At 34.1% G+C, this 70,166-nt stretch overlaps 6 protein-coding genes across 11 annotated transcripts; 2 read left to right on the top strand and 4 right to left on the bottom strand.

Annotated features, from left to right (window-relative positions):
- The first annotated feature begins 3,363 nt into the window (after nucleotides 1–3,363).
- On the top strand, nucleotides 3,364–10,647 carry LOC133312207 (cullin-1-like). Of its 2 annotated transcripts, none has more exons than XM_061513374.1 (20): nucleotides 3,364–3,480; nucleotides 4,034–4,169; nucleotides 4,290–4,389; nucleotides 4,518–4,703; nucleotides 4,823–4,870; nucleotides 4,950–5,153; nucleotides 5,263–5,340; nucleotides 6,228–6,317; nucleotides 6,740–6,820; nucleotides 6,922–6,981; nucleotides 8,094–8,123; nucleotides 8,235–8,321; nucleotides 8,416–8,565; nucleotides 8,640–8,695; nucleotides 8,799–8,919; nucleotides 9,017–9,178; nucleotides 9,287–9,430; nucleotides 9,543–9,761; nucleotides 9,884–10,051; nucleotides 10,205–10,647. In XM_061513374.1, exons 2-20 carry the CDS (start codon nucleotides 4,039–4,041, stop codon nucleotides 10,304–10,306), a joined length of 2,217 nt encoding a protein of 738 aa, XP_061369358.1. In that variant the 5' UTR covers nucleotides 3,364–3,480; nucleotides 4,034–4,038; the 3' UTR covers nucleotides 10,307–10,647. The 2 variants fall into 2 exon arrangements, with proteins under 2 accessions (XP_061369358.1, XP_061369357.1); XM_061513373.1 differs by lacking the exon at nucleotides 3,364–3,480 and adding an exon at nucleotides 3,643–3,665.
- A 4,758-nt stretch (nucleotides 10,648–15,405) lies between these two features.
- On the bottom strand, nucleotides 15,406–26,101 carry LOC133312224 (cysteine-tryptophan domain-containing zinc finger protein 3-like). 2 transcript variants are annotated; one of them, XM_061513401.1, is made up of 14 exons: nucleotides 25,542–26,101; nucleotides 24,664–24,736; nucleotides 24,433–24,563; nucleotides 23,890–24,288; nucleotides 22,454–23,787; nucleotides 21,783–22,186; nucleotides 19,828–21,677; nucleotides 19,585–19,745; nucleotides 19,177–19,337; nucleotides 18,485–18,645; nucleotides 16,541–17,353; nucleotides 16,304–16,461; nucleotides 16,140–16,189; nucleotides 15,406–15,626 (listed from the first exon to the last, which is right to left on the bottom strand). In XM_061513401.1, the coding sequence occupies exons 1-11, from the start codon at nucleotides 25,725–25,727 to the stop codon at nucleotides 17,159–17,161; spliced, it is 5,055 nt and encodes a 1,684-aa protein (XP_061369385.1). In that variant the 5' UTR covers nucleotides 25,728–26,101; the 3' UTR covers nucleotides 15,406–15,626; nucleotides 16,140–16,189; nucleotides 16,304–16,461; nucleotides 16,541–17,158. The 2 variants fall into 2 exon arrangements, with proteins under 2 accessions (XP_061369385.1, XP_061369384.1); XM_061513400.1 differs by having other exon boundaries at nucleotides 16,593–17,353.
- A 14,103-nt stretch (nucleotides 26,102–40,204) lies between these two features.
- On the bottom strand, nucleotides 40,205–47,153 carry LOC133312217 (peroxisomal ATPase PEX6). Of its 3 annotated transcripts, none has more exons than XM_061513391.1 (16): nucleotides 46,798–47,153; nucleotides 46,036–46,692; nucleotides 45,711–45,954; nucleotides 45,360–45,495; nucleotides 44,901–45,084; nucleotides 44,102–44,293; nucleotides 43,080–43,364; nucleotides 42,828–42,899; nucleotides 42,074–42,160; nucleotides 41,864–41,986; nucleotides 41,615–41,725; nucleotides 41,491–41,529; nucleotides 41,268–41,389; nucleotides 40,994–41,179; nucleotides 40,754–40,805; nucleotides 40,205–40,606 (listed from the first exon to the last, which is right to left on the bottom strand). In XM_061513391.1, the coding sequence occupies exons 1-16, from the start codon at nucleotides 47,092–47,094 to the stop codon at nucleotides 40,517–40,519; spliced, it is 2,877 nt and encodes a 958-aa protein (XP_061369375.1). In that variant the 5' UTR covers nucleotides 47,095–47,153; the 3' UTR covers nucleotides 40,205–40,516. The 3 variants fall into 3 exon arrangements, with proteins under 3 accessions (XP_061369375.1, XP_061369374.1, XP_061369373.1); XM_061513390.1 differs by having other exon boundaries at nucleotides 40,754–40,834; nucleotides 41,035–41,179; XM_061513389.1 differs by having other exon boundaries at nucleotides 40,754–40,834; nucleotides 41,035–41,179; nucleotides 45,711–46,692.
- An 867-nt stretch (nucleotides 47,154–48,020) lies between these two features.
- LOC133312219 (large ribosomal subunit protein eL19y-like) lies at nucleotides 48,021–50,043 on the top strand. Its single transcript, XM_061513394.1, has 5 exons — nucleotides 48,021–48,169; nucleotides 48,765–48,887; nucleotides 49,274–49,587; nucleotides 49,743–49,807; nucleotides 49,893–50,043. Exons 1-5 carry the CDS (start codon nucleotides 48,058–48,060, stop codon nucleotides 49,915–49,917), a joined length of 639 nt encoding a protein of 212 aa, XP_061369378.1. The 5' UTR covers nucleotides 48,021–48,057; the 3' UTR covers nucleotides 49,918–50,043.
- A 1,344-nt stretch (nucleotides 50,044–51,387) lies between these two features.
- On the bottom strand, nucleotides 51,388–57,960 carry LOC133312223 (uncharacterized). The gene is made up of 15 exons (XM_061513399.1): nucleotides 57,573–57,960; nucleotides 57,413–57,485; nucleotides 57,264–57,285; nucleotides 57,081–57,159; nucleotides 56,925–56,957; nucleotides 56,531–56,679; nucleotides 56,192–56,348; nucleotides 54,825–55,065; nucleotides 54,369–54,610; nucleotides 53,264–53,527; nucleotides 53,074–53,184; nucleotides 52,528–52,752; nucleotides 52,239–52,442; nucleotides 51,921–52,097; nucleotides 51,388–51,836 (listed from the first exon to the last, which is right to left on the bottom strand). Exons 1-15 carry the CDS (start codon nucleotides 57,777–57,779, stop codon nucleotides 51,630–51,632), a joined length of 2,391 nt encoding a protein of 796 aa, XP_061369383.1. The 5' UTR covers nucleotides 57,780–57,960; the 3' UTR covers nucleotides 51,388–51,629.
- Nucleotides 57,961–60,613: 2,653 nt separating this feature from the next.
- On the bottom strand, nucleotides 60,614–66,705 carry LOC133312218 (peptide chain release factor APG3, chloroplastic). 2 transcript variants are annotated; one of them, XM_061513392.1, is made up of 15 exons: nucleotides 66,504–66,705; nucleotides 66,342–66,398; nucleotides 66,192–66,272; nucleotides 66,047–66,104; nucleotides 65,832–65,935; nucleotides 65,275–65,326; nucleotides 64,731–64,780; nucleotides 64,327–64,392; nucleotides 64,082–64,246; nucleotides 63,206–63,278; nucleotides 62,968–63,100; nucleotides 62,603–62,660; nucleotides 61,917–61,964; nucleotides 61,480–61,563; nucleotides 60,614–60,995 (listed from the first exon to the last, which is right to left on the bottom strand). In XM_061513392.1, the coding sequence occupies exons 1-15, from the start codon at nucleotides 66,660–66,662 to the stop codon at nucleotides 60,924–60,926; spliced, it is 1,260 nt and encodes a 419-aa protein (XP_061369376.1). In that variant the 5' UTR covers nucleotides 66,663–66,705; the 3' UTR covers nucleotides 60,614–60,923. The 2 variants fall into 2 exon arrangements, 1 of the variants encoding a protein (XP_061369376.1); XR_009751651.1 differs by having other exon boundaries at nucleotides 60,940–60,995; nucleotides 61,480–61,555.
- Between the last annotated feature and the right edge of the window lie 3,461 nt (nucleotides 66,706–70,166).

Here is a 70,166-nt window from a genome sequence, read left to right as displayed (position 1 = left end):
GCTGTATTTGGCGCGGTTCCACAGCCAAATGAGTTCCATCATTCAGGCGACCTGCGTATCTCATACTTAGATCAGTTATATACCCGGTGGACCGATCATGCCGGGGATCATGATGCCGAGATCTACTTTACAAAGGCGCACATTGCCAGGATGCTGGGTTCTTGGTTGTTGGCAGACAAGTTTGGAGGCAGCAATTTCGGTTGTCAGCTAGTCCCGTTGCTTGGGGGAGGATTTGATGACATTGGCCGATTCAGCTAGGGATTTGCGGTTCTATCACACTTGTTCAGGAATTTGTGTGAATTGACAGATGCCGGACGACCTGACATGGGTGGTTGCCATATTCTCCTTCAGATTTGGGCATGGATACGATTCCCACCCATTGCTCCGCCGCTTCCTCCTCATCCAGAGTCGGGCACACATTATGGATGCCGGTATGCTTTGTTAAGCATATAAAATTTCGCTAATGATTTATCATATATACTATCTGTATACTTCTTGATTATGATTGCTGATGTATGTTTCTGATGACAGGTTTAATACAGTAGCAAAGTTTAAACCTCATGAGGTCACTCATTACCGGGCAACCTTGGACACACTTTGTAGAGATGAGGTAAGGTGGTCCATACTTAGTATATTGTTATTTCATCATGCATGTATATTAATTTGTAAGTCCTTATATTCAAATTTCATTTTGTGTGTAGGTGGTGTGGCAACCATATATCGATTATCAGTGGCTGGACGTGACTGCACATGAGCAGTACCTTTGGCTTGTTGTCAGTCCCCTTATTTACTTCCACATAGTAGAGGCATGTCAACCGCATCGAGCTGTCTATGTCCTTGGGAAATGTGCTCATTCAAACAATTGTGATCTCCACCCCATCTCGTAATCTTCCAATTTTCACTAAACACTGGTTTCATGGCCCTAACGCGCCACGGGCAACCCTTATCATACGCACAACATTTCATGGATAACTTTGCAGGTGTGTTCTCAATTACAATTTCTTCTTGATGCTCCCTGATGAGGTGGTGCTTAAGTGCCATTTGGACATCTTTTTTTGTAGCAAATTCTTGATTGACAAATAACTTGTCACCCAGTTGCCACGGACGTTGTATTGAACCCGATCCTGAGACCGTACCATCAGTGCATGATTCTTGTCCGCTCCGATAACTCCAACCAATGTAGGAATAATGCAGAATTCCTTCCCAAAAAAGAATTACAGCTTCGTCACCTGCAACTGGAGATTGTAACTTTTTAATACAAACTTCCTAATTCAGGTATTATATCAGGTGCAAAATTCAACTATATACAAGTTATTTCAATAACCTTCATGATGAATACCTCCTAATGGGGCAGACGCAACGTCGTGCAACTGCGGCATTTGCGCGACCATTGGTTCATGGAATTTGGGAATTGAGACGCATCCATCTCAGCAGCTTCATCTCCTTCGGAAGCACTAGCATCCTCCGCAAGAAGACGTTCTTCCATTGCGATATTTTCATCATCATCGCCGTCGTCTTCGTCGTTCATTTCCCAAGTCGGATCATTTTCATCTCCCTCATAATAGTTACCAGCTGGAGACGCATGAGCGGCAAACAAAGATGGAAGACGGAGAGAATTTAAATCAACTGACCTCACAGGTAACGGAACATTCTCGATTGCGGCGATGTCGACATACAACTCCAGAAAATCTGTCCTTGACTGGTGGGAAAATTCTTCCATTGTCATCTCCAGGTCTTCATCGTTAACCACTTGCAAACTAATGTATTTATCACATTGCCATAACCTTGTCGTGGTCTGAGTGATACATTGGTTGCCTTGAAGACTTAACTTTTGTCGAATTCTCTGATGCAATTCGCCAATGGTTGCGTTGTGTTGGATACATGTCGGCCTTTTTTCACCTTCAAACATGACACCTCGTCGACCTTCTACCTTCCTACCATTGTAATATAACACAACACGAACATAATCAGGACGGAAACTCATTCTAAAATAGAATAAGAAATAAAATTCAAATACTAAATTGAAGAGAAGAGATATGAAGAGTGAGAGAAGAGGTGTGAAGAGTGAATAGAGGGGTGATGGATTATATAGGGTGTACAATGTGACGCCCAAAAGTGGCGTCACATTGTGCAGTACATTTGTATTTATTTCTCAAACTGTCATAAATACGTAATTATTTAATTAAAATGCAATAAATAATTTTTTTTGCCTTTTTATATGTCTATATATATCTGGGTCAATCGGTCCGACCAGTAACCCATCGGTCCGACCAATGACCCAGTAACCCAGTACCCCGGCTGGGTCGATGCCCGGGTCAAGTTTAATAATATTGCTATATATATTTTTCACTAAAAAGTACCACGAAATCCACACCAATAAAAAATCTATTAAAATCGTCATATTTTTTAATAACACAAGATTAATACCATAAGATTGTTTTTTCTTTATTTAAAATCATTATTGAATACCAACGAATATGGACGGACTTTAAAGTAATCTTTTAAAATCCTAATAAAATATCATGTTACTTTTTTTCAATCCTTTAAAATCCTAATTGAATACTAATAAATAATTTTTTCAAAAACAATCCATTAAATGGATTTGAACGAACTCTAAAATAATCTTTTAAAATCTTAATCGAATATCACGTGACTTTTTTTTTAATTCTTTAAAATTTTATTGAATACCAATGAATTTTTTTCTCTAAAAATAATACATTAAAATCATTTGAAATCTCAATCCAATATGACCTAAAAAATAAAAAATCAGATCTGGTTACAACTAAAATATTTAACACTTCTGTTTAAATATCTATCCTTTTAAATGATATAATCTTATAGAGTAAATACTCTTTTTGGTCCCTAACAAAAAACTCGGTCTCCATTTTAGTCCCTTACAAAAATAAATTAGTGAGTTAGTCCCTAACAAATTCAAAGTGGACCCATTTAGTTGAAATCGTGGTCCCTCACAAATTCAAAAAAGATCCATATTAGTCCCTTTAAAAAGACTAAGATGGGTCCACTTTGAATTTGTTAGGGACTAACTGACTAATTTATTTTTGTAAGGGACTAAAGTAGGGACCGTGTTTTTTTGTTAGTGACCTAAAAAGGTATTTACTCAATCTTATATTATTTTAGATCATAACCGTTGATTTCCCCCCATCAACGATTATAATCTATTGGGTCAAACTTAATGGGTCAAATTTATTATTAATTAATTAATAATTTTGATTCAATTAATTATAATTGTTAATGGACAAAAATCAACTATTAAGATGTAAAATAATATGAGGTTATATCCTCTAAAATGATAGTTATACGTCTATTTAAACCAATAGGGGGATTCCTATTTACAGCATACGTACAAAAGGTGAAGAAAGATTGTCCCGCTGCATTAGTCTTCTCCTTTTCTTTCTCTGGTTTGCCAGCGATACAATTTCCTTCTGCTCCATAGTTTATAGAATCAACAGCACTGTGATCGTGAGTAACTCTACCCTCGTTAAACCTTCGTTTTTTTCGTTACAGTAATAATATATATAACAATAGACCAAGCAAAAAATAAAATAAAATTCAAGACATTCTTTCTCTGCCATTCTTGAACTCTTTTGCTTTCGAAGCCAAAGAGGTCAGCAACCAGATCGTGTCGCTTCAACGTAACAGTTAGGGTTTGTATGGCTATTTCCCCCCGAAAACTTGATCGTTGTGATTTTCTTTTTCTTGTTCCTGACTCAATCAGCGCCATGTTTTGGGACTTTAGGGTTTTTTCTTTGCTATCTGCATATTATTATTTGAAACTCGTGCAATGTGTTGAGCATTGTCCGAAATCCTATTGATTATTTTCTGCGGCTAGGGTTTAGTAATGGTTCACGCACTAGTTCATGAAATCCACGTAGCCGTGATGCGTTTAGGGCTATACTTAAAATCTTGAATGACATGGATGTGTTTATGCCTTTGTACGTGCTATATGATTGATTTTGATTGTTTCAGTTCGTGGACCATTGTGTAGTCTGAATGTTGTTGACATTTTTTGCAGCTACAATGGAGAGGAGGACCATTGAATTGGAGCAAGGTTGGGACTATATGCAGAATGGGATTAGGAAGCTGAAGAGAATTCTTGAAGGATTACCAGAATCTCCTTTCAGTTCAGAGGAATACATGATGCTATACACGTATCCTTTTTCTTGGATTCAGTTATTGTTGCCGAAACTGTTTTTGTGTTCTGTTGTATCCTCTCTTAATGCTTAGTTTTGGATATTGCTGACTGTTTTTCCTTGATTCAACCATCATAGAACCATTTATGATATGTGTACGCAGAAGCCACCAAATGACTTTTCACAACAGCTTTATGACAAATACAAGGAGGCTTTTGATGAATACATTAAATCTACGGTAGGGAATCATATCCAGTTTGTGTTTTTTTTCACCTTACTTCTGCAACTTTTGTTTGAACTGCTTTTGTCATATATAACTTATTGATCTGATACTTTTGTTTCTTTTTCAACTTCTTTCCCTTTTAGATTTTGCCATCTCTAATAGAGAAGCACGATGAATTCATGCTGAGGGAGCTTGTGCAAAGATGGTTAAACCATAATGTCATGGTCAGGTGGCTTTCTCGCTTCTTCCATTATCTTGATCGCTACTTCGTTGCTCGACGCTCCCTGCCTTGTCTCAAAGCAGTTGGGCTTACTTGCTTCCGTGATTTGGTCAGTTATCAATCTCTTTTAGCTTTCTTACTATCTTATCTGCGACCATGAACTGAAGGGCTATACTAAATCCAATCATTTATTCTAGATGCACTCATTTTTTTTTTTTTTAATTACAGGTTTACATGGAGGTACGAGCTAATGCTAGGGAAGCTGTGATTACTCTTGTAAGTGCATTACTTCACTATGTGGTGAATTAATTTTCGCTGATGATGACCTTTGGAATAACCATGGCTCATGTTATAGATTGACAAAGAACGTGAGGGTGAACAGATTGATAAATCGTTGTTGAAAAACATTCTTGATATATTTGTTGAGATTGGTATGGGTGAAATGGAATTATACGAAAAGGATTTTGAGTTACAGATGCTTGAAGATACTGCCAATTACTACAAAAGTAAGGCTATAAACTGGATTGAGGTTGACTCCTGTCCAGACTATATGCTAAAGGCAAGTCTGTCCATGTTGTGCCTTGGGAGTAAAGATACTGCAAGACTGCTGTATTGTGTTACTGTTAGTTGATATCCTGTAATAACTTTCCCCCCCTGTAATTGCACAGGCTGAGGATTGCTTGAGAAGGGAGAGAGAGAGAGTGTCTCACTACTTGCATTCTAGCACTGAGCAGAAATTGGTAGAGGTCAGTATAAATCTTTGACTTTTTAAATCCCCCCCGTGTTATACACATTGACTTGTGCGAAAGGATGCTTTTTGTGGCAAACTTACACAGTTACACCTCTTTACATTGATAAATGGACCATGTACATGATTTTTTACAAAGATTATGAAGTACGCAAAGCATATGTTACTATTATATATGCTCAACTAAGTTTGGGGGAAGAAGCTTAAATTACAACATTGTAATTGAAAAATAGTGATTGAATTTATTCAAAGGCAAATGTATTCTATATTGAAAGTTATTCCCTTTTATTCCTAGCCAAGGTTGTTGAATTGCAATACAATTGTGTATTGTTTGGCTGCTTTTTTGTATCTTGTATCATGTATCGTATTGTAAGATTCAAAAACATAATAAAAAATAATTTACAAATTTGAATATTTGTTTGATTGTTTCCCTAATTTGTAGTGATTTTCCATATTCATTTTTGATTTGGATCACAAATCATATTTCTAGATCCTTTCCCTAATTAATAGTGACTTTTCAGATTCTTTTTTGAATTTGAATCACAAATCATATCTCTTTTTTCTTTTCCTAATTACTATTGACTTTTCAGATTTTTTTTGAATTGAAAATCACAAATCTTGGTTTGATTTTCGAATCATAAATTGTGATACGATACACAATTTGATGTTGAATCATACGATACAGTGATTCAAGATTCGATACAAGACCAATTCCGATACATGCAACCAATTTGTATCGCTCAGCTTTTGTACCGTATCATATCGAACGATATATATTTCCCCCCTAAACCCTATGCTCCTTGTTTTCTGTTAAAATTATTTCCCCCCTTATTAAGATCCAATTTAATGCATTTATTATTTCTTATAATTTTTTCATTTTAATAGAAAGTGCAACATGAGTTACTGGTGACCCATGCAAATCAATTACTTGAGAAGGAGCACTCTGGTTGCCGTGCCTTGCTTATAGATGATAAGGTACTTGACTGCTTTGCAGTACTTTTCTTATTTTCTGTGTGATGATCTTTACTCAATTTATGCCTGGTTTAGATTTTCCACGGCTCAAAACCTATTTGTTCCCATAACCTTGCATTAAATACTATGTCATTATGTTTGGATTGCAAAGCGACATTGGTTCACTTTAATTCTGGATGGTAGGCCTTGATAGGTTTTTTAACCGTATTTCGGCAATGAACCCTACCAAAAATTGATTTAACAAGTGAAACCTTGTAAAATTAAAAAAATATCCCTTCAATTGAATTGTATTTCTACTACTTTAACTACCCAGAGAAACTCAAAAATATAAATTCAATTATTTGATAATCTTACACAAACTGCACTTGATCATTTTACCTATGCATATTTTGGCCAACTATCTTCTTGATTTGTTTTTTGCCTAGGTGGAAGATCTAACTAGGATGTATAGACTTTACCATAGAATACCTAAAGGCTTGGATCCTGTCGCCAATGTATTCAAGCAGGTTGGTTTCTTTAGTTTTTGCATGTTGCTTTATCGTTGATTTGAGCCTATTTGTTTTTAGTCTTTTTGCAATACTCTATCGTGATGATCGTCTGATTGCAGCATATTACAGCTGAGGGTACTGCATTGGTGCAACAGGCCGAAGAAGCTGCTAGCAATCAGGTTTAATACATGCTTGAACAATTTGATTGCATTGATATTTTACCTTCTGCTTCTTGCTACCTTCAAGTCAGTCTTTAGTGGATGGATTGCTATTATATTATCTGATAGATTGTTTTTGCATCTAGTCTCGGGCAGTGTTAGCTTTAGTAATTGAAGGGTACATTATTCCAGGATAGAATCTTTGCAAATGTGTTGAAGTTTACTGGACAAGAAGTTATGTGTTAAGTTCAATATGCATGCCACAAGCTTGCTATATTGGTTAGTTGTGTTTGTGATCAAATGTGGATGATGTCTGGAATTATGTTTCTCATTATAATCTGGACTGTGTATTTGTGCTGTTGTTATTCATATGTGCTTCAATTTAGTTATTTTGTCTTATGTTATTTTAGAAGACAATCAATGTGATGACTCAGCTGCTCCATGTAGTGTTTTAGCTAATGAGGCTTCCCAAATTATGGATGATGAATTTGGTTGTCTAAATGGTTTCATTGAGGTTTTTAGACTGAGTAATATGGATACTGTGTGTGAGAGCATAAGGTGGTAGACTCTTCAATCTACAGATTTGAATTTGAATTTGAATATCTTTTCAGTTATCTGGCCATTCTTGTTTTGTTATTTAAAAATTTAATGATTATACTTAATCATTTTTTATTTTTTTGTATTTACTTAATATTTTTTTTTAAAAGAAGATAATATTGGATAAGCATTTTAGATTAGTTTACTAAGTGGTTATCATCAAATGAAAAGATGTATCAGTGAGAGGAAGTGTGTTTTCATATTAATTTAATCATACAAGTATATCTTTCATTGGCTTTTAGTCTATTTCATCTACAGAATGCGTTAAGGTGCAATTTTTATTCAAATTTCAAACCTTTGATGAGCCTTTAAACTTTTTAGTTGTTACCACTTGATGCTTTTAGGGATATTTTGTCATGTTTTTCAATTCTTCTGTTTGATGTAAGCATGCTGAACTGATGTCAGTGAGATTATATTTCTCATGTAATTTTCTAGGCTGTATCATTTATTTTGTACACACATTACTGCCTCTCAATCTGTCTTAAGTAGTTGATTGTTGCTAATTGGTGACAATTTTTCATTTTCATTTTCTCCAGATGACAAATGGTTCTGGCTTTCAGGAACAAGTAAGTCCCAATTCCCAACAACTTTTCTTTCTTTCTTTCTTTCTTTTTTCTTCTAATTTTTAATTGTACTATAGCTTGAAAGGTCTGAAGGTTAGTCATGTCACATTGCAGGTCCTTGTCAGAAAATTCATAGAGCTCCATGACAAGTATATGACATATGTTAATGATTGCTTTATGAATCACACACTGTTCCACAAGGTTTGTTGAGGCAATTGTTAGTTATTATTTCCTTCAAATAACTTACTACATAATAGAATGATTTATAGTAATTAAATATTATTTCATTTTGCAGGCATTAAAGGAAGCATATGAGGTATTTTGCAATAAAACTATTGCTGGTGGTTCCAGTGCAGAACTGTTAGCTACATTCTGTGACAATGTCCTTAAAAAGGGTGGAAGTGAGAAGCTGAGTGATGAAGCGATTGAAGAAACCCTTGAGAAGGTAGTTTTTAGGTTTTCTCCATCAGATTTTGCATCACTATGACTTCTGTTACCAAAGTTGTGTAATTTCTGCAGGTAGTCAAGCTGCTTGCATATATCAGTGATAAGGATCTCTTTGCAGAATTTTACAGGTCAGAGTTATTTATTTATTTATTTATTTGTTATATATTGTTCTTATGTTTTAGGCTCCAAATTATTGTGTGAAGTCCTTCTTAACACATTTCATATATGCAGGAAGAAGCTTGCCCGCAGGTTACTTTTTGATAGGAGTGCCAACGACGACCATGAAAAGTGCATTTTGACAAAGTTAAAGCAGCAATGTGGTGGTCAGTTCACATCAAAGATGGAGGGGATGGTCAGTTGTCTTTGTTGCGAGGCTAACTATTAGTTTTTTTTTTTTTTTTTTTTTAATCTGATAATTTGAGGATTTACTTGATATGTATAAATTGCAGGTCACCGACTTGACATTAGCTCGAGATAATCAGATGAAATTTGAGGAATATCTTCGTGACAACTCACAAATAAATCCCGGAATTGACCTGACAGTTACTGTTCTTACCACAGGATTTTGGCCAAGTTACAAGTCCTTTGATCTCAATCTCCCTTCAGAGATGGTAAGATCCTATTGCTGATGGTAGTTATTCAGGTTTTCATTATTGTGTTTTTTGTGGTGAAGAAGACGAGTTTTAATTAATACTCTACGGTAATTTTTTTTGTTTTAGGTCAAGTGCGTACAAGTTTTTAAGGACTTTTATGAAACAAAGACAAAACACAGAAAACTTACATGGATTTACTCATTGGGAACTTGCAACATGAGTGGCAAGTTTGAATCAAAAACCATTGAACTAGTTGTGTCAACCTATCAGGTAACTCCCTTTTCTCATGTCCCTTCCTCTTTTATTATGTTGAAAATTATGACATTATGGGATTTAAGATTTATGAACTCATGCTTCTGGTTTGAAATTTGTCTTTTGACAGGCTGCTGCCTTGCTGCTATTCAACACCGCTGATAGGTTGAGCTATTCAGAGCTTATGACTCAGCTGAACTTGACCCACGAAGACCTTGTTCGATTACTCCATTCCCTGTCATGTGCAAAATATAAGATTCTCACTAAGGAGCCGAACACAAAAGTTGTATCTCCAAATGACAGCTTTGAGTTCAACTCCAAATTTACTGACAAAATGAGAAGGATCAAGGTCTGTGATTGCTTTTAACCATAATTTTCATCTTTTGATTTATACCTGTTAGACTTGGAAGCTTTGTAAGCCAACATTTTCTCCCCCTTGAAGATGATAAATCTGGCACTTTTTGATCACAGATCCCTCTACCACCAGTTGATGAAAGGAAGAAGATAATTGAAGATGTCGACAAGGATAGGCGATATGCTATTGATGCAGCAATTGTGCGCATTATGAAGAGTCGGAAAGTTTTGGTCCACCAACAATTAGTTTTGGAGTGTGTTGAGCTGTTGGGCCGCATGTTCAAGGTATAAAATTGCTTGAATTTCGTTTATTATTGTCAATGTGAATGAGGTTTTGATTCTGAAGCCCGAAAGTATTATAATATCTGTATAGATTTTGGTTAGCTGAATGATTTTCTGTACTTTCTCAATTTGCAATTTTTGCAATTGGATTTGTAGCCTGATATCAAAGCAATCAAGAAGCGCATTGAAGATCTGATCAGTCGGGACTACATGGAAAGGGACAAAGACAACCAAAACACCTTCAGGTATCTGGCTTAATGGAGGCTACTGGGATTGTCTGAATTAGATTCTTAGGAAAGTACAGTTGAGAATTCTCAAGGTTTACAAAATGCTGTAAATGTTTGTAGTATGTTAATTCAGTGATCGGAGAAACTTATTACTGGGGGCGAGAATTTTTGCATAGTTGACCTTATAAGAGCTAGTTTTAGTTATAATTTGATTTTGTTAATATATATATATATACATACAGGAGCGAAGCAAGATATCGTACTGAATTCGCTATGGTTTATATATTTTGAGTTATTTGGAGGGAGATAGATAGGTAACATAATGGAATAGATTGAATTAACATCATTATAATTTATACCTAAGTATTAGTTGGGTAATTGTTTGTTGAGCCCACGAGCTAGGGGTTCGTCGGCCCCCGTTTGATATTCTTTGTTACGAATAACATTTTAAATATTTGATACCACTTAGTTGCAATATTTGTATAAAGATAAATCTAAAACGAAATTGGCTGATAATTGTTGAGATTGTAATTGACAAGGAATGCAATTTTTCTGTCGTTTTAGAATTCATTGGCAACATATTTTAGGGATTAGTGTTTTTTTATATGGTAAGAAATAATTTTATTTTTTACACATATATAAATATATGGGTTTCATGTTTTTTTTCTTTATCTTTTATTTTCTCTTCACATGTGGGTTCCATATATTTTTGTGTGTAGGAGATAAAATTATCTCTTAAGAAACATTAATTTCTATATTTTAATCATTGTTTTGTAATTAATAACATTTCACTTGGTACAGTATTTCTTAAAAAAAATGCTATATAATATAAATTAGTTAAATATAAAAAGCGACCCTTCACAAACATTGTGAATTTTATTATTTTTGTTCTTTCGGTTTGTTTTGTATTGTTTTAAATATTTTGATTCTTACGTTAAATTACAAGTAATTTTAATATCATAACCTTTTTTAAAAAAGAAAAAGGAAAAAGAAACACGCTGATTTGATAACATTTTACTTCTTGAGTGTTAACTTTTTTAATATTTGTGTTTATTTTTCTTTTAATAAACCAAATGTTGCTCTCATAAGAAAATTGTAAACTGGATAATAAAAAGTTCGTTTTTTTTTACAAGGATAGTAAGAAAAAGGGCATGATTATTTTGGTTAAACTTGCCGTGCATGATTTAATTTGAAATTTCCGTTGTATGTTTGCCCCCAAGTATCTAATAAGAACCAAGTCTGTGAAAGATCTCTAGGAGGTTTTAAGTGGAATACCATATGAGAAGAAGATTTTCATAAGATATTTAAATGGACATGTTGGTCAAAATAATGGAAGTTATTTTCATAAGATTTTCATAAGATTTTCGTAAGACTTTAAAATGAAGATATTTTGAATGTTGCACTAACTTCATATTTGATCCTGATGATAGGGTTGGTAAAACGGGTCAACTCGGCCCGATCCGACTCGATCCAACCGCAGTCAACCCGGAAAAAAGAGCCGGGTCAGGGTTGGCTCAAAAAAAAAATGAGCCAGAAAATCCAATCCAACCCGACCCGAGTCAGGTTAGAGTTGGCTCGCGGGTTGGCTAAAAAATATGGCTCGTGGGTTGGCTTGAAAAAATAGCTCGCGAGTTGGCTCGAAAATTGGCTCGCGGGTTGGCTCGAAAATTACTCACGGGTTGACTTGTTTTCAGCCTATTTAAATGACCTTGTAGTATTAATACACCAACTATGTGGCTTCCATTAGCTTAAACAAAGGGTTACAAAATGAGAAATAAAAACAAAATATTTTAGTTTCGAATTTTCTTCACAACAAATTTGCATTAACATCCAGAAACAATCAGAACCACTTGCTACCAAGTGGGTAAGATATTTGAACCAAACAGAGCCAGCACAGGCTAACAATATAAAAATGGCAGAGATGTGAGAAGATTAGGGACTTAGGTTTAGAGAAGGAAGAAAAATGATGACAACATGTGTGGGTTTGTCCATTTTTGGATATTATATTTTGTATTTTTTTATATAAAAAAAAAACTCAACCCTCAAGCTGGCTCGTTTGACCCGCGGGTTGGCTCGTTTTTCCCCGAGTTGGAACGAGTCGGGTTAGCAGCTCATTTTTGCCAACCCAACCCGGCTCATTTTTGGCGGGTTACGAGCCAACTCGACGGGTTGACTCGTTTTTGCCAAACCTACTTGACAAACACCGTCTTCAGAAAAGATAGTCACATTTCTCTTACTGTAGTGGTTAAAATCATAGCTAAATTGATCTCTTTCTTGTTAGAAGAGGATAGATCCTTGGTGTGTAGATTGTAAAGTCTACCTTGGAGAATATGTAGTTATGCCACATAAGTTGGTGGTTTTAGAGGTTTGGTTAAACAAAATACCAAAAATATACAAAGTGCCTAGAACTCAAAAGTAAGATAATGGAAGTTAGGGGGGGGGGGGGGAACAGATTTCCAGAAAACAATGCTTCAAGAAGGACCATCAAAATTAGATGGAGAAGCAAATGAAATATGAAACAAAATGTCTATTTGTATTCAAAATGTGACAAGAGGGGTGTTAGGAAAAAGTAAAGGGAACAAAGGAAATTGGGTGGAAAAATGAAGATGTACAAGAGGCAATCAAACAGAAGATGGAGTGCTTCCAATGTTTGCATAAATGCCCTAGTGAGGAGAACTTGCAAAAGTTTAGAGTGACTAGAAAGAATGCTAAGAAAATATTGCGAGAGACCAAAGGTAAGGTATTATCATATTTGAACAAAAAAAATTTGGGAGCAAAGAAGGCAAAAAACGTATCTAAAGATGTCCAAATATAAGGGACAAAAAAACTAAAGACTTGACTTAGGTTATATGCATCGAAGATGAAAATAAAAAACTTTTACCAAGAGATGTAGAAGTTAAAGAAAGATGGATGAACTATTTTAACAAGTTTTTTAATGGGAATAATGACAAAAGTAATGTAGATTTGGAGGATGCTTTTGATTATTTGAATAAAAGGTTTGTGCATAGAATTTGAGTGCATAAAGTTAACAAATAGCATAATCTTCCACCATTCATTAGACATCTTATTATTTTGAGAATCTCAATAAAAATATTTGTCAACGAACTTATTGTCACATCCCCTAGACATCTTCACGCTTCAATAGGGGCTTCATCGGGTTCCAAAGCTTTATCAATCTAAATCTTCTTACCAAAACAAAAGAGATTCACAATTGTTTTAACTATAAAAGAATTAAGCTTATGAGCCATACTATGAAGTTGTGAGAGAGGGTTATTAAGCATCACTAGAGAATAAAGACTAAGGTATTTGTAAATCAATTTTGATTAATGCTAGAAAGATCTACAATGGAGGATATTTTCTTGATACGACTGTTGATGGAAAGATATCAAGAAAAAATGAAAGACTTATATATGGTGTTTGTTGATCTTGAGAAGGCATACGATAAATGTTCTAAGTTCTATGGTGGGTTCTTGTGAAGAAAAAGATTTCATCAAAATATGTGGAGGCAGTCAAGGATATGTATAATGATGTTACTACATATGTGAAGACTTGTAATGAAAATTCAAGCTATTTTCCTATCGCAATCGGTTTACACCTAGATTTAGCATTGAGTTCTTATCTTTTTGCCCTAATTATGGATGAATTAACAAAAGATACCCAAGACAAGGTGCCATAGTGTATTTTATTGGCTGATGATTTTGTGCTTATTGATGAAAATAAGGCCGGTGTTAACAAAAAATTAGAATTGTGGAGAAGCATAATGGAGTCTAAAGAATGAGTATATGAAGTGAGTTTACTACGACAAAAGATACCCGAGAAAAATGCTTTTAGATACTTAGGATCAATATTACAATGAGGGGGAGATATTGATGAGGATGTGAACAACATAATATGAGTAGGTTGTCTGAAATGACATAGGACATCATGATTTTTATGTGATCATAAAATCCCTTCGAGGCTAAAAGAAAATTTTTATAGAACAACAATAAGACCTGCAATATTACAAAAAGCTGAATGTTGTCAATACATAGGCAATATGAGCATAAAATGAGAGTAATAGAAATGAGGATGTATGATCATACAAGAATAAATAAGATAGTAAATGAAGATATTCGATGAAAAATGGTGTTGTACGAGTGGTTGAAAAGATGAGAGAATATAAATTGAGATGATTTTGATACATTATTCAAAAAATCCTAAATGCCCTTGTAAAAACAAAATTTGTTACAAAAAGCAAGACACAAATAGAAAAGAGATCGATCGAAATTTACTTAAAAAAAATAGTAAAACAAAACTTAATGAAGTGAGAACTAAATTAAAGGGTGGTGTGTCTTGGAACAGAGTACAAAAAAATTGTTATGTATGGATGGGAAACCCTTTTTTCATATGTTGGAGATGACCCTTTCAAGTTGTTGTTCCCTATATTTATTTATCTTTCTAATTTAATTATTTTTCCTCTTGTTTATTTTTTTTCTCATTTTTCATTTGTATTATTTTATTTCATTTTTTTCTCAAATTTTTTTTGGATTCATTGACCGCAACCCCAACTGATTTGACTGATTTGAAATAAATGCGTTGTTGATTCTTAGTTAATGGTCAGTATAATATCATTAAAAAAATAACTTGAAACAAATGACGCAAAAAATTCTTGAAGAGCCTCAATGTAGCTTCCATATAATTTAAAAACTAAACAAGAATAGATATTTCTCTTAAAAATAATTTATTAAGAGTCTCTTAAATTTAATCTCTCTGACTCTTACCACCCCCTCTCTAAATAATCATAATATTATCCTGTTCAATCTACTGCGGTGCATTATACAATAAAAACAAAAGTTGGAATAGTTTTTAATCTTTAATCAGGATGTTCCCAGGTACATTGTTCCTGCAAGACTAACTCATTAAACATTATCACAATTTTTATAGTTTAAAATTTGATTATTTTTCTAAGAGTACGACTCACTACTAAAACCAACCTTTTGTGGATAAACTTTTTTTTAGGTACAAATTTAAGGTGGATAGCATAACTTACACTCACCCATCTTTAATTCTTATCTTATTTGCCTTCACAAGATACACCAACCGCCATTAGCTATCAAACCCAAAGGACAAAAGGTGCTTCTCAGTCCAGTAAAGCATACAAGGTAAATTTAATATAGCTAGCTCTGTACATTGAAAATAAGATCACGTAAGCCTGGTAGAGTCAAAATTTAAAGTTAAATGCCCACAACTAGCAACTGATACTTTATAAAAATCCGTGTAATAATACTGTTTTGACTAAGGAAAAAAAAAAAAACACTCCACGAAATGTCTAAACTGCAGCTCCATCTGGAATTTGCCTCTGGTTGCTCAACCTGCAATCACAGACATTGTTCGGTTGAAATCAAACTACAACAAAAGCGCTATGCAGAATGCTAACTAGAATATGATGCTACTGTACAAAGTGCAAACACAAAAGCATTAACCTAGTAGGAAACAACATAACTTCCCCTTTTAAGGCACTTCAGAACAGGAAACTAAATCAAACTTACAATATCAGCCTCTACAGTTGTGGCACGTGACATGGGTGTGGTAAAAACATATATGTTAGAATTTGTGTCCTTACCCCTCTAATGTTTTCTAATCAGATTTTACCTCTATTATTTAATATTCTTACCATCCTCAAATCTAAATTATCAATACAGTATACATTTAAAATTTCTATATTAAAGTAATTAAAATTATACGAAAATGATAGCATTTTTATGTTTATTTAATATTTTACCAAGCATTGCACCAGTAACAGCGCTAGTTTAATAGTAATGTGATCATGATGGAATGGCAGTGATCAATATATCAAATTCTGCATAATGCAGCAACCAACTTACGCTGTCTATAACTTGATTCTATAATGTTTATTTACACGTCCACTGTGCTCCTGCAGAGGAAAAAAATAAAAGAGATGAGATGCAATCAAGAATTAGAGATGCTCTGACATTCACTTCCCTAAAAACCGAAACATACTTTCACAAGACCAGGCGGAATTGTATACCTCTAAGTTGACAAACCATTGGCAATAAATAGCCTGCCACGTAAAAAATAAAATTTCTTGCTGTACATCCTCCCTCCTTTTCTATTTTCAGCTTGTTCTCTATCAACAGAAAAATGAGTAAATATAGTTGTACCACTAATCCCGAAATTGTACATAACCTGCATATAAGTCAAGATTAAAATCAGAAAAGAATGGCCATTGAGAAATAAAAGTTCAGGGAACAGAACATGCATCTACCTTTACAAGGAAAACATGCATGTCCATGTATTAAAAAGAAAGAAATGCTCACTTTAGTCCGACTCTCTTTGATTCTCCTACCCGTAAAGAGAGATTGGACGGGAGGAGAAAGTGCAGTTCCCACTGGTAGAAGCAAGATTACAGTTAATGCAAAAATCACAACTTCCTCTCCCCAGAATTTACAACTTCACACATTTACAGATTGACAAAATAATAATCCCTCCAGAATGAGAAGAGAACAAAAGATGACAATTAATTTCAAACTTCTAAGTCCATATCCACCTATTATATCTTCAATTTACAGAAGCCGACTTCTGAATCCTGATGCCTCCACACTATCTCAATGTTTGCCAAAGATTTCATTCTTGTACACAACAGAAAGCAACTAAAATTCCTCCGACTGTAAACTGAAACTTCCATTTCAATGCGTATGGCAAACATGTATAGAGGCAGTATTAGCTTCACCAATTGGGAAGACTGATTTGAGATCCAACATAATAAAACTTGCCCTTTGTTATTGAATTCAGACCGCTTTTTTGTCACGATGAAGGTTTTATACAAGACCAGGTAACACATGTTCTTAATGGGCTAGAATCATCTCATGATTAATTGGACACTTTAACGATTAATGGCTTCCACAGCCAGCCGTACCAAACGTAGTAACCCCTCCACATCGTTAAAGCTAAAATCAAGAGCCTTCTTGATAGAGGAGATACCATCTGCATACTTGCCCACACCTGGGCTTGAATTAGCAGCTGCAAAAGCATTCCGTGATCTCTTTGAGGCTTCCATGGCAAAATTTACATCCTGAGCCTGCAAATGATGCAACATGTCATTCATTTCCATGCTGATATGCAACCAAAATAACATCGTCAACAAAGCATGTAAGCTAGCGTAACAGTTGTTACTATGTAGGCTTCCCTTTTGGTAGGACTTAGTCATTGTTGCCAACAAGGCTACTAAAATTGCAATCCAGATCATAAGACCATATGGTTTTGATTTTACAAAGCTAACATGCCCTAGCAATCTGAATTAGGAATAGAATTGGAATCAAATGGGATCACAAAAGGATTGTACCTACTATCATACCAGATTTTTATTTGAAGAAATTTTTTACTCATGGACAATTTGAACAAATATTTTAGTACACCAAAATAAGATAGCCTATCAAAAAGAAATTTCAGAAAGTTAGATCATAAAATCTATAATTTCTATGTCTGCAGTTCCTAAAATCTGGAAAAGATTCAGCCTTAAAACAATCTCAGTCATCTTTCCTTGATGATCTTCTTCTTTTTTGAGAGTTTCATTCTTTCAATTGATTTAATGGGAAACACTAGGATTCTTTGAATTCAAACAGTTGGCTTATAAGTAGATTTCTTTTGTCCATCTTTACAGTTATAGGTAAAGCTACAGTTATTTATTTACTTTTACTGTGCGTATATATTTAATTTATCTGTGTTAGCCTTGGTGTTCATGTCTACATTTGTCACCTTGATACAGCTTGAAAAAAGGATTTATTAGGTATGTTGTGTCAAGCTAATGACATACTGTAATTTATTTTGTTGCATTTTTCAATATTGTAATTTTATTTAAACTTTTAGCACTTCAATATTTTTTACAGAATCCTACCATCCTTGACCTGATAAATTCAATCCTGTAAATTCCCTCAAATCCTAATTAGGAACCCAATTTCACAACATTGATTGTCAATGAGTGAAAGCATTGCCTAAAATGACAATCAGTACATTATCAAAATTGAGCAACCGCAGATTTAATGTAAAGCTGTTCTCCTCAATTTACTGTAAATTCCCTCAAATCCTAATTAGGAACCCAATTTCACTATGATTTCTATCAAGTTTCTAAAGCTGTTCTCCTCCGCCACGACAGGAAGGAGGGTGGCTTTTGTTAAGATCATTCTTCTGTGAAAAAAAACTATATACTTACAAAATTGAGCAACCGCACAAAATTGGGACGATTTCGTGCAGCAATAACATGGTTTCCAGCAACTTGGGGCGAATTGACATTCTTGGATAAGGCAACCTTGTCAGCTGCTGTAGGGTTATTAACATTGTCAACATCAGAGGCAGACGATGAAGGAGACTCACCTGACAAATGAAACAAGGTCCAAAACAAAAAGGAAAGATCAGAGCTTGATATACTCCCATTTCATCAACATAATCTCATGGTCAATGGCACTACTGAGAAAGAGAAACAGTGGTCCATTCACATGATGAAAGGAAAAACATTTTTAGACTTATTAGCATCAAACAAATTAGACATATCTAACTTTTCTTCTTCCTGTTCTTATTCTTCTTCTCTTTCCCTTTTTATTATTCATACATCAAATCTCAAACAACAACGAAAGAGATATATATCCATCATTCTGCCATATAGAATTTTTGCCAGATAGGCAATGTTCAGATAATCTATTATAATGCATCCGACATGATAATTTTTCTATAAAAGGACCAGAATATTTTACACTTATTTGTTGAAGCTAGGTTTATATGTTTATTTATCAGATGGAGATGGAATTGATAGGACATCAAAGACAAATTCAAATGGAAGGTGAGGACTTAAGAAAGAATTATTGCATCATGCATACACAGTGGAAATTGAGTATAAAAAATCGTTACCAAGAGGAGTCATTTGCAGGGCTGTCTGCAACTCATGCCGATCTCTGCTTGCACTAGCATGTGAAGAATATATTACCCTCATATATGCAACCTCCATGCATTTGTAGGCCAGAGCAGCTGAAGCCATGTCTTTTGCTTTCTCATACTCACGGGCACAAAACCTATCAAATGGAAAATATCAAGATGATGCTACCAAAAAAATAAAAAATAAATCAAATCATAAAGGCTAATATAAACAACATAAAAATCTTATGCAAAGTACAGTAATGAGGTTTGAAGGCATACTTGCAACATAATATAACCATAAATAAAGGAAAGAATGCTTATATCAGTATTTGAAAGAAGGGAAGATAATATGATCTTTAAAACAAGTAAAACCACAATGACGAAGAAAAACTGTTGTCTTACTCGCACAATTTTGCTGTGCTACTATATATTTTCTTTGATTGAATCATATCGCTGTGCTTAGCATTATCATTGTTGCCAGATTCTAACAGAGAGGCTCCATGAAGAAACTTTAGGGCTGCTTGGAAGTAAAGGCTAGTGCTCTCAATAGTAGATCCGGAATTCTGTATGATAAACTTAAAATTTGTAAAATAAGATTCAAGAAGAGTTAAAAACACAAAAATCTAAAAGTGACCGAGTAAAAACCTTGAGACGATCAGCTAGATGCTTGAGATCTTTAGCTTCTTTCACAGCATTGTTAGCAGCATGGCTGTAAGAATCCCTTCTAACCGGACTACGGGCATCGGGCTCCTTTGACAGGTGTCCATTAAGTGTAGGATTTCTTGAACCAATTTGTTGGGTTCCATTTTGATGATCAGCCTTTTTCAATTGCTTTTTTTGCAGCTTTGACACATCATCAACTTTGGAAGGATCAACTTCCATATCTCCATTTCCTTTATGGAAACCAACAACTGGTCGTGGGCAACGAACCAATGTCTCAACGTTAGATCCTCCAGAGGGCAATGATGACAAAAACTTCCCTTTTCCAAGTACTTCTTGATCAATTCTTTCCGAAAGAGACCTCTTTGAAGATCTTTCAGTATCACAATCTGGCAACTGATTCTGACTGGAAGGATGTAATACCTCCTGTTTGCATATGGCATCTATACTAACTTCTTGAATATCATGCCCTCTATTTGAGTGTTTCTCTTTTTTCCTACTCTCATTTTTTCCTGTATAATCTTTCTTGACAGCATGTGCATTCTCACTTTGGTCAGGCTTGAACCCAAACTTCTCCTGCAACTTAACTTTGCCATCCCTATGCTTTGCCTCATGTAGAGGAGACAGATCTCGAAGTTGAATAGGAGAACTTGCATTCTTCTCTTCTTCTGCATGTGACTCTGACTTACAGCCCTCATTGTTTTCCTCCAAACCTGATTCATTGCCATTCTTCCTTGTATGAGACACATTAGCACAATAAACATCAGTCCTGTCTTCACCTTGATGCTTGATCAGCTCTGTAACTGGATATGTCCCACCTTGGGCTACGGTGTCCAAACCACCATTGGTACAATGGCTGGTTGTTTGAGCTTTAGGTTTAGTATCAGACATATGATTAACACCCTTGTTCTGAAAATCAGATCTGTGGGCGATGGTGAAAGATTTGTCCTTCCTAGCTGTTCCAGATCGATCACTCCTACTATCATCTTCACCATCCGAGCATCTTCTTGGACTATCCACAGCAGCAATGTCATGAGAGTCATCTTTGCCCATAATTTCCCTGCTTGTAAACTTATCTGTAATTAAATTTCTCATAGGCGACGAAGAAACTGATTCCACTGGTGAGCCTTTCACTTCCTGGAAGTTGGCTTTGGTTTTATGCGAGCCAGAAACCTTAGAAGAGCTTGAAGTGGCAGCAACAGAAGCCTGTACAGACCCCAAGTCCCTTTTTGAACAGTCCATACCATCCAAGCTTCGATGTGACAGAGTGCTCTCGGGATTTTGCCTGAATTTCTTGTTCTTTGTATTAGCTTTTTTGTCTGTCCTACCACTTCCTTTACTGGCACTTGATTCTCTACCTTCAGATTTTGAATTTCTTGCCTTCTTTTCCTTCCTGAAATTACTGAACTCTTGCTCAGAAATTCTTCTCTCCTGTAGTTGAGGATTTCCTGTGCTGCAAGTTTGAGCATCCTGATACTCCTTCAATTTCCGCTTTTTCACACTACCAATTGAATCATAATTCCCCAAATCCAGGGATCCCTCATCCAAGGAACCCTGACCCTTATCTTTTGTGTTTTCAGCAGAAACTGGCAGCCTGACTTTTCCCGATTTGGAGTCCGTTGAAGTGGAGTGATCTTTCGGTCTAGTTCGATCTTTGGAAACTGATGAAAAAGTGCTGTTTGAGCTATGACCCACCTTCCTAGTGGTCCCACCCTGTTCTGGAGTCCACTGTTCGTCAACAGAATTAAACTTGTCAGTCTTACCTTTCTTGGATGGTCTAGAACAATCTTGATCATGATCCCTCCTGCTTTTCCCTTTCATATTCTTTACATCACCTGACAAAAAAATTTCTGTAATTAAGATAATGTTGTAGAAATTTAACAGGACTTTGTTAGTTACTACTGAGTTGATAAGCACAATTAATATGTTGTTTAAGCTACCTCTATCAGAGTTGTGCTCCAGCATCCTCTGCTTATTTTTGTGTTTCTCCCCTGGAAAATCAGCTTCACTCACAACAGATTTGTTCACATCATTTAAACTCCTACTTTTCACTGATGACTGCAAGTTTTTCTTTATAGCATATGACACGTGAGAAAAGCCATCTTTATTTGTAGAATGTGATACCTCTTTTACAACTTTTTTCTTCCCCCTATGCACTGCATGCGGATCATTATTTAGCTGGTGTTGGTCAGGATGCTGGAAAGCTGCCCTGGTTCCTCCCATCATAACAGTTCCAGAGACATTTTGCAGGTTGCTTTGACCCTCAAGAGGAGGCCCTTGGTATAATGCAATAAGAGCTTTAGTAGTTTCATCCTCAGTAAAACTACATCGATTCATGTCAGGCCTGCATATTTATGCACATATTGTTAATTTAAAGTACAAACATCTATGTACTGAAAGTGTTATCCAATGTAATCAAAATAAGTAATTCTTTTATATGTTAACAAGCAAATAGGTGGCCTAGTGAAGGATCAAACCTCAGACATCATCATCACACCCCAATCTTAAAAGACAGGGGCCAGTTCCAATTGAGCTACAAGCTCATTAATGCTTAGTACTTTAATTAAGGACAAATATATTTAAAATATTTAACCAATGAATTAGAACTTACAGCCAATCAAGCATACTACACAGCCATTTTTCGGGTAGGTTATCAGGATTTGTGCCAACAGGAAGAAGACGCCAATTATGACACCTATCACACTGTACCCAATTATCGTCCATCTCAACAGGAGGCATCATTACAGCATCCCCTTTTCCATTCTCTGCATCAATACCATGTGCGTTTCCGGTGCACCAGACATTTGTGGCAGTTTTAGGGTATACTTCAGCTGTTAATGGCTTATCAACTTTCTTACCACCTGATCTCTCCTTTGCTCCACAATTAATTGTAGGAGTGCTCCTCTCAGCCACCTCAGATTCCTTCGGTTTATCCTCATAAGGGGTTTCCAGTGAATCCATTCTGTCCTCCTCTTCTCCCAATTCCCCAAAGAAATCTCTATATGCATCTCTAGCCTTTCCAAGACCTTTTTGAACTCTGACATCTTCAGTTTCAGTTTTTGATGTAGAACTATCATCAGAACTCTTTTTTGTTTTAGGAACCAAAGAGGCACCAACCTTCAAGTTTTCTTTTTCCCTCTCTATAACCATGGTGCCATGAATTCCTTTTGACTTCTTTCCCCCAGGAAATGGATGTTCTGTCACAACTGGTAATGCTGTACTGTCTTGTTCACACATGCTACCTCTCTGATTAGCCTTCCCAGGAGGTTCTATGCATTCAGTGTTTGATGCTGTCCTAACTTTGGAAACATTAGATTCAGATATTATTGAATCACATATTTTATCTCCATGAGGATTGTCTTTCGCTGTATGACATGATAAATCATCCAGAGAAGCCTTATCTCCCACAACTTTTCTTCCTGAACTTCCCTTTGCCCTCTCAGCAAAACCATTCACTTCAGTAGATGTTGGCTCCACCTGTTCCTTTTGTGCCTGATCAGAGAAGGTTTTCTCCCTCAGCATACTCTTGTTGGCTTCCTTCAATGAATCACATGGCCCATCCACAGCCTTTACTGAATCATCAATGAAAGAACATGAACTGGATAAAAGTGGAAGCTTCATGGTTTTTGACACTAGCTCATCCAATGCATCTGTACCTTGTTCCTTCCTTAACAGCACTCCAACATCATTACGAGTATTCTTCTTAGCGCAACCATTGATTTCCAATGAGGACTCATAACCCTCCCGAGACTTCGCTTTCTTCCCTCCTGACAATTTTCTGTCACCTTTTACAATATTCGATTCATGCAGTAATATGCCAGAACTTTCTGGCTCATTCATATGAACAGGACCAGAGATGCTATCTCTGGCATTCATTTCCCTTTCAGTTAATTCAATGAGATCATTGGGAAGAGGCGACAACAGCATAGGGAGGGTTGTCATGATCTGTTCCAAGACACCATTAGGGAAAATAAATAAAACCTTATAATCTCATCAAGCACAGTATAAGGAAATAAAGGAGAATCAAATTGCAGGAAGATAATTCACCTGAAGGATACTGGTTGGAGATTCAATGGGAGCATCTTGAGGACCACGAGAAATTCCTTCACTTTCTGACGGGCTGTCATCCGGTGATGATGGCGACACATCAAGACCAAGTCCACTGTATATTGCAGCATTTTTTCGAGTTGACAAATTGTCAGGGCCCATTTTGATTCGAACCTTCAGTGTCTTCTGGTCTGATATACTTGTAGCTTTCATGTTTAGAGACTCATTCTTAGAAGTCAATGCCTCAGCACCAGTGATCGTCATGCATTTTTCTTGATTGGTTCCATCATCAAAAGAGGATGCCTTAACTGTAGCCAGCCTTGAAGTGCTAGCAGAACCTGGGCCAAGTCTCAATGACTGAGTCCCAGCTGAACATTGTACAGCATCCCCTTGCCCACTCTGTAAAGTACAAATTGATTTGAAGTAAATCAAAAATGAAAAATAACACAAGGCCAAATCATAAAACCTCATATCCAACCATCCAATTTAATTAAAAAAATGTATCACAGACAGACATGCCCCATGTTAGTGTAACTAATGTACCTCCAGTTGCAAATTATTAGGAGATCTGGATGTATTTTGACTATGAATTTTTTGTGGAGTTCGTGGATGAGACCAAACAGGAGAGCGCTGATAGGTGGGCAAAAATGATCCATAACCACCAAATTTTGCCCCTGTAATCATCAATTGTTTCACAATATCATTAGAACAAAACACTATTTATTATATAGGCCTACACTAGATGAATCATGGTTCTGACAATTTAAAAGTTACCCAGATTCTCTGCAGACACTCCGCCTTCAAAATCTTTCTGAAAGTGTCCCAGAACATCTTGAATTTTTTCATCCTTAGAAAAAAAATTCCAAAGGTATATCATTGAGAGAAAAGAAAGAAGAACAAGTGATCAAAAAACGGAAAAGGCTCAAATCTGAAGAGATGTAGACATGTTTATGACAAGGAAATGAAAAGCATCTACAACTCCAGATGTGTCAATTAGCCATCTCACAGTTGAGACACCTTTCAAATTAAGGAAGTTTCTTCAATACACACAACTTCCAGAATACAAGTTTTACGAACCAGAGAGAGTAACAAATGTATTTCATGCTTTCTCATAGTTATAAAGGAGAATCAGACAGAATAACTCCACTATATTTTGGTGCATAGAGGCATTAATAAAAGTCTATCTCAGGGAAAATATCATTCCAAAACTGAAAACAGGAATTCACAAGCAAAATCACATCAACAAATGGAACATTTACTTCTTCGTGAAAGGAAAAAGGAGAAAAATCAAACAAGGAAAAAAATGCTTTACGCCACCAGGATGATTCAAACAGAATTTCTATCAGCAGATCAAGCAGGTTGATCAGAAATTTCCTCAATAACCCAATGCATCAAGCTGACATCCCAAAGACCACAAAAATTTGAAATCATTTAGAACATCCTCTATGTAAAACACATACCAAATCCATTCAACTCGCAAAAAAATATAATTTACATATTTATATAAATTATACCATACCAACCACGGAAAAGAATTCAGGCCTTGGATCTAACAAAGTAAAACAAGTTAACACCAATAATTCAAAACTTTTAAAACGAAAAAACTAAACTTTGAATAGCAGAGCAGGCAAAATCAAGGTAAAGGCCCTTACAATGTAAGAAAGGGCAACATCGGGATCAACGGCGGCGTCGTAATCTTCGTGGTTCTGGTATGAGCACGCTTCACCTTCTTCAAGCTCAGACTCCACCATCTCTCTCCTCCCAGCACCCAAGCCTAACCCTAACCCTAACCCTAACCCTAACCCCTTTATTGCATCCCTACCTCCTGCAGAAATCATCCAAGTAAATACCAAAAAATATAAAAATCAAACCCTCTAACTTAAACCTCCACATTGAGAACCCTTCATCCAAATCCAAATCCCAGTTCCTCTTCGATCCATTCTTCAGAATCAAATACCTATCATAAGTATTCACCCCCGCGAATAATTGTAAATTTCAACACGATCTCAGGCTCGCGTAGAAATCACAAGCTCCAATTTCCCAACAATTAGAATAAAATTAAAACCACAACCTTAGATAATCGAAAAACAAATTCAAGAAAGAAAAAAGAACTCGTGTTTGATTTTCGGAAACTCTGAATGTTATTCTGCAGCTAGGATCGATCAACACACAGGTTGTCTCTCTCTCTCTCTCTCTCTCACCGTGTCTCTGTTTTTGGTGAATTCAGCAGCCGCGTTTTTTTTTTGTTTTTTTATTTTTATTTTTATTTTCGTTAAAAACAATATTTTAATACCGCGGTAAGAGAGGGATTTGAAGACTAGTTGATAAGAAAAAAAGTGTGAAATAAAACATCTTATGTTTTGTTTCCTCCTTTTTATATTCCCACTTCCAACCCTCCTTCCCTTGTCCTAAAAGTTTCGCAATTGACAAATCCAGACGCTTAAGCGTGGCGCGTGATTATACTTGCATGCCCGTTTTTACCCTTATAATTCGTTTATTTTTTTTGTTTTACTCAAATAATAATGTATTTCTTCATGAGTCAACATTCTTATATTTACAGGTCGTTAAATTCTTTTGTATAAATGTTCAAGCACACTATTAATTAATAAATTCATTCGTGTTCTTATACAATTAAATCCATTGCATTCACTTTTAAATGGTGAACATACCAAAGTATATATCTAGTCATGCTTTCGTCGGTTACGGTTCGTTAGTTTTGTGAAGTGAACTATGGCGTGCAATGATGGAATAAAGTTTGAGAATAACAATAAATAAGGCTAACAAGGAAAAAAAAAAAAAAAGGATAAAAACATGTCATGTGGGAAAAAAAAATTAAAATATGACTATTTTAATAAATAATTACGAATAGGTTACATTTTGGATATTATTTTTAAATTTATTGTGGTCATTCACGTTTAAATTAGGCTTGACTCGTAAATTAATAGTTTAACCGTAAAACTTTATAAGGTTATAACTTTTGACTCGGGTATCCGAATGAGGTAATTCTTTTTTTGATTCCGCATAACTTTTCGAGATCTACGCAATGATATCTCATTTGATATATTTTATCTCTCACAAACACAATTCAAATTTACAACAATGATACTATAAAAATGGCACCACAGTGGATTAACTCATCTATAAATAAGATGGCACCAAATTTCCTATTAAATACAAAACGCAATCAGTTCCTATTAAATACAAAACGCAATCAACTCCTATAACATTAAATTTAAAATTCAAATAACCTCCAGAAAATTTATTTGAATTGGCGACAATCTGTAACCAACTCATAAAATTATAACGCAATCAGCTCTTATTAAATACAAAACACAATCAACTCCTATTAAATACAAAATGCAATCAACTTATTAAAGGTTATTTGAATTTTGAATTTTGAATTTAATGTTATAGTACCATTATTGGGCTTAAATGAGTGCAATATATTCGTAATTAGGTTCAAAACGGCAACTTATTCGTTTTTCTTATTAATAATAATTTTTAAATTTTTTTTGGGTAATACACTATATAATACAATTATTGCAAATTTGAATTGTGTTTGTGAGAGATAAAATATATCAAACGAGAAGTCATTGCGTAGATATCGAAAAGTTATGTGGAATCAAAAAAAGAATTACCTCATTCGGATACCCGAGTCAAAAGTTATGGTTTTCCAAAGTTTTACGGTTCGTAAGTTGACTTTTTTTTTTCCACTTGTCAACACCAGATGATTCACGCCTAAATTAGGCGTGAATGCCTTGCGAGTCACGCCTAATTTGGGCATGAATAGTCACGCCTAATTTGGACGTGAATGAATGCAATAGATCCGTAGATAATTTCAAAACATCTATGTATTTATAATTATTTATTAAAATAATATTTTAATTTTTTTTCGCATGTCATGCCAACTAAGGTTAAATGGAGGAGAATTAATAATGAAGTGTAAAGAATGCTAAAAATTGTTGTATCTGTTCTCAATCCTTTGATAAAACTGTTCACAAGCTATAGAAATTTGTTTTATGAGTTAAGATACCCTTGAAAGATACTGAAGACCCACCCGTTCCCTTTATTGTAAAGCTATTTAGTATTTACACGAGTTTTTACTGATGGATAGTAATAACATGGAATGTTGTTTTGTTTATATAAAATATAAATATATATATATATATATCACATGTGGAGTAAATATTTTTTAATAGTTTATTTACTAAAATTAAATAATTATATGTTTAAGTTTATTTAGGGAGTGTATTGGATTGAGATTTCAAAGGATTTTAAAGGATTATTTTTTGACAAAAAAATCCGTTGGTATTCAATTAGGATTTTAAAGGATTGAAAAAAAGTCATGTGGTATTCGATTAGGATTTTAAAATATTATTTTAGAGTTCATCCAAATTTGATAGTATTCAATCAGGATTTTAAGAAAAAGAAAAATAATCTTGTGTTATTCAAAAATCTTACGATTTTAATGGATTTTCTATTGTGTGGATTTCGTGAGACTTATTAGTGAAAAATATAAATAGAATGTCTCTCTCACAATCTCACTCTAACCCCTAGGATTTCTTGAGATTTCGTCTTCTTCTTCCTTTGGTGGGTCGACCCACTTGAAACCGAGTTCGGCCATGGGAGCTTCGTCAAAGCTAAAAAATAACAGATTTTTGAGCGATTTTCATCATAAAACAATCAGAAATAACAACCCAACAAGATTTTAAAATCATCTCAAAAACAGCAAATTTTGGAGCAATTTTTAGAATTTTTGAAATTTTAAAAATGATTTTTTAAGCCATTGGTCATCATTTTTCTTAGTACTAAAATGTACGATTTTTGTATTAAAAATAACATAAAACAGTGAAAAAATAATAAGGAAACAAAAACTCCAAACCAATTTTCATTTTACATCAATGAAATAAGATTGATTTAAAGAAAGATTGAAACTTTCATAATGTGAACTCTATGTTTCATAATAATACATTCACGAATGAAATTCCTTCGCTACAGGAAATGATTTCAAACAATTTTTGTGTCAACAAATCACTAAAAACTTATTTTTCAAAACCTCCAAAGAAATTTAAGATTTTAATGTATCGATTGAAAATAATTTGAGAAATTTTCTAAATTTTCATGTAATAAAACTCAGAAATTCAGATTCGAAATTTTCTTAGAATACTCAATAAAAACATGCATATGATATATGGTTAGAAAACTCTCATCATGTAGAACAAAAATCTCAAGGTTTACAAGATCAATTGCAAAAAGTTTCAAATGAAAAGTTATCATTAAATATTACTAATTGAGAAAATTATATTACATTTTACTTTTTTTTTATTAATATCTTTGCATTTCTTTGTTAACTTCTTTTATTGACTCTTGTAATTTTGAATATTTGTTAAAAATTATATGGTTTTTTAAAATCTTATAAATTCGTATTGTCCTTTCAAATCTTATAAATTCTATTAAAATCCTTTAAAATTTAATCTTATAAAATCTTGATTGTAAAATAAGTCTTTTAAAAATGTCTTTAAATACTATACAATTCTAAATAATCTTTTAAAATGCATAAGATTTTTTTTCTCAAAAAAGTCTTTTAAAATTCTAATCCAATACACCCCCCTTAAGAACGGATAAGAGCTATTGACAGGGCTCCACCTTAAAAAATATTGTTTAAATTTTTTTTAATATAGCTAAAAAGTAAATTTTTAGCTCCTAAACAAATTAGTCATTGATTCTATAGAGTTGAAACCAGTGTTTCAAAACTCAATTCGGTTATCGAACGGTTGAAGTAGTGTGTGGTCAGTGGTTCAACCGGATTAAAAATAATATATACTAAATATTTTTTTTTGAAAAATATATAATAAATATTAAATTATGAACTTATGTCCAATAAATAAAAGTGGTCTAATGGTAAACCTTCTGATCCTCAAACAAAGAGATTCAAGTTCGAATTTCGTTACTTGCAAAATATATATTTTTTTACACAATTTAACTTAAAATTGGTTGAACCCGATTTTTGATGCGATTCAAACCGGATCAACCAGAAGGCACCGAATTACCGAAACCTGGATCGACCCAACCAATGGTCAAAAGTCATAACTTGGCTTACGTGTAACTTGGCTTGACCCATTACACATAGTCTAACTATTGATTGAAGAAGTTTGAAGTCAAAAGAATTATGGCGTACTAAGCATGATTCACAAGTTAGTTCTAAGTGTCGGGAAAACCATAACTACTGCAAACCCCTTGATACATCATATTGGATCATCGAGGAAATTAAGGGGACATTTGGTACAAGATGTTTTTTTTAGATTCTCGAGATAGTGACATTGAGAATCCTATATACCCATGTTTGGTACAATGATTGTGAAATTTTTCCCGGGAATCTGATTTTTCCAAAATTCTGATTTGTAAACACTTTTTAAGGCAAAATGTCATCCAAGAATACCACATGGGGATGGTATTCTTGGATTTCCAAGAGGTGGGAAATTATTTTGACTTTTGAACCACTAGTGCGGTAATGGTGCTACTAGCGCCAAATAATATTTTCTTCGCGCTAGCACCAACAGTGCAGTTTTTTAAATCACCTACATTCCTTGTAATCTATATTATATTTAAATCATAGCCGTTCTATGAAAAGTTTTGCCACGTGTAATTCTGATTTTGATTCTTTTGAAAACTGTAAACTTTCCATCTTACACAAGTTTTTTTATAAAAATTAAATTATATGCGTCATGGGCCAAGTGAGACCTGATCTATGGTGCAACCTGATTAATTTAAATGTTAAATTAATAAAATTAATTGGAATTCAAATTTTGAATTTAAATATAGTCATGAAATTATATTTGATGACAATGGAGAAAATTGAATTAATTAGATTGATTGGCTCAAATTAAGGAAACCGATTAATTAGATAGATTGGCTAAAATTAGGGAAACCAATCAATTGGATTAATTGAATAAAAAAGAAAGAAAGAAATTACCCAATATGATTGGGAAGTGATGGGTTGTTAATTAAGTGGTTGATTAGCCATCATATTTAGTTTTTTCCCTTTATTTAAATGGGGATAGGTTATTTTGCTACTCTTATTTTGCCTAACTTTGTCTACCTCTTTCAATACCGTTAGATTACAATTTAATCCAATGGTGGATATTTACTATATAAAATAAACTCTTTTACTCCTTTCTCTCTCTCATTGCCTCTTATTCTTTCTCTCTCCTCTCCTTTCTCTCTCTTTAATGGCGCTTCAGTATAAAAAAAAGGTGTGAGCTTTTTTATCAATTCATCTAATCCAACCATTGTTATGAGCATTTACATAAAAAATTGAAAAGGGGTGTCAAGAAGAAACAAACCCAGATGCCCTATGTTATGGGATCAAGTATGCATGTTGTTGGGCATAACATATAGAGAACATAGATCATTTTTCCACTTCAAGGTGAAAAACAATATAAGAAAAAGAAAGGAGATAAGTTGATTCGATTTCAAATTTCAACAGCAAAATAGAAATGTTACAGTAATCATGGAATAATTCAAAGGGAGGGATTCTTCATGGTTTTCATTTTTTTGTATTTTTGTGGTTTCTACCATGTTCAATTGTATTAGATTCAAGGAATTCTGAAAATTATATTCATCCGGCATAATTATCATACCATTAATCATTGATTGGATTTAGATTCAAATATAAATTCAGATTTTAAATTACGCAATCAATAGAGAGAAAGGGAAGAAAACAGAAAGAGTGTGAGAGGTAGTAAGAAGAAAGAAAGGGAAAAAAAGATTTACTTTATTCCGCAAATCTCCACCATTAGATGAGATTGTAATTTAACGGTGTTAAGAGAGATAGGCAAAGGTAAGTAAATTAAGAGTAGGCAGAATAACCTATCCCATTTAAATGATATATTTTTCTTATTTTGCTCCATCCAAAACCCTAGCAGAAAATTACTCCATTCTTTGGAAAGTTGGCTTCTGTGCACATATTTCTTATGTTCTCTATTTGTTTTTCTTCTTCTTTTTAAGCTGTTCTTCTACATTATGTATTCCAAATATGATTTTATAAAGGATCTTAACCCTACCAAAGAGGAGTGGAGGATTAAGGTTAGGGTGGATGGGACTTGGAAGGTTCCTAATTTGTATCGAAAAGATTTTGATGACAATGCAGAGTTGGTTCTATTGGATGAACAAATAATACTTTTGGTTTCTATCTGCCATAATTGTTGTGAAATAATATAATTTGGTTTTCATTATTTTACTAATGTGTGTGTTTTGTAGGATTGAAGGATCCATGCTACTGTGAAATGTTCTTGTTAGAGATATATAAAAAAAACAATTAATGTAGCATCACCTAAACAACTTAAGTTTTTTGGTTGAATTGGTTATTTACATGCTATCAAAGTCTCGGTATCACAGGTTTGATCTTCACCGCCCCCGATTTAATTAATAATTAATTAAGTCTTTGTGGAGTTTCTTATTACAAGTAGGTGGGCCTGTACATTATCCACCATTCAAGTCCAGAGGGCTCTCGTGTGAGGGGACATGTTAGATATATATATATATATATATATATATATATATATATATTATTAATGTAGTCTCACCCAACAACTAAGTTTTTGGGTTGGATTAAGAATAAGTCCGGATTAAAATTCGTGAAGGAGATATTTATTTATCAAAAATTTCAGAGTTGGTTTAAATAGTGACAATTTCAGTCCAACTAGGCCTGATTATCTTTGTCTTTCAACTTGAGGATGGATGTTAAATCGATTGTTGATGCTACTTTTCATGCCAATGAGTTCAATTTTGTTGATTTTGACATTATTAAGAAAGAAGCACTTGACTGCCCTCTTTTAGTAGGTAATATGTTTTGTCTCTAATATTAATCACTTGATTCTTTTTTATTCTAATGTATCGGTGATTATGGACTTAAAAAAAAGGTGTCGTATATACTTTTAAGAACATGTAATTTAATATAACCGGATGTGTCTTTCCAAAAGCATTCATTTTCGTATATGCCTTGATTCTATTCTATGTTATATAGTTACGTTTTAGGCTTTCGTCTGATTTAATGGAAAGTAGTATGAGGTTGACTCAGTTGACCACTCAATCCTCATATTCTTTTGAAAATGATTTTTTGAAGAATACCGAAAAGAAGTGTATCAGTGATATTAAGAATTGTAGGGAGGTATATTTTCACAATTGATGAATGTTTTCCTATATCTTTATTGGATTGTGTTTTTTGTGTTCTTATGTTTTTATTATTCATATGTCAGATTACGACGTGCATTACTTTTGGAACCATAAAGTCGATTGAATCGAAATACAACTAGTGGTACAAGTCCTGTAAGAAATGTCTGTATTCCGTTTGTTTCGATTTTGAAAAATGGCATTGTAAGAACTGCCAGAAACATTGGGATAATTATCATCCAAAGTAAGTTATTGTCCTCATCGTGTTTTGAATCTTAACATTTCAATGACAAAGTACTGCGCATTTCACTTATTCCTTTGTGATGCGTAATAAAACAGCCAGTGTTAATGTCTGACAGATTCAATATTCAAGTGAAGATTGTGGATAACACAGATTTTGCATCTTTTCTTCTGTTCGATAGAGACTATATATGTTGCTTTGTTGGGAACGAGTGCTATTGATTTACGCGAGCAACATTTCAAAAGAGTCTGATTCTAATTCCTCCGCATTTTCTATTCATTTAGGTTTCTTTAATAAAAATTAATTGATTAAATTAACTTTGTATAACATTTTGATGCAGGGTGGTGATTTGGATCATTATTTGGGAGAACTTAACGTTCTTAATGACAAATTAATGTTATTTAAAGTCAAAGTAAAAAAGAAGAATTTGGAATCATACATAGAGTCAAAATATCAAGTTTCTAAAGTTTGCTACCGAGGAACTATTATCGCATCATACCTTAATTTTGTTGTTGACCCGAATGTATGTTGTTTTCGTTTTCAAACGTTATTTGATTATATTAGTACTTTATATTAGTTTTACAAATATTTTTAATTTTCAGGATCAAGCAATATTCGATAATGCTTGCGACACTGATGTTGTATCAGCAGATTCAGAAAGAGCTGCGATATCTTTAAATTAAAATCAAATTTATCAATTATATTTTTTTTATGTTATTTGTATAACATTTCATAATTTTATACAATTTTAATGTCTTACCAGGATGATGAGAGTCAAACATGTGATAATGCCGATGCTGATGATGTTTCCCTCACTTTGTTGTCACCATTGATATTAAAATATATGATGCCGTCAAGGAAGAAAATTTTAATTGTTCAATTAACCCTTATAATGAAAAGATTAAGATAGAGAAAGAGTTAAGTGCTTACCCATTATTTGTGTGTTTATAATTTTATATATTTCTATATTCTATATCATTAATACAGTATAGTAACCCCAACATTTTTTTTAATTAATTCTGTTACTGAAGTTGAAGACACCTTGCTGGAGAAAAGGAAGTTACGTATACACAGAGCTGCTGAGGAAGAAGTTGTGTAGCATCAACATTGTTCTGGGTGTTGTTAAACTATATATTTGATAATTATTAGACAGTTAAAAAATATACAATGTCACTATGTTTATTTGACGTTTAAATGAACAATTTGTATGATTGTATAATGTTTAACATGAGGTTAAACATCGATTATTTAACGTTATCATATTTAATACAATATAAATTTTTTTGTGTTTGTTTTTCTTCTTCGTCTTCTGAAGTTAATCTTCTGCAATAATTAATATACAATAATTCACTTATTACTTGAAATTTTGAAATATTTATTACTTTGTTTGATTATGAAAAAAAAAGTTTAATGAAATACATTTATAGTAAACCATCTTCAACTAAAAAAAATGAAGATACACATTCTGCATCGTAAAACTTTATTTGTCATTAATTTTTTATTTATTTATATGTATCGGGAAGTTAATTATTATTTTTGTATACTACATATTAGTCTCTTAATCCTGATTATTACCTTCTGATATTTCTTTTTTTTTCTTTCCTAAACTTTATTTCAATGGCTGATTCTTCACTAATGTAATATTTTTAGAGTTTATTATAAATATCATTCAATATTAAGTTACAAATTCCTTATCTATTTTATCTTTTAATTATTTTTTAATAATTATGTTTTGGAAAATTTTATTTAAAATCTGCGTTAACTTTTACGAGACAAACAAACCGACTCCTTATTTTCTCTGTGCATCGCACTGGTTAAAATACTAGTATTTAACAATCAACTAAACATAGAATTAGGAAACTTGAGCCAACATTCCTAGTAATATTTTGGCCTACCAAACAGCTTTTTGGTTACATTTATATTTTCAAAAAATTCATTTTCCCAGCATATTCCTGGTAATCATGATTCCTAGGCATAATATTTTTTCTCCTCTACCAAATGCCCCTAAAGTAGTTAAAGCATACTTGATTATATCACAACAATTATGGTTTCTTGATGCCTTTGAATTTTAGGATTGATGGTCTTCTTTAGTCAAATCACTAGAGTGCGAATTCTTGTTTGGAAGTTATCTCTTAATGGGGAAAGGAAATTTTTCTAATTCATTTAACATATTGGGGACCATATCTCTTTTTCTGATTTCTTATCATTGGGCCCACCAGGCTCTCATTATACCTTGTTGAGCTAATGTGGGTATACACTCATTTAATATATACTCATTGTGAACTCTAATTAGATTCCTTAATAGATCACTTAATTTGCTAAATAGTATAATATGATATAATTGATAATTAAATATGTAGCCCACAATAATGTAAAAAATAAAATTTACAACAATTTTAAATTTAACAAATTATGATCAAATCCAAGTCCAAATGAAGTTACAGATATCATTGTGATTTATTCGGCAAAAAAGGAAAATAATAAATTTGGTGTGATTTTGAAATATAAGATTTAGTACGTGTTTGAAATAATTTAATTGAATGTTTTTTAAGGTAGTTCTCATTATATTTATTTTTAATATTCTAAATTTTGAATTGATTTGTAATTAGTCTATAAAAGGGTGCTTAATACCTTAATTGTAAGAGCTGAATATTTTATTATTTTGGTAATTATAATTTAGAATCGAAGGGTTATTCTTTTATTAAATTACAATTTCTATTTAGTCACATTTTCTATACGCTTTCAGCAATCCAAAACATGAATTTATTTTTATATGAAAATATTAATATGATTGTCTTACACTTTTAAAAATAATTCAATCACATGAATTGGATAAAAAAAAATGGGGTCGAATTGGACTATTTTATTTATTTATACTCGAAACTGGTTCTAAACTAGAACCAATTTCAAACAGTCATCACCATCACTTGAATAGTTGGTAGAAGAGGAAGGAGAAGAAGTAGTGGAGGAGGAGGAAGTTGGTGAAGAATCGAGATCCAAAACAAAGGAGAAGAGTAATCTGGCACCGGAAGCAATAAAACGTTCAGAACATATTGAATGAGTCACTTATGTGTGAGGTTTTACTGGCTCAAACACTAAATGATTTTGGCACTGATTTAATCGAAATTAGGGTTGATGATTTTTTTAATCAAATTTAGGAGAGTTTGAATGGAAAAGTGGTTAGGGTTTATGAGATGTAATTTCAACCTCAGAAAGAGAATGAAGAATATTATGAAGTTTGTTTTTGAAAAAGTTTGGTTCGAATAAAATAGTTCGAACCATATTTTGAATCGAGTCAAAACTGAACTGTTTTTAAAAAATAAAATTGGTTGAGGTTTTAGAATTGAAATTTTAAAACCAATTCTTTTAGTTTAGCTCAGTTATTTATTCAATTCAATTCTTTTAGTTTTTTTGCACACCCCTAAATTGGTGAGAGTATAGTCAAAGTAATTTTGAAATTATTGTGTGAGCCTACAAAACTAAAAATACAATAACTTTGATCTTAAAGGATTATCTTAGTAGTAGATGAGTATGTAATATATAAGGAGACACTTGATCACAATTTCAAACTCAATTATGCTAATTGCTAGTTGCTTGATTCAACTAGGGAGGTAAATATGTTGAGTTCGACTAAACTTAAGTTTAAAGGTTTAATGAGTATAATGTTACATGATGTAAGAAATTTTTCCTACACTCGCAATAAAGAAGAGAGATAAAGTGAAATAATGAAAGAGAAAAAAAACATGTGGATCCCACCTCTTAGTTGTGTGTGTAGAAAAATTTTCTTGGGTCATGTAACATTATACTCATAAAACCTTTAGTTTAAATAAATTATATTTATGTAAAATATTTTAAGTCTGACATAACTTATTAACTTAATGTAGGCTAAATTAATTGTATGACATGACTTACTATTTTCGCAGTTACAGCTTGGTTAATTTGAAAGTGGAGGAATGACAAGGTACATAGACGTCGAAGCCTACACAATGTATACAATCAAAATTTTACAACTTGCCAAGCAAATGAGATTTGGGTTGTTGCAAACAGAAGAATAAACGACGAGCTTGGTATAAGAAAATAATAGGCCTCAATTGCCTGGCAGTACCTGAATATGGTTTAGGTTAAGCTCAATACAGATGGAGCTGCCAAGGGAAATTTGGGTCCAGTAGTGTGGGGGGAGTGTTAAGAGATTGCACACTCTAATGGTTGAATAGTTTCTTCTATCGTGTTGGCCATTGTAGTGTTGTTATGGCATAATTATGGGGAATCTTGAAAGGAATTCAGTTGGCATGGGAAGGAGGCTGAAGAAAGGTGATTATAGAAAGTGACTCTGCAATTGCAGTCACGTGACTTACCACAAAGAGTGACCCAGCCTGTGAGTCTCATCTTGTTACTCGCATACATGCTTGGATGGACAAAGAATGGTCAGTAAAGGTAAAACATACGTACAAAGAAGAAAATTGCTGTGCGAATTTGTTCTCAAACCTTTTGTTGATATATCTGGCACTAGAGGTGCCAAAACAGGTCAATCCACCCTGACCCGCCAAAAGCGGGGCGAGGCGGGTTAACCCGCCATTTGATGGGGGGGGGGGGGTTGGAACCCACCCCATTTCGAGGTAGGTTGGCGGGTCAACCCGGCTAAAAAAAATAAAATAATTAAAAAATAATAATAAATTATATTTTTGTTAGTTTTATAATATTATTTATTTTTATTTCACATTCCCCTTAATTTTTTTTCAATCTCAAACCTAAATATAAGCTAATATTCAGTCAGATATTTTTTAGAAACTTATTTTTGCCTCTATATATGGATAACCTTTGTTATAAATAAAGTTTTTCTTCTTTATTTTTCTAGGAAAGTACTAAAAAAAAAATTCATATCATAAAAGCTTAGTGACAAATAAAATACTATTTAAGTGTAAAAAAAACAGAAGCTGACCCACGGGCCAACCCGCTCCGACCCGCCACCAACTTATTTTGACCCATAACTAAACGGGGCGGGTTGGTGGGTTGAAAGGTATAACCCAACCTGCCCCGTTTTGGCAGGTTGGTGGGTTGATCCGTCGGGTTCAACCCATATGGCCACCTCTATCTGGTACAAGAAGACCGTTAGGTGATTTTGATAAAACTTGTTGTATTTATTGATGAACCTTTACTTAACGACTTAAGTTGTTGGGTTAAAATGGTTGACTTCTTAAAAATAAAAAACTAAATCATGGCCATACATTTTAATTTTTTTTTGGTAGTCTAGCCATACATTCCTTTTTATTGTTAGCAGAAGTATGCTCAAAGTATTGTTTTTGAAATAATATATAATTATGTTTATTGTAAACAAATTTTAAATCACGTTTATTATTTACTGAAATAAACAAAAAATAATTTACAAAATATTCCAACATGATTCAGTGACAAAGCAGCCCATATAGATATTAAATAATATAACTACACGATATTTTTTTATATAAGAAGATTCAAATTCGTTTATAATGATAGTTCAATTTCATTACAAAACAAAAATAAATGTCTCATAAATTTATGAGATATAGTGAATATATTTTGCTTATATAACAGTACAAGGATTGGACTATAATTACCAAGTTATATTCTTTTGTAGTTATTTAAGAACCTTTACTACAAGGCACAAAAAAACAAAAACAAAAAGGTAAACTTGGAAAATTCAAAATGGAAGAAGAGAGGGGATAAATTCAAGTTACCTGCGTTGACCATTACAAAAAGGACCCGCACCATGAATATTTATCATATGAGTGTTATGTTGGGGCCCTCGAAGTTGAAAACGATGGAAACCATATCCATCAATCGCCACATTCACAAGCGACAAAACACAGCTCCATACAGATTACATCATTGGAATATACAACGCTCTTTCCAAGCATATGGCGAGAATATGCCATCATTGCACCTCAAACCTACATATTAAGTAAGAATGGTCACAAAAGGATAACAATTATCAAACAACACTCAACTTCTTATAATTAATCAAAATCTTAATATGACACGTGCATATGGAATTGTCAAGCATATTACACAATGTCCGTGCATGTTATAAATCAAAATAAGAAAATAAATTTTGTTCCCTCTCATATTATGACCGTACTTCAATAGCAACCATTGGTTTAAGCAGAGTTTAAGTGGAGAAATTTAAAAAATAAATAAATATTTCCTTCTTGATTTGAGTAGAATATACTCCCTCCTTCCATTTTTATGTGTAGTTTTAGAATTTTTTTTTAATCTCAATTGCATAATAAATATAGAACTATGGGACCTCTTACTAAAATTTTCCTTCTTTATCTACGTAGAACATGGTCCCTCCTTTCATTTTTATTCGCAGTTTTAGAAAAGCTTTATATATATATAGTTTTAGAAAATTAATAAAGTACTAATTTTTTAACTTTATTCCTAATAAGAGAGACAAGAATAATAGAATAATGACACTAATATGTTAAGTATTAATTACTTTTGCTTATAAGTGAAATTATTTAAGTAACTTTTGTTGCTTTGAAAGAACGATATAAAACTTTCTGTTTTGATCTCTTTAGTTCAAGCATTCTTGGTAAATTTTTTTTAAAAAAATATTATTTTTAACCGTATATATGTTCTGTTACATTTTAAAATATAAAAAACATTAAATATAATCAAATTGTTATACTCGTCTCGTTCTATCAAACTCTACCTTAATGGCTTTCTTAATTCTTCTGCAATTATCTTGTATAACAAATAAAAAAGAATGTAAGGAGTACATACAAATAAAGTTTAACTTAAATGACATACTGTAACATCATTTAATGAATTCAATATCTCATGATTTGTAAAACTTATTAAATGATGTAGTAATACTACATTGAACAACAGTGTAAAATTAGTTTACACTGACATTACAGCGAAAGTAAAGTAACAAGAATAACAGTTTACACAACCAATAGAATCTCATTTTCTTCGAAATGTAAATTGTGTATAGAGAGAATAAATTAAAGGCTATTCTTATTACACCAAACGTCTCTCTTGTTTTGAAAGCGACACTTCTATCCCTTACTTTATCTATTCTTACACCTGACACATAATTCATGCCCCCGATCACCAACGAGCGCCAACTAATCCGAATTCGAGCCGGGCATGATCATAGGGACATGATCACAGGGACGACATAACTTTTCTTACCAAATTTTAACACAGCTACATACTCTCAGGACAAATAGTTCATTTAGAGGTGCCTTCAAACTGATCTCTCAGTTGCTCGTACTTCTTAAGCTCAGCCATGGAGAGGGAAGGTGGCAGCTCTCCCAAGACCTGAAAAATTCAGGAAATGCCACTCAGACAATTAGATACTAGAAACAGTTGGGAAAGCAATTGATGGAGAAGTTGATAACTCTGCATTTAGAGTGTTACAGTTTGATCCATGGGTAACCGGATTTATCAAGAAAAATTGCAAGTTACCTGCACAAAATCATTGTATTCAACAACAACAGAATCTGCTTCATTATCTTGGCTGGTAGACTCTGGATTTGCACTCAAAACCTAGAAGAAAGCACCGAGGTTAGGTAAATGATGCTTATTTTTGTAAAACATTTTGGTTTCTGAATACTTGCATTTCCTACGAGAGCAATTTCTTTTATAAATTGATTGTCCTCAGTCATCTCAAATAACATAACAGGCCTAATATCAAACAGAATGCACAAAAAGTAATCATGGGATCCAGTGATCCTGGCCGGACTTACCTTGCGCTTTGCAGCATGGAACCAAGCATCAGCACACAAGGCATACATGTCTGCACCAGTGAAGTTTGGTGGACATTTTTTTGCTATAGAGTAAAGTGAAACATCTTCATGCAATTTAAACTTTCGGGTAAGAGCTTTCAGGACCCTGAAAAAGATGGAGATCAGAGGTGCACAATAAGCATGTTATCAACAATAGATACTAAACAACAGAGCTTGAAAAGCAGACAGCTTACCGCTCCCTGTAAGATGCATCAGAGTTAACTCCAACGTATAGCAGTTTATCAAATCGACCAGGGCGCAAAAGTGCTGGGTCTATCAAATCTGGTCTATTACTTGCACCTATAATAAATAGATCCTATTAAGCCAGCAACAGAGACACCACTTGTTAGAAGCAAAAAATAGGATAATATGTTTTGGTAAAAGATAAATATTTCAAGCAAATAATAAAAAAAAAACCTGTGTTGAATCACTTAAGCCGTCAATCTCCGCAAGCATCTAATAACAAAGGAAGTATATTGCCTTAGCAAACCCAGAGAAAAAATCTGCAAATATCACGGTCTTGCTCAGAAAAGGAAATCACCTGAGAAACCACTCTGTCCATTACCCCCCCAGAATCTCCAGAAGCACCCCGAGCTGGTGCAAGAGAATCAAGCTCATCAAAGAAGATGACACATGGACGCGCAGATCTGGCCTGTGAATTATATTGAAGTTCACTTTATCAAAATCTGTTCTGAAAACTGTGTAGTGTGCAGGCAATAGACACACACAGAGACATATTCCATTCAACTTAAGAAATTATTTAGATCAAAGCAACCAAATATTATTATACCTTCTGGAAAATTTCTCTAACATTCTTCTCGGACTCTCCTATGTACATGTTGATCAGTTCAGGACCTTTTACACTAAGAAAATTTAAGGAACATTCTGTAGCAACAGCTTTTGCTAATAATGTCTGACATTAAATAAAAAAGCTTTTGTTAAGTAAAAATTAAGAAAACAGAGATTAAATATTTTCATTTACAGGTACTTTACCACTTACTTTGCCAGTTCCAGGGGGACCATACAAAAGAACACCAGACCGCTTACGTAATCCAGCTGAAAACAGATCTTTATGCAGGAGAGGTAACTAAAATATGAAATACGGAATGAATCAGATATTCAGAAAATGACAGACATTAACAGTATCTCCAAGATAACATATGATTTAGTAAGATAAATATCAAATTAGAGAAGAAACAACCAGGATAATTTTCTATAAGTGACTTGAAAAAGAAGTATATATTATTTGACATTCAATAGAAAGAGCCAACATAAGCAGTAAGAGTTGACAGTGGAGGAAAAACGCATGATTTTTAATGCATTTTTGAAAGGATCCTATCATTCTGCTCTAAGATGATATAGCAGAAACTGTCTATTCAATCTCCTTTAAGCAGAATTTAGTCTCATAGCTTTCATGTTGAACTTTACGAGTGAATTACATTCAAATTCACCTGTCACTCACCGAAAGCACCTTCTATCTATCTTCTTTAATTTTTATTATCATACTGGAATGTAACCTAAAATGAAATTTGACTAAGTTAGCTTATGAAATATGACAACCTAGTATATCTTATGAAATGTTGACCATATAAACATAACCAGAAGTTACTATTTCCACCAATATATTTTCAAGTTGCTGTGACAGACATTGTCATGATATAGCAAGCAGAAATTTACATAACAGGGTGGAGTGCGTCTAAATGGGGGAAAAAAGAATTAACAATCAATACAGTTATGCTATACAAGAAGCCCACCTGAACAGTATCCAGGATTGATTTTTTGACATCTTCAAGCCCACCAACGTCTTCCCATTTCACATTTGGAACCTGTAAAAAAAACCATATTTAAAATTTTTCATGCATTGGATAACATTTTCTCCCGCAAGACATGTTATGTGCTAATGTATACACTTATTGGCAATAAAACAATAGTAAATTGTTATAGATTTTGAACGCTACTCAATGCAGATGAGAAAATCATCATAAAAGCCTGATCACTTGATTTACCTTTGGAGTGCCCAATGCTGATGCATTTCTTTTCTTTGATCGTTCCAAAGCATTCATTAAGTCTTCTTTCCCAGGAATATGAGGTGAGAATTTCAAGTGATTGTTGTCCTCCGTCACCTTGGAAATTAGAGAACCATCTACATCATCAGGTCCATCTTTGTCTGCTTCAACATTTCTCCTGGGAAATAAGTTTGCACCAGCATCAGCAATTAAGGCACACATATCCCTAGGCATGAAACCAGATGTCTGTCCAACTATTTCTTTTACAAGACCCTCTGAATTAGTCTGCAAGAAGCAACAATGTGATTTGTCAAAGTTAACATACAAAGTAATGATCAGGGACTCAGGAGCACAAATTGTAGCAAAGTGCCTGTCTTAATAATTTCAGGGATATAACATGTAACATCTATACTATTATACAAAGGATGTTCCTACATTTGGTATCTTATTTTTTCTCCTTTTCCTAAAAGCCCAGCATTATATTTTTACCTGAGAAGAGAGGAAAAATTTAAATTCCCAAATAATCACATGGCACCACCTGTACACCCACTCCCTACTTTTATGGAACTTTTTTTTTTATCATGATTGTTTTCTTTTACAAATTAGTTTTAAGTCAGTTTTCATTCAGAATTTTAAAATTTAGAGACAGATTTGTCATCACAGGTGCCGCTACTAGTCAATTTATGAACACACACACACACACACACACATATATATATATATATATAGGGTAGGATCAACTTACACCGATATAAGAATAATAAATCTTACACCAAATCTTGACCATTGATTTTCGAGCATTTAACGGTTGAAATTTATTTGAAATTAATAATTAATTAATGAGTGTGACCCAATAAATTACAATCGTTAAATGCATGAAAATCAACGTTCAAGATTTATTATTCTTACATCGATGTAAGTTGATCCTGTATATATATATATATATATATATATATATATATATATATATATATATATCAAAAGAAGGTATAAAACAAGAGGAAGCTCCATTCCACACCTACATTAGAGAGTAGATCAGAAACACTTTGCAGTGACTGGAATAGCATTTCAGCCCTTTGTTCTTCAGTCAAAGGCCCCATGCTTATTTCATGGCTAAAGCAGCGTCTGATAGTTGAAGGTAGACCTTCTGAACTGTCAGCAGCAGCAATCAACAGGACCTGATGACCACTTGTCTTTTCAGCATTCTTCTCCACCTTCACCAGCATGTTGTAAAAGTTATCTTTGCAATTCTAGTTAAAAAATAAAAGGCAACTCTAGTGCTTGAGCTTTTGCCAATCTTGATTTGGATTTAACCATTAACTGGTCTAATGAAAAAAGACATTGTGACATATATATGGGTTTATATATATTCTTTAACATTTTATGAAGAACAGAATCTTTTGGTCTTAAAAGGGGAAATTTTGAGTGCACATTGCATACTAAAGGCCACTTTCTGCAAGATGTATCTTATTCTTATTAAAGTATATTCCATGTCACTTGACAGTACTTTTTCACTAGAAAGAAACAGTCAGTTTTAGAAGCTTGTATCTCCAGCAGAGAGGTTGCCTCCACTTATTAGAGCTCCCAGAAGCTAATTCCTTTTCATCACTCATCTTTTCTATTATAGAAACTGCTATTATTGCTTAATGGTTATCTAGTCTGTCTGCATCTTTTCATATTCACTTGTTGTACTTCTTTATCAGATTTGCAACATGAGTAAGATATAACGTTTGAGATGTGCAGACAAAAATATTAATAGAAAAAGTTACAGTCCAAAGAATAGTGATAGCAATAGCAAAATTCAACCAAGTTAAATCTTACAAATTCACCGTTTGATTTTCCCAGGGAGTTACCATCACCATGTTCACAAATTGGCTCAGTGAATTTCCTAATAACTGATGCAACTTCAGATGTATTGCCTCTTTGATCATTTAGTGAACCTTCAAGCGAATGGAAATCTCGAAAAACATCAAAATGACGTAGAAGAAGTACTGTCGGCGAGTATCTGTTACAATATCATTCCATAAGTGCAGACTAAAAGCTTAGAGAGAAAACATATCCAAAACAGTAAACTTCTCAGAGCCTGACATAACTAAGTGATCAGGTAAGTGAACCAAGTAAAGCCTGAAATCTAATAAATGTTAAGTGGAGAGAAAAACCACTAGGGTGACAAAAAAGGACGTGAACAAATGAATGAACCATGCCAAAACAAAAATTGTGCAGGAACAAAGTTCCCAGTACAATGTGTGTTCTTATCATTCCGAATATTCAAATTATAACCTTTGAGCCGTCTTGAAAGCTTGAGCTAGAGCAACAGATGTTCTATCAGCCATCATTAGATCATGACAGTTATATTCCACCACATGCAGGCCCAGTCGACGAGCAACATATCTAACGACAGTCCTTTTCCCACAACCTGCATAATTATGTCGTTCAGGAAATACAATAAGCACCATCAATGCAATCCAAAACCACCATTTATTTGAAACTTTCAATCCATTTATAAATATTTTAAATAAACAACAACAACTGAGGATATCAAATGGTGATTCAAATCACAAATAATTTTATGAAGAATAGGAAAAAGTACTGATTCCTTTAGAAAATAAAGCAGGGCAATATAGAACACACCTGCCAAGCCATACAATAGAACTGAAACTCTAAACTTGGAAGAAAGCACTGATGGACAGAAAGTTGGTGTAAGTATCGAAGCCAATATCTTTACTGTGTCTCCTTGCAAAGGCACAGGCCCTTCTGGTCCAGCAATTAACAAATCCGGAGGAAGTGCGGATGGGGCACTCCCTACTAGGACCAGAGCAGTTAAGGTTCTATTGACACGAACAACTGGTTCATCTGATGGTTCCATAGCAATGACCTGAAGATATAAGTTACATTCTAACAAAGAACTTGACATTTTTTTGAGGTTTAGGAAAAAAAAAGAGAGAGGTAAACATACCTTGAAACAGACAAGGTTGTCATTTTTCTTTTGTGATTTTTGGCTGCATGGAATGCAAATAGTGGAATTGCATTTCCAATTTATGTTAATTCCAAAAACATCTCCCCTTGACAAATACCTATCGACCTCAAAGTACATTTGCAATGCCAAATCAATCATGTCTTGACGTTCTTCAGATTCAACAGGTGAACTTGCTCTAATAGATTCAAGGATGCCACATTCTGGTATCTTAACAAAAGAAACCCTCAGAAGTGAGGCAAACCTTGGAGGTTGAGCAAGAGGTGCCAATTCAACGTTGATGACAGAATCGTTAACGCTTTTAGCAGTGTCTTCATCACAGTCACCCCCTTGGGATTTGAAATAAGACGCTAAAGCGTCTTCGCCATGGTGTAGAATGGATTTTAAGCATGTCATGTGCAAGTTAAGATTAAAGGCTAAAAGTGGAGATAAATAAGCAAATTCATCATCTAACAACAACGGGCCACTACGAGGGAAATCACAAGAAGGAAATACAAGCATAATTCGAGAAGAAGAAGAAGAAGAAGAAGAAGAAGAAGAAGAAGAAGGTGATTCAGTATCAGGGGTGGTACGTGGAGGATCAAGAGCAATGGCAACTGCAATTCTCTGTATGTTAATCTCAGCATTCTTGACCAGAACCTAAGAAAATTAGAAAATAAAATAAAATAAAATAATAATTATACTGTTTTTTTAACATGAAGTGGGAGAAAAAATGATAATTGAAGAGAGGGGAAATTGAATTACCAGTGAACCTGAAGTAATGGAAAGCCTTTTGAGAAGAGAAGTGGAGAGGCCAAGGAGCGCAGAATGGTCAAGAGAAAGGAATTGGGGTTGATTTTCGAGGTTGGAGAATCGAAGAATGCCAACAGGTAAGTGGAAATTGGGCAAACATTCATCATCATGGCCATGGTCATGGTCATGGTCATGGTCATGGAAGAAGAGGTTGTTGCTTGACCAAGTGGAAGAAGAGCTCAATAAGGAATTGATCACATGTTTGGTGGAACATAGTACTAGAGGCTTTCTCCTCTCCACCATTTTCATGAACAAAAAAATAAATAAAAAGCCCTAGCTTCCCAAATTCAAACCCCTCTCTCTCTCTCTCTGTGTGTGTGTGTGGATTAGGCTCAGAGCACTCACTGTGTGATGCTAAAACCTGTCGTTTTTGTTCTATTCTATTCTCAGATATTGTGTTTCTATTTACTTACTCATGCAATCTAATCTTACAATGTTTGATAGCACATGGATAGTGATCACATATGGTAACTAACAACGACATGTTTCTTAGTTCTTATTCCCTCACAGTGCGAAAACTTGTTCACGGTGATATGTCAAATTTCTCTTCTCTTCTCTTCCTATCAAAGCTTAGCTGTTTGGTCGGGGATAAATTTTTTTTTACTAGAGAAATCTAATTGATAGAAAATGAGTTTGGTAGGAAAATGTAAAAAAAAATTGTTTGGTTGACCGAAATATTACCAGGGAGATTTATTTAAATATGCAAAATCTATGTTCGGGAGAAACTTTGCACATGTTTTTTCACTTTTCCAGTTATCTCAAAATACCACATCTCAAGTGGTATTCTGTAACAGTGAATTTCATCCAAAAATCAACACAAAAGTCATTTTTCCATCTATCCTATTTGCCTAGTATTTTTTGAAAAAATCTGAACCAAACGTGGTATTTTTCAATATCCACTTACACTTTTCCATCAATCCCAAAATAAACCTTCAAACAAACACCAACAAGCAAAAAAGATAGGTGCAATAAAATGTCACGGAAATTAAAAAAAGAAATCGATACGAGCACAGAACATAGTCTATTGTACGTTAGGCCCAGATGATAGTGGAAAATGTGATGTTCCAAAAGCCCAATAAATGGGATAGACCCAAGACCAATGAAGATTGTTTGGATTATTCGCATATGTATATATTCATTAGAATAAAAACTAGGGTTTCGTTTCTTCTTTTTAGGAATCGTGTCATTTGAGACACAGAGAAGAGGGAAAAGATGGTATCCCTGAAACTGCAGAAGCGGCTAGCATCGAGCGTGCTCAAGTGCGGAAGAGGGAAGGTTTGGCTTGATCCTAATGAAGTCAATGAAATCTCCATGGCCAATTCTCGTACGCATTCCCATTCTCTCTCTTCTTACTATCATCTCTGTTCCCGTTCATCGATAGGGTTTATTTTTTTTATTTTTTTTATAAATAAATAAATAAATAAAATTTGGTTTGGATCGGAATCTTATTGTTGTTTGTGAATATATAGTCTGTAATGGCACACTGACTGGGAATCTTACGTGTAGTGAACATTATTGTTATTGTTTTTCCCTACTAATAATGTATCCATCTACCGGCGTTTTAGATTCAAACTGTTTTATTCTCATCGTGGGAATAACAAATGCTTATATCAATGAACTTGAGCATTCTACTGTCTCTTATTCTTTCCATTGGAATTTTGCTTTCTAGACTATATGAAATTTTCTTTATTTTTGTGTTATTTGAATTTATTTCTGACTGATATTTGAATTCTGAAGTTATCACTTTAGAGGGGCCTTACTTAACCAACACCCTGGCCTGAAACTGTTTGAGCAATTCCAAAGATTAAAAAGAAAAAAATACAAATAAAACTGCCTTAAGTTGTGTGTGATATATACTCTAATGTTCTGTTGTGCAAATCTTTTCCAATACTTAAAAGCTTGTTGGGTTTCGTTTGCAGGCCAAAACATTAGGAAGTTGGTCAAGGATGGGTTTATTATCAGGAAGCCAACCAAGATTCACTCCCGTTCACGTGCTCGTAGGATGAAGGAGGCCAAGAGGAAGGGTCGCCACTCTGGATATGGTATTTATTCTCAACTTTAAATGGTAAATGTAAAATAATTTTCAAAATGTAATTCCAGGCACTTTCTCAGTCAATGCATGTTTAGAAACTATGGTCACGAACTTTTTCATCATTTAGACATGTACTCATTTAAGATTGACAAAATTTGAGCTGCTTATCAATTGAAAGAATAGTGGAATTTTTTTTGAAAAAATAGCTTAGGGGACGAAGTTATCGATACTACACTACATATATGGGGAACATTGTTGGGTAGCCATAAAATGAATTGCACTCTGGCCCTTTTATCTATTTATTAATTATTATTATTATTTTGTTTGTTTCTTTTGGGGGTGCGGGGAGGATGGGGCATCGTTTGCTCATTATAATGTCTACCTAAATACTATTAGGTAAGCGCAAGGGAACTAGGGAGGCAAGGCTTCCCACCAAAATACTTTGGATGAGGAGGATGCGTGTGCTCAGACGATTGCTTCGTAAGTACAGGGAATCAAAGAAAATTGACAAACACATGTACCATGATATGTACATGAAGGTGAAGGGTAACGTTTTCAAGAACAAGAGAGTCTTGATGGAGAGCATTCACAAGTCCAAGGCTGAGAAGGCAAGAGAGAAGACTTTGTCTGATCAGTTTGAGGCGAAGCGGGCAAAGAACAAGGCAAGCAGGGAAAGGAAATTTGCTCGTAGGGAGGAGCGTTTGGCCCATGTGAGTTCCAGAGTTTTTTGAGAATCTATTTACTTGTATATTGTGTGAATTTATATTTAATATTCTAAATTTTGGGATTTACTGAACAAAGAAGTATGCTCATTGAAGTCGGTAATGAAAATTTTGACTATTATTTTTCTCTGCATATTGTTTAGGGTCCTGGTGAGAAACCATCGACAGCACCCAGTGCTCCACCTGCTACAGCACCCCAGGCTTCCCAGTAAGTATTACGTCTATGCTTATGCCTTAATTACAGCTTTTGGCCGTGATGTGTATTGTAATCTATATGTATCTCTTTTATGCAGAGCACCAAAGAAATCCAAGAAGTGAGGTAGCATAACCAAGAATCTTTAAATGGCGCTTACATAATCATTTTGTCTGCTAAAGTAGTTCGACGAATCTCATTTTTGTTGGTTTGGACTTTCTATGTTTTATAAGAACTTTATTTTTTGCATACTTACAATTATATTTTGTTAGTTGGATTTATACTGTCCTTGCCTTGGTATTAAGTTTCACCCAGTTGCGTAAATACTCGTGTCTCCCTTCATTTATGGCGCCACTAATCTCTCTCTAATTACAATTAACTGCATACGTGGAGAAATTTCTTTATATTTGGAGATAAAGAGAAAAAAGACATTGTTTTGGTACCATTTAATGCATACAACCCTAACTTTTATGTGTATATGAAATAAAATATCTCACTTACAATACGAGAAACATAAGTTTCATAATTTATTTGCTTAAACATGTTTTTATGTAAATATGATCATTTTTTTGTGTTTTAGTGTTTTTAGTTTGTAGGCCCGCCTTGTTTAAAACTGACAACGTTCAGTCTTAACCTGGTGTTTCCTAAGTCGAGGCTTTCACACTATGGGGGTTCGGAATTTTTTTTATTTTTTTTTATAAATACAAGTTTAAAATAAGAGTAATAGTATAAAATAAATATGATAAGTCAATCAAATGGTGATTGTTTAGTTGGCGTGAGGGAATTGAGTATTGTGGGTAATGGGGTTGAAATTATATGTTTGATTCTTTTTAATATAATCTATAATTTTTGAAAGGGGTTTAAAGTTTTAATTTTAAGATCTGTCTTGAATTGAAAGTCACGAGACAATGAACTAATTGAAATATCTCTAAAAAATAAAATATGATGAGTTTAAGGAAAAAAATATTTGTCATTTTAAATAATATAATTTTATATCATTTTTAATAAAATTACATCATTTCTGTGTATTTTTACATTTTCTCTTCTTCATTTCTCTTCCTAAATTTATAAAAAAGAAAAAATGTAAAAAAAATATCAAAATGACATAATTTTATTAAAAATGATACACAATTATATCATTGTAAATGATACATATTTTTTCCATTAAAAAAAACTTTTTTTGGGGGAGATTTTAGCTTTTAATTTTTTTTTATAATAAGAAATTTTATAAAAACATGTTTGGCTAAATTTTTATTTTTAAGGAAAAGAGAAATTAAAAATAAAGCATACCAAACAGATGCAATGTTATAAGGGAAATATAAGAATCATGTTGCAAGGAATGACACTGTTCCTTCCTGCAACAAAAATCCGACAACGTATCTTGAGGATATGGCGCCGTATCCTGATTTTAGTTTGACTTTTTTTTTTAAGCGTGAGACCCACACTTGATTTATGTGTGCAGAAAAATAATCTTGTCATGTGACATGAAAAAAGCAAACCCATGTTATAAATACGATTAAAAGAGTGCAATTTTAAAAGAATTTGGACAGTAACCGAAATCGAAATGATCAAAACCATAAATATATTTTAAGTGTAATATTTTCAACAGTTACCTATAAAAATATACATAGTTCCATCGTCCTGTATCAAATTTGAAGAAAAATTCTGGCTTTATTGTTCACAGGCAAACAAAAAGAATATGCAACAATCCCTCTACTCAAGGGAGAATATTTAACTACTTTTATTCAATACACAAGTCAAAGCCAACAAGTTCTGTAGATGAAGAGGGAGCTTTCACTGACATGCACTTTATTTCTCATAAATTAGAACCAACAGCTTATGTAGACGAAGAGGAGGGTTTTTGGGAGAGCAAAGCTTCAAGTGACGAATGATCAGTCACAGGGGGGCTACAAGTGAAGTTTTGGCACACAAGAGCTACAACCTTGCCGACTGCATAGTTATTCTTCGCCATGAGAGCGATATTGCTGTTGTTTATTTCCCAAAATTCCATCTCTTCCTTCTTGTTGGGATCTATATGAATAACCTACCATATAGCACCAGCATGTAATTGATGACAACCAGAAAGATATATGAAAATATCAACTTTATAGAGAGTAAATATGCTCACAGTTCTGTTGGGATCATATAATGCGTGAGCTGCAGTAAGCATGCTTTCAAATTCCTCGGAAGCCCTTTCACCAACCACGACCACTTGCTTTCGGGAAGGTACATGCAGCATGTCTGCTGCACAACACATTAGAGGCACTGCCATCGCCATATCTTTCAATCTATTCTCAAAAACTGCCTGCATTACCATTTATAGGGAATCCTAGTCAATTACAACTGACCCAGTGGTCTAGTAACAGAGCTTCCCACTAATAACCCATCCAATCATTGTTAGCACATAAAGGAAGCTTTTTGGAGAAGAGGAGAGGGGTTTACAGACCAATAGATGTTCTGCATTTCGCTTATAATGTTCAGCCTTACTTCCAGTAACCATGGAAGCCAATCTTGTAAGATTTATAGCGGAAACTGAGTTCCCAGAGGGTTCTGCCCCATCATGGTCTTCCTTCACACGGAGAAGAACCGAACGATCTTCTCCTGTATTATTGAAATATCCACCTCCATCCCTATCAAGAAACAAAGCATCCTGCAAGCAACATATCTCATAAACAACTCAAGGACTGTCAAGACAAGAAATGAAATTTCTATCGAGTCTAGACATCAATCTTTACCTGGGTTTCCTGCAACTCAATGGCCCATAGAAGCCAGTTGATTCCACCACCAAACTCATAGAGATCCAACAATCCAGAGATCAGAAAAGCATAATCATCCAAGAAACCAGGAGCTTTAGATGGAGAATTTCTGAAACTATGGTGTAGCCTGTGAGTCTCCACATCATAAAGTTGCTTCATAATAAAGGATGCTGCTTTTTCTGCAATGCTCATGTACTCCCTTGGCTGGAATTTGCACAATCAAAAGGAGGACAAAATTAACTACATTATCAATTACTCACAAGGAAAGAGTCAAGTTGGCTACAGGTGTTCCTCCAACAACCTTACCCATTATTCCCTCACCTTAACCTGCTAACTCCATTAGAAACAACCCATTGTCCAAAGCAAGAATTGTGATCAACAGTATATAATTTTACCCTTGTGATGATAATTTACAGACATCTTCCAGAAGCAACATCCATAATATAAAAGAGGAGTGCCTACCATCTTTTTAAATATTGGGAGTCATTTGACTAAAATAAAATATTTGTAGAGGGATAAACTTACTTCAGTGCCGACGACAGGAAAGTAGAATTTGGTCCCTTCAGCTTCACCCTTGAGAATCTTAGAAGCCCTAGCAAAAGATGAGATTGCCAGTCCATTCCAAGATACAATAACCTAGGAGCATAGGATCTCTTGAGAGCATACATAAAAGTTGAAACCTAAATAAATCAATAAGGTTGTTCAAGGGAAATACCTTATCGTCCAAATGTGGCCTTGACCGCTGTGACCTTACTTCAAACAGCTTATGCCTACATTTTCCAAGAATTTCTTGATATGTCTCAACTGACATGCCATACTTTGATGCCATTTCTGAAGGATCCTTTCTCTCAATCAGGACATTCTTGCCATTGAATTCATTGTGAGGATCACTCATTGTAGATAGGTCACAGTTACCCGACTGTTTTATGTAATAGTGCTCCTCAAAAAGAGCAGCATGCTCTCCAAGTATGCCTTCAACCTAAACAGAACAAAAAAAAAGGTTGAAAGCCACCTCCAAAAATAGCAAATAGACCTATCGTTAATTACAATACCTCTCTGAGAAATTGTCAAGACTCTGTAGATATAAGCACAAAATTACAAAAGGGAATCAGTATAGTAAGACACACAGCCAAGAGCTAGACATGTTCAGAAATAATTGCAGCAAAAAGCTTTTTATTTAGGAAAAATGATCTCCATGTATTATCTGCTTATTAACAACTATAATGTTCTATTTGGAAGTACAATAAAAATGCCTACCTTAACCAAACAAATATAAAATTTATTATATATATATATATATCATCAGTAATGAGATAATATTATGTTTTAGACTCTGAACAAAACAATGGATTGAAAAATATGAAATATAAGTCAAGTTCGAAGAGGTATTGTAGCTCACAAGTTACAGTGAATATTTCCAGACCAATCTAGAAAATAATATAAATAGATTGTCCTTTGTCCTTAGCAAACTAAAAGTTAATAATTAAGAAATAGGCTAAACAACACATTGTGATCTTGAAAAATACAGTTATTAATTCATGTATGGGAAAAATAAAATGATTCAATTGAATCCTTAAAGAACTTCAATTGACTGCCATGTCAGTGAATTATTGAGCATTGTCAGAAACTCAAAGGCCTTATAATGTCAGCCCCAGAAGGTCCTGTATGATTTTGGACCCAATTGAAAGATAAATTTTTTGTAATGACCCAATAATTTATTGTCTAGGGACCGGGACGTCAAAATGTATATTTGTCAGGGACCAACAATGTAACTGTAAAAAATATATTAAGGAAAGGCAGAGAAGACATGGATGAAAGACCTCTTTGCTGGTCCATATGTAAAAGGCTCCTTCTTTTTTTCTTGTTGCTCCTTCAATCTCTGCACTGTCAGCATCCTCTGCTGAAAAGATTTCACCTTCTGGACCAATCATGTCTCTCCTTAAATAATCAAGGATATCCCGTAATATACATGAATAGAAGGTATCTTTTGTGATAGAGAAAGCATCTAAATAAACATTAGCAAGCTGCCCTTGATCATATAGCATCTTCTCAAAATGTGGAACTGCAAAGATATAACAGCTGAACAATTTAATCATCTTAACAACATTTCAGAACAAACAGAATTGGATATAACAGCACATCCAAATTAACATGGCAAAATCAAATTGCTCAGGTATCTGCATATGTGGAGTAACATAGAGAACTACATCTCATAGTCATATCAGTTACTTATCAAAGATTTACTCAGAAATGACAGTTGTCCAAGATAAACTTACCATGCCAGCATTCATCCACACTATATCTGTGAAAACCCCCTCCGATATGATCATGAATGCCCCCCTTTGCCATGCATTGCAAGCTAAAGAAAACCATTTTCTGACTTTCATTAGCTCCACCCAAGTTCCCAGCATCCTCCAACTTTTTGGATCGGTAAAGCATCAAGTTGATCTCAACTGGTCTGGGAAATTTCGGTGCAGATCCAAACCCACCAAACTTTGAATCATAGCTCCCAGAGAGCTACAAAGAAAATAGTAGATTGAATGATAATAAAAAATTGAAACCTCATCATAAATTAAGGATTCAATAAAAAGTACATGCAAATATAAGAAATTTTCATGGTAGTCAATCACGGCACTAGCTCCGCCGGTTGTGCTTTGCGGAGCTTCGCCAAATCGTACCGCAATAGTGTCGTAAGGCAAAATGTCAATTTTGCCCTTATTTTAAATGTCTAACAAATATTTGAAGGGTTTTTTAGTCTTTTGCGGATTTAACTCTAAACCACTCTCTTTTTCTGCCTTACTCGCTCTTTGTTGCACCTCTCTGCTCTGCCTCTCTTGTTCGTCTCCCTCGTAGTAGGTAAGCTCTCTGCCTTTTTTTAAAAAAAAAAAAAGTTTAATTATTTATCTTTGTATTTTTTTATTATTTACCTTTTACGCTATCTGCATCTCTCTCTCATATTCGGCCTTTGTATCTGCAATTATGCAAGGGTAAGGCTGCGTACAAGGATTACCTCCAACCCACACTTGCTAGTCGGGTTTAACGGGGAATGGTTTTTATTTTGGTTTTTTATTGTTTTTTTAATAATTTGTTGTGTTACTTGTATTGAAGAATTGTTTTGTTACTTGTTGATGCTTTTGCCACTATCCTTATCCTTGTTTTAATAGCATAGTTTGATTTTTTTGAATGAATGTCTTTATTTTGGAGCATATATATGTGTGATATATTTAGGTTCTATTGGTCTATTCCGCTATTTCCGAAACCGCAACACGCTATAGCGTTATAGATTTTTTAGGGTTGGCCACGACAGGCCGCAATCTGCATTTGATAAAGAAGAATTTTCTTACAATAAACAAAAAGAATATTGCTTGGTCTATGTTGTTACAATATAAAAATCTTACAGCACTGGCTGCTATCAGCCTTAATTTCACTTTTATAAATGAGAAAATAAGATTTCTATGTCTTTAACAATTCCCCCCATCAGTCATATACAGAAAAGAGAAATCACAGAGGACAGCAAGACCGCACATAAGGAAATTCTTTTTTCTTTTTCCTTTTCTTCTCAGTATGTGTGTTTAAGAAATGGAGGGAAGGCTGTCTAACAAGATTGAAAGAGGTAGGAAAAAGTGGATGCACAAAGCCTTACCTGTTCTGAGCATAGACGCAAAGCATCGTCTGGAACACCATCAGGCAATTTATCAGAAACTGAAGTAGCAGATAATGCCTCAGAAAGCTGTTCAATTGCAAATGTTCCACTCTTAACTAGCATATCTCTCTTATTATCCCAAGCTTCTTTTACCTTTCTGTAGAAGACAGGAACAAATAGTAAACCAATAAGTACTTGAAGAGCCAGAATAATAATTTCAAACCATAGACCTGAAGTTTTACACTCATCAAAATGAGACATGCCGTCCACTGAAATTATTGACAAAAAGAGAGTCTAAGCTGGTTAATGATTCAAGCTGACTTGTGCAATAATTCTCACCTAAGTATAGTCTTAAATCCAGGTCGTCCATACTTATCATCAGGGGGAAAGTAAGTTCCACCCATCAAAGGTTTCAAATCAGGTGAAATAAACACATTCAGTGGCCAACCTCCTCCACCATACAAAGCTTGCACATACGTCATGTATACCTGAAGAAAAATTCTTTTAGTGGACCTTGTTACCGGTGAAACACCTTAAATATTCTATAAGCATCTCAGACATTCAAATTTCAAAGGGACTTCTACATAAGTTTTGGATAATTTTAAAATACCATTTTTTTTTTCATTTTTTTTTTTTTTTTGTGTTCCTTAAAATAGAACAATTTTGGAGATGATATCCTCAGAGATTTGATACATACATACATATTAATACATTAAATGAAGAGTTAAGTTACCTTATCAACATCTGGTCGCTCCTCTCTATCCACCTGTGGCATTGATATATTAAAACGGTATAGAACAAAGCAGGACAACTCGTTAACTAATGTTGACTAAAAATGGAGGGAAGATTGTTAAAATTCAAAGCAAGAGAAAAACATAAAAGGCATTACCTTAATGCTAACAAACCAATCATTCAACAACTTGGCTACCCCCTCGTCCTCAAAGGACTCGACCTCCATAACATGACACCTTAAAAACAATTCAGATTCTCAAAACTTCACCCCATTATTTAAACTAATCAAAATTCAAAACTTAACCACAAAAAATCGGAGTTTCCAGTCACACATACATACCAGTGACAAGTGCTGTACCCAACTTCAAATTGAGTCGCCATTAATATCACACAGCAAGCAGCAGTTAATTACATAAAACAAAATTCCCAAAAAAAAAAAAAAAAAAAAAATGAAGAACAAAAAGGAATCAAAACAGAATTTTCAATTACTTGATAAGAAGATAGGTGCATCTCGCTTGCGTGCTTCGGCGAAAGCTTCTTCACCCCATGGATACCAATCAACCTAAAAAAAATAATGGATTATGAGTGAAAAATGAAAAAGAAGCAATATTGTGAGGAACGTGAGAGATTAATAAAATAAGGGACTTACTGGGTTATGAGCGTGTTGAAGAAGATAAGGGCTTTGCTCGGAAGCAAGTCGATTGGTATATTTGTGGTTGGAATGAGATGTTGTTGCCATTGAAAGGACCTTGATTTTGAGAACAGGTGAGGAAGCGAAGTTTAATTTAGTGGGTAAGTGATGGTGAGAGAAGAGGCGACGAAGAAGAAGAGAGGATGAGAGGGTGTAACGGAGCATAGAAGAATAATGAAGAAGCGAAGCAATATAATAGAATTAGAATTAGAATTAGAGGGTGTTATGTTATGTTACAGTACAGTTCAGAGTAACAGTGACTCTTATTCAACGAGGAAGAGTTGCCGCCATGTGTAACTCTTTTCTTCTCAACGCTTGGAATTGCTTCTTCCAAGACAAGTGGTCCATGTTTGCTCCTTTCTCTTATTAAAAACGGATAAAACCTGGGAATTCAATAATTAATTAGTTAATAAATTGGGATACATGTATAGAATTTTCCCCTGTTGAAAACCCGGCTCGATCCTGTCGGATCGACCCGAAAAATTCAGTCACTTGGTTATTGAATCGGTTCAGGTCAAATATTAGACTGGTCACGCATCAATCCAGTTAAACCCGGTTAAAACTCGAACAAAACTAGTGAAACTCGATCAAAATCGATGATCTGTTCACCCGGTCGGGTCATGCATTTTTAAAACAAAAAAAATAAATCAAAAAATCAAAATTATTTCATCTTATCAGAAAAAAATGTAAATCTCATTTTAAAAACTTTTTGTAATTTTATTTGTTAGTATACTCTTCTACAATGAGCTCAAATTTTAATTTTCAATACCGAAGCAATTTGCGGAATCATAAATTAACATAACGTGACATATGTTATTTTAAAGTAGTTGAATTTGAAAAATATGAGTTCAATGTCATTGAGAGGTATGTTTATGGGGATTCTGAGTTGCAATTTAAATTGACATAGTAATAACGTGCATTTTTATTTATTTATGCTTCATGTTTTTGAACTTATTTAGTAAACCTTGTTTAATTCATTTTAGATATGAAAAATATAATTGAATTTATATGTTCATATTTACATATTTTTTATATATCTATATATAATCGGGTCAACCGGTCCGATCAGTGACTCAATAATCCAGTATCCCGACCGGGTCGATGTCGGGTCGGGTTTAATAATACTGGAATTTTCACTTAATTTTTATTTGGGATAAATATTTCTCAAGTTATAAGAGATAATTTTATTTTCTACATAAGTGAAAATGTGTGTGGTTTATATATGGAAAAAATAGAGAGAAAAAATATGAATCTCATATATTTTTATATATGGTAGAAGATAAATTTATCTCTTAATCGAGAAACAATACACCTTTTTCATTTACGCAGGAATATTTTTTTAATTGAAAATCCTATTACAACATTTTACATAAATTTCTTAACTTTTGAACTGGGGAAGGGGAGTTAAATGTGCCGTGACAACCACGACAATCCAGTATGCTCCAGTGGTTTGAGAAACATGACATATTAAATCATTTTTTAAGATCTCTGATAATCGACATTCATTGAATAAGTTATTTAGTTCATGTCAGAACAGTGATTTGAGTTACAACAGCTGAGATAATTTTAGGGTGTATATTTTCTTATGTTGTAGGATAGTAGGAGAGAAAAAAAGTAGAGATAAGTTAAATGTGGGTCCCACATTTTAAATTAAAAAAGAAAAGAAAAATTAATTGACACGGAAAACGAATTTGTGTAGGAAAAAATTCTTATCTCATGTAGAAGGAGATAATGATTTCCCATAATTTTATCAAAGTTTCATTTTGTTTATTTTTTGTTCCATGATATTAATTTTTGCTTTAGGGCGAATCAGGTCCCATTCGCATAGATATAAAATTAATCTCAAATCGAATTATGTAATAATTATCGAGCTCTATTCCCAAAATTCTCCTAAGATTCGAACATATGCTCTTCTGATAATTTGTTTTTCAAGAAAAATTTCTTATTGGAAGAAACAACCAATCCAATCTAGAAATAAATTTAGTGATAACTTTAATCATAATATAATTTATTATAATAAAAATACTGAATATTATGAAAAAAAGTGAGATTTTTTTTTTCATATTTCTACTTACCGGTTCATTCTTTAGGATTAATTCGGTCGGGGTCGAGAACAGTTAAGGATTCCTCCTCTCAACATATGCGCTTCTTAATCCTGAGTCTCAAACTTATATTTTTCACCTTACTATATAGTCTTGAACTGCTATCACAAGGTCAGTGCCTTATTGTAATAGAAAAATTGTCTTATATGTCCTCAAATCCGCTTTCATTCAATACGGAGCAGAATTGTAATATACGTCAAAATGAATTTGAAAATAGACAAAAATTCAACACTTTAGGATGTTGACCTACATTCCACATAAGTGTATGTCAAAATATTTGTGATTAAACGAAAATGATCTTTAAAAAGATATCCGAAGAGAAATTGTTTTCGGTGAAAGAAATGCGTTTTTTTTTTCCCTTCATATTTATGTAGTACCACTAGATAATTTTCATTTTGTTATTTCTTTTATTTATTTTTTACTTTTATTTTTTTTTTACTTTTTTCATCACGCGTTATTTATTCTTGTTGATTTACAATTTAAATTTTTCTTATGAAAATTAAAAAAATTAATAATATAAAAAAGTTTAAAAGAAAAAAGGCTTACTTTAATTCATTACGTTAGTAAAACTATTATCATATCATGTTATATCATTAAAAGAATTTCTCCTTTTCATCATCATCAATTTGTTCGTACGAACATCTTGAATAATATTGGGAGTAAATAGGCCGGACAATTTATTAAGATCTACGTTATGTAGTAGTACTACAACTCTTACTTTTTTGTTGTTGGAAGTGGAAGTGAAACTCTTCCATTATCAAAGAAAGTTGATTTAAGTAGTTTTTATTTAATTCTGTCTAAGCAAAATTTTGGATTCAAGTTGTAAAAAAATTTCTTTAGAAAAATTAATCCCATTATAATATAAATGTTCCTGACTCAGAATTAACTCCAGTGGGAATTTGAAGGAGCTGGGTATCGAAATCGCAGTTCAATACCATATAGGCATATACAATGCAGTGAGAGCACAAAACGCAAAAGTTAATTGTATCACTTTACATAATGAAACAGAATTTTACAGAGTACTATCTAATGAAATATTACATGTAAAAGTGCCCCGTAACAACATATTGACAATCAATCAACTCGGTATGTCACAAACTTTGGATGATGGGACACATTCAGGAGAACAACGACATGGCAGATCTTCCATTGTGAAAAGTAATCCATTCAAAAATGTTCCAAACATGGGGGGAAAATGTGCTGCATATCAGCCAGCCGGAGCACCTACAGATTCAGCGAGTTCTTCCAGACGTTCCTTTTGCTCCATTGAAACACAAGACTGCAAGAAGAAAGTTTTTCAATAATACAGAGCATTTTTCAGCACAGTATCCAGCTATATCCTTCCCAAAACCCCCAGTATTATGAAGTCCGACCCAGGAGTTTCAATGGTTTTGGGCTTTTCTTAATCTTTCAAATTTTCTCGTTGCAGGCCCTTGCTTACAAGCCCCATTTTCTATTAAAATTAATTGGATCTATACTTAGGATTTAGAACACCAACCCATTTTATAAAACCAAATACACCAAACAATAGAAACCCAACCCTAGGAAATTCTAACATTTTCATCTTAATACAAACCTGCCTTCCAAAAATAGTACCTAAATATTAAACAAGCCACCTCAAAGTGCAAAGGTGCTCCCATATTAATCAATATATTATAAATATAAATACCATCTTCTAAGCATGTATTATACGCAGTCAGACAGTGGGAAACACAAGAAGAAAGAACAAATTAATGCCAAGAGAGGTATGCTAGATAATATACCTGGACAGCATTTTCTATGTCACCATTAAGAAAAGAGGTGAGCTCAAAGTTCATCTTTAATCTGTGGTCAGTAACCCTGTTGTCCTATTAAGAAAATTTAAGTGTCAAAAACTGCCAGTAAACAACCATAATCTCACCAAGACAAAATCAAACTTTAATAAAACCGTCCCAGCTATTCTACCTTAAACCACTATTCTGACAGGAACTACATAACTCTAGATCACTGAATCTTTTTCACTTCATTCGAGGAATGTGATTATCAGAGATCACAAAAAATACTTTAATATATCATGTTTCTCATATATCTTCTCTTAATTTTCTTTCTAACTAAACAGCGTCAACGTTTTCGAAACTCTTTAAATTTTGGATGCGGATTGGAGAGACTAACGAATGCGAGTAAATGTGTGGAAAAATATTGAGACTGCTACATTTAGTACCTTATAATTGTATGTCCGAATTTTTTCTGCACGTGCACCTGTACCAACCTGTAAATGTGGCAAACATTTTAATTCAATATCTATTGGCTCGACCAAATAGCAAGTACACCAAATAAATTATGACTAATGCAAATCATGACATATAAATGCTAACTGCTAAGCATACCAATATTTGATCAAGTTCTGACATCCAATTAGGCAAATGGAAATTGATCTCGTGGAGGTAGTGATTTGCTTATGGATTATTGATAATCAAGCAACATCACACAAATCAGAGCAGTGGGGTTTGGAATTACTGTGTTATAGTTGTTGATGCAGTTCTGCTGTGTTTGTTGTTGAATGAAATTCTGGTTATCAAAGAAAACAAAAGAGGCATATATATTTCTTCTGACATGTTGCCTGTATATCAGCCTATGTATCTAAGTACTCTGCATATGACATCTAAGGCAACAATGGTTTAACGAGACCATGCCAACAATTCTATTATTGCAAAGTTAATAAAAAAAAAAGGTTGATCCTAGGTTGTTCTCTAAGGGTGACATAAATATGCCGTGATAATTTACAAATAACCCAAAGAACCAATAAAGAATCAGCATTAAGGCATCAACAAGCACAGGAATCCAGTCTACTCCAGCCAAACAAAAATCTCATGACTATTTCAAACACCAACACAGGAAGTAGCATACCTGAGATTTCCTTTCATTTCGTATTGACTCTTGCTGCTCTCTTACCTTCATCTCATATCTATAAAAGGAGCTTGTATCATTTTTAAATACAATATACTAAAGCAAATAGGTTAAAGAGAACGCTCAGAAAATCTATACTAATGTGCTCATAGCTTTGGTCGGCTTTAGGCTTCATGACATTAATATCCTTTAGTTCCTCATGCATAATTCAACTCAAGAAAGGACTGGAATATCTATCTTGTGAACATGTATTCAAGAGGAAAAGGAAGAAAATTTGAAATCACTGCAGGCAAAAACACAACTCAATTCTATAACCAGACTTGTGAAGTTGACAAAAATAACTAGATGGCAATGTTGATGCTTACAGTTTTGCTCTGAGCAACTGAAAAGCACGATTCCTATTCTGAAGTTGCGTCCTTTCTTCAGTACAAAAGATGCGGATTCCCGTTGGTTTATGAAAAAGATCAATGGCTGTTTCAACCTTGTTAACATTCTGGCCTGCAAGATATTTTTGCATGAGAACTGACAGAAATTTGTCTCTTGTTAAGGAAATAGAAAGACTGATCACTTGACTGAAACAGCTTCATGTTCATAGATTTATACCTCCAGCACCCCCAGAACGTGCTGTTGTCAGTTCAATATCTTTTGGGTCGATTTCCACTTCAACTTCATCAGCCTAGATAAAGATTTCAGATCTATAAATTTCGATGTTGTTCTTAAAAGAAGGAAGGCATATGTTGTATCAGTAGGCTAAAAGTTATATTCTTAAATCACATATGAATTAAAAAAGAAATAATAGAATAAAGCATCAATCTCTAATCACAATGAAATCTACCTTCCACAAGATTAGACAACAAAATTTAGATGACATTACTTGCCTGTTTGGGAGCTCTTATTTTTAGCTTCTCTTCTTCTTATAAGCAGAAGCTTAGCCAAACATAATTTTACAAAAGTTTATATAAAAAGAGCTTTTTTTTTATGATGAAAAAAAAAGAAGAAGCTAAAAGCTACAAGGAGGAGCTTTTTTTAAGATGTATGTCAGCTTTTTAAAGTTCTTATATTTATTTTTCCAACTTTACCCTTAATATAAACTTTTATTTATAAATTTTTATCATTTACCCTAAGAACATATCATTTCATCTCTCTCCCTTCAATACCCTAAGAACAACTTTATATAATTATCAAACAACCTTTAACTTTATTTCTAAGCTCTTTTTTTTTAACTTTAGCTTAAAAGTAGCTTTTTAGCTTAAAAAAAAGATGTGCCAAAGGCTCTACATCATGTCTACTTCAAAACATTTTAGGCTTAAGCTGGCTACTTTTATGATTCAGATAGATCTTTACACAAAAACAGCAACTTTTGGAATAAAATATCAAATTAACAATTGTCCAAATACAAAGACTTTAAAAAATGTTTTCAAACCAAGATGTTACAGTCATAAATAATTTATTGCTAAAAGCCTGAAATATGTACTCCACCTCTGGCATGATGGCCACAGTTGCAGTAGAAGTATGCACTCGGCCCTGTGTTTCTGTTAGAGGAACACGTTGAACTCGGTGGACACCAGATTCATATTTTAATTTACTGTAGACACGTTTTCCTTTTATCTCCATCACATAAGTTTTGAATCCTCCTTTTTCTGCCTAAAAGATGGCAAAAAAAAATTATACAAATTACAGAAGCAATTAGAAATTATTTTTTAAACAGTTTTCATGAGGAATACCTCAGAGCATGAGACAGGAGAAAACTTCCAAGAATTCTGTTCACTATATTTTTCATACATTCTGACCTGATTTAACATCAAAACAGCATCAGAGTATGCTTGCAATTGAGCTTCACATTAATGGTTCATTCCTAAAACATTTAAACTAGAGCAATCAAAGATGCTAGAGTGGAAAAACAAAGGAAACAAATCTTAAAGACAGTTAAACAGTACAGAAATGATCCAACAACAGGATTATTATATGCGTGTGTACTTTATGCACTCTGCAAACAAGATCAATGGACATAATATTAACCACTTTTACTTTGTGCACTCTGCATGCAGGACCAATGGACATAATGTTATCCACTTTTTGCCATTTTCAACCCATGGGTCAGAAAGGACAAATGAAAGCATGTACCTACAAGATCACCAGCCCATATTCCAGCCTCGTCACCACCAGTACCTGCTCGAACTGTAAAAGTGAATGATTAGATAATAATCTTAAGAGCTTGAAAAACTAAATACAACAAATGGAGATAATAATATATCAATATGTCAAGCTTATTTATCCAGAAATCCGGAATGGGTCTTCAGTGAGATGTAGAAGATGGGGAGCCTGAAAATATGCCACTGCCTAGTGCCTGTGATGTATCGGCACACTTGTACTTACTCTAATGGGAAAATTAAAAAACAGTAGCACTAATGAATTGTAACCATTCAATCCAGTTATGTGCATATGATGTTGCAATATAAGCTTTATCAAATTCTCACTTTTATCAATTTAATAAACTTCTTAATCTGACATATTTTCTACATCTCCCATTATTAAAATGCAAATAATATTTACATTTTTAGAAATTAGCTTTATGTTTTGGAGCATGAGTCTCGGTCATGAAACATTCAACTAAGCCATAAAGTAAAATCATTTGGCTCCAACGATATAATGTAAAGAAAGAGACAATGTACCTTCAAGCATTATGTTTCTTGCATCCAGAGGATCACTTGGAAGCAGCAACAACTATCATTGCATAAGACAGCATTGGTAAGTTTATAAAAACTCAGGAAAATGGGAAAAATAAAAGGAAATAAAAAGAATGGGAAAGAGAGGCTTGAAAACTCAAGATAGCCAAGGAATGATGAGAAAAAACAAAGGAGAGGATATTTCAGGCATGGTTTTGAAAAAAGAGGAAATTAAACTCATGATAGCCAATGAGAAAAGAGAGTGCATGCGATTAGAATGTCAAACGAGACTTAATATTCGTCTGCATGGTTTTGAAATTTCAGCTGATTCAACATTCTGAATTGATGATTGCTACATTGGTATTGAATTAGAATAAGCAAACAAAATACAAACTTTAAAGTGAAAAGGTTCCCCGGGACAATAAATGCTAAGAAGAAAAAGATTTTACAAATGAGCATACAACGGACTTTATTAATTAGGGTATTGGAGACTAAAACACAAGTCACAAGCAGTGACAAAAGAAAAAAATTGTAACTTGCGATACAAAGTAAAAAAAAAAAACCTTAATCTTGTCCTCAAGCTCTGAGAGTTGCTTAGACAAAGAGTCGACTTCATAAGATATCATTTCCGCCATATCCTCATCATTGCCATCATCCTTTGTTAAAGCTAATAAGATATCACGTTGATTACTAAGAGTTAGAGAAAGCGATTAATATCAATCATCCTCCAACTTCAAAGTGTATAAAAAAAGGATTAACAAGCGAGAGTTCAGTAAACCTTTGGTTTCTTCTAGCATCTTCTCACACTCTTTAAATCTCTTGTAAGTGGACACAACCTAGACCACATTTAACATTACATAAATACAGTGTCTTCAACGGAAGGGTGAATGGCCATGAATATGAGATATTATAAATTAGAGTACCTCATCAAGCTCTGACACTGACTGTGCCAACTTCTGGTATTCACTAGGATTAGACACAATATCTGGATCTGCAAGCTTGACCTAAAATTTTTGCTTTCAGAGAAAATTGTTTTGAAGAAAACAGGGAGAATAATGAGCAGAGAGAAATACCGATAATTCTTTCCAGGTCTTCTGAGCGGATTCCAGCTTCATTATTAGGTAAGGTTCCTGTAATGAAAATAAACACAAGTGAAGCAATTACAACAGTGGATTAAACTAATTTATATAATAAAATGGATTATATTTCAATAATCTTTGTTTTTGGTGAGGTACCGCCATGCAGGCGATTCTCGGAGAAGTGAATGTGGTGGTGCTGGGTGCAAGTGTGACTCGTCTGTTAATGAATTGATGAAGGGAACGGTGTCGTATAGGAACTATGTCGCGGCGTGTAGCACATATTCGAGATGTGAAGCTCGGCGTTAAGCTACTCATGGTAATGGTAATGGCCACGCACACAGAGCGAGCAATGCCAGTGAAATTCAGATAAAGAAGGGGTAAGATACGGATATGGAGAGGGATTGGGTCATTGTTTGGATTAGAGACTGTTCGGGTTGGGCTTAAAATGTGTATGTTTACTTTTTTGTCAGAGCTGGCCTGTCTCCTCATGTTGGGCTCTTTATTTAGTCTTTAACCAACAAAAGCTTTTCCATTTGCTGTCAATATATTTTACTTTTTTTTTTTTTTTTTGGGTTAACCTATATAACTTGTAACCAGTGTTTTAAAATTCGTTTAGTCATTGACTCGAATGAGGTAATCAGTAGTTCAATCAGATTTTAAAATAATATATAATAAATATTAAACTATGAATATTATGTTCAACAAATAAAAATGATCAAGTGGTAAATCTTTCAATCCTTAAACAAAGTGACTTATTGCTTACAAAATGTATATATTTTAGTTAATCTAATATAAACTTTAGTCGACTTGGCCGGTCCGATTTTTAAAAGAATGGTTCTAACTTCTAACCCCTATTGTCGAAGAAAACAATAAATTTTTAGATCATAATTTATTACGATATAAAATGTTATACTACCATCTCATGTTGTATTATAAAATTATTAAAATAATTTTACATCTTATATAATTCGTGTCGTAATAAGACAAAATTAGTAATAATATTATATGAAATAGGTTATTTTACCTACCCTTGCCTACCTCTTTCAATATCGTTAGATTACAATCCCATTCGACGGTATACATTTGCGGAATAAAATAAACCCTTTCTTCTCATTCTTTTTCCTCACTTCTTCCCGCACCCTTTCTCTCTTCCTAGTGACGAAGATCGAAAATTTCAGTAACGCAAAATTCAAATCCTCCAAAAAGAAAAACACATATTCAATAAAAAAAAGAACGAAAAAGATAACACTATCGATCTTAGAATATATTTCATTTCTGTTATTTTGTTTTCTTCATTGTATTTGGATTTCTGCCACCTCATCAGTGGATGTAACCGTTTAGCACTTTTTGCGGATCTAGCTGCATTCTGTTTTTAGGTTGCTGATATATTCCCACAAAGGATACATTGTACTCAGTGAATTTAGTTTTTTTTCTGAATAATGAAAGTTAGTTTTCCTTTCCAAATTTTCTGGGCTTCAATATCTAAAATGGTATCAGATGATATTTTCTAAACCTCACCTATGGCTCGAGGTACAAAATCTACTTCCAACTCTCCAGCTCCTGCTTCTGCCTCTACTTCTATTCCATCCTCTACTTCTATGGAGGATGTCTCTAGCCCCTACCATCTTCATAATGGTGATCATCCGGGTCTCATCCTTGTTCCCCATACTCTTCTTAGGACGAATTTTAATTCTTGGCGCAGGGCCATGCTCTTAGCACTGACCGCGAAGAACAAAGTTTTCTTCGTTGATGGCTCTCTTCTTCGCCCTTCTTCCGATGATCTTCCTTTTCCTTCCTGGAATAGATGCAATTCAATGGTTACCTCCTGGCTTCTTAATTCCATTTCCAAGGAGATTGCAGACAACCTTATCTATTTCACTACTGCTTATGATCTCTGGTCTGACCTTCGTGCTCGCTTTCATCAGGCGAATGGTCCACGCATTTTTCAGCTGAAACAACAGATCTCATCGCTTCATCAAGGTGCCTTTGATGTTAATAGTTACTACACGAAGCTCAAAATCCTATGGGATGAACTCCAGGATTTTTCTCCTACGCTTCAATGCACATGTGGTGGCCTTCGCTTACTCCATGCTTCTCAACAGCAGGACCATGCTCTTCAATTCCTCATGGGGCTTAATGAGTCTTTTTCTTTGATCCGTGCTCAGATTCTGCTTATGGAGCCGCTACCAAGTCTCCCACGAGTTTTCTCTCTTGTTTTGCAAGAGGAACGTCAGAGGCAGATTTCAACCACACTCCCTGTCATGACTGAGATGCCCCTGCTCAATTCAGTTGCTGCTTCCGGTGTTCTTGGCTCTTCTCCTGCTATTTCTTCTCCTATGGCTGCTGCTATGAATAATCCTCGCCGTAATCGCCCTTTCTGCACCCACTGCAACATTCATGGACACAACAGGGATAAATGCTTCAAGATTCATGGTTTTCCTCCGGGTTACAAGCCTAAATCCCCTAGACCCAATTTTCCTTCACCCTCGGCCCAAGCCCATATGACCTTTAATTCCCCTCACCCGAACCATGGGCCCAATGACTCAGGCCCTGTTTTTCCCCAACTGACTTCGGACCAATACTCCAAATTACCCCACCTTCTTCAATCCAACCTTGGCCCTCTTTCCCCACCGACAGCCTCCACCTCACCACCGACAGATTCATCCTCTCCCACCGTCGCCAGTTTCAGTGGTATGCCATCTTCTTTATCTCCCTCATCTTGGGTAATAGACACTGGAGCAACTCATCACGTTGTTTTCTCTTCTCTATTTTTTAAATCCTCTTCTTCTGATTTTAGTTCCACTATTTCCCTTCCCACTGGTTCTTCTGTTTCTGTTGCGTCTACAGGCTCTGTTTCTCTATTTCCGTCTGTTATTTTGCAAAACGTTTTGCTTGTTCCGTCTTTTTCTTTTAACCTGTTGTCTGTTAGTGCCCTTACTCGTGATTCGTCCATCACATACTGCCTTTATTAATGCCCTCTCGTCCTACTTTGAACCTTCAACTTTCTCTGAAGCATCCCAACTTCCCGATTGGTGTGCAGCCATGGATGCAGAAATTTCAGCTTTGGAGCATAACAACACTTGGAAGATAGTCTCCCTACCCCCTGGTAAACGTCCCATTGGTTGTAAATGGGTTTATAAGGTAAAATACAACTCTGATGGCAGCCTTGAAAGATACAAAGCCCGTTTGGTTGCTAAGGGTTTTTCTCAACAGGAAGGTGTTGATTTTTTGGAGACTTTTTCTCCTGTGGCAAAAATTACAACTGTTCGTGTTTTGCTTTCCCTTGCTGCCATTAATAATTGGCATTTGATTCAACTTGACGTTAACAATGCTTTTTTGCATGGAGACCTTGTTGAAGAGGTATACATGTCTCTGCCTCCGGGTTATTTTGGAAAGGGGGAGTCCCTTCCTCAACGTGCAGTTTGCCGTCTTCAAAAATCTCTTTACGGACTCAAGCAAGCATCTCGTCAATGGTTTGCAAAATTTTCCAGCACCTTAATCTCTCTTGGATTTATTCAGTCATCCTCTGATCATTCTTTGTTTACTTATTTCACTGACACTTATTTCATTGCTGTGCTGGTTTACGTGGATGATATAATACTTGCTTCTAATAACTCTGTTGAGATGCATACTCTTGCTTCTTCGTTGAATGGCATATTTAAATTGAAAAATCTTGGAGCTCTCAAGTATTTTTTGGGTCTTGAGGTAGCTAGATCACACCGTGGAATTTTTTTGACACAACGTCAGTATGCTCTGACCATTCTGCAAGACTGTGGTCTCCTTGGTTGCAAGCCTCAGTCCACTCCAATGGAAGCTAAT

This window comes from Gastrolobium bilobum, unplaced genomic scaffold, assembly GCF_033153095.1.
Source record: "Gastrolobium bilobum isolate Gb01-03AN ecotype WA unplaced genomic scaffold, APGP_CSIRO_Gbil_v1 utg6685, whole genome shotgun sequence".
Taxonomy (NCBI): Eukaryota; Viridiplantae; Streptophyta; class Magnoliopsida; order Fabales; family Fabaceae; genus Gastrolobium; species Gastrolobium bilobum.
This window is presented reverse-complemented; position numbering and strand designations above follow the sequence as displayed.

Coding starts and splice junctions, on each gene's coding strand:
- LOC133312207 (XM_061513374.1), top strand. CDS start 4,039: ATGGAGAGGAGGACCATTGAATTGGAGCAAGGTTGGGACTATATGCAG. Junction 8,566..8,639: donor TTGAAGAAACCCTTGAGAAG/GTAGTTTTTAGG, acceptor TAATTTCTGCAG/GTAGTCAAGCTGCTTGCATA. Junction 9,431..9,542: donor TAGTTGTGTCAACCTATCAG/GTAACTCCCTTT, acceptor GTCTTTTGACAG/GCTGCTGCCTTGCTGCTATT.
- LOC133312224 (XM_061513401.1), bottom strand. CDS start 25,727: ATGATTTCTGCAGGAGGTAGGGATGCAATAAAGGGGTTAGGGTTAGGG. Junction 23,788..23,889: donor CTCCAACCAGTATCCTTCAG/GTGAATTATCTT, acceptor GTCTTGGAACAG/ATCATGACAACCCTCCCTAT. Junction 19,338..19,584: donor AGCACAGCAAAATTGTGCGA/GTAAGACAACAG, acceptor TCCATTTGATAG/GTTTTGTGCCCGTGAGTATG.
- LOC133312217 (XM_061513389.1), bottom strand. CDS start 47,094: ATGAAAATGGTGGAGAGGAGAAAGCCTCTAGTACTATGTTCCACCAAA. Junction 44,294..44,900: donor GAAAATCAAACGGTGAATTT/GTAAGATTTAAC, acceptor ATGCTGGTGAAG/GTGGAGAAGAATGCTGAAAA. Junction 41,530..41,614: donor TGGACAGAGTGGTTTCTCAG/GTGATTTCCTTT, acceptor CTTTGTTATTAG/ATGCTTGCGGAGATTGACGG.
- LOC133312219 (XM_061513394.1), top strand. CDS start 48,058: ATGGTATCCCTGAAACTGCAGAAGCGGCTAGCATCGAGCGTGCTCAAG. Junction 49,588..49,742: donor GGGAGGAGCGTTTGGCCCAT/GTGAGTTCCAGA, acceptor CATATTGTTTAG/GGTCCTGGTGAGAAACCATC. Junction 49,808..49,892: donor ACAGCACCCCAGGCTTCCCA/GTAAGTATTACG, acceptor TCTTTTATGCAG/AGCACCAAAGAAATCCAAGA.
- LOC133312223 (XM_061513399.1), bottom strand. CDS start 57,779: ATGCTCCGTTACACCCTCTCATCCTCTCTTCTTCTTCGTCGCCTCTTC. Junction 57,160..57,263: donor GGGTACAGCACTTGTCACTG/GTATGTATGTGT, acceptor ATTGTTTTTAAG/GTGTCATGTTATGGAGGTCG. Junction 53,185..53,263: donor GGCCACATTTGGACGATAAG/GTATTTCCCTTG, acceptor CTATGCTCCTAG/GTTATTGTATCTTGGAATGG.
- LOC133312218 (XM_061513392.1), bottom strand. CDS start 66,662: ATGAGTAGCTTAACGCCGAGCTTCACATCTCGAATATGTGCTACACGC. Junction 65,327..65,831: donor AGCTTGAGGACAAGATTAAG/GTTTTTTTTTTT, acceptor ATGCAATGATAG/TTGTTGCTGCTTCCAAGTGA. Junction 63,279..64,081: donor CTGTGGCCATCATGCCAGAG/GTGGAGTACATA, acceptor ATCTTTATCTAG/GCTGATGAAGTTGAAGTGGA.